We start from the raw sequence: 72,089 nt of genomic DNA on the forward strand, positions 1-72,089 counted from the left end.
TATAGGTATTAAAGGAGTCTATTTCGAAAACCTGTTTATTTCTGCATTAATATAAACACAGTCTATTGCATATAGGCAAGCCTTAGGGCGTTTTCAAAAACTGCATTTCCCTAAAGCTGTCTCTATCGTTTCTGATTCTAATAAGTTCTTAAAAAAGGAATCCCTAGGCAACTACTAGGTTGTAACTTCTGGGTATAAAAAGTTTGGTCTGTTTCTGCATAGTCACTTAGAGATCCTGCTTTAGGACTTTGATTAATAAAGACCTTAACTGTGTTTGAGTTGTGTTGCTTGTATGTTTGTTTGAGGAGGAAATTGTGAGCCTCTTAATTTCTCCCATTATGTGGAAGTCCTAAATATTTTGACTGTCACCTTAGAATTTTCGCCTTTCTAAACATTAGGGGTATGTCTAGAACTACCTATAGGTAGAGGTCCTAACTCCCTCTGGGACCATTAAGAAGGGACGGGTAGCAGCACACAATAGGTATCAGTGACCAAACACTCGCTTTGCATGACCAATAAGGGGATGGGAAGGGTAGACGTGGGATATGATGGCTACGCATTAATGTCACGTTTAGCCCCTCATTGAGGAGTGTTTACCAGACATTGCGTGGGGTGATCCTATAGGACAAACAACCTAGGACCCCTCTCTACCAAACCCTCTCTCTTTATTTAAAACTTTCATCTTTTACAACTTGTTCAAACTTTATCTTACTACTTGAACTATCTGACGTGCCTTACTTGCAACTTATTTGATTCAACTATTTATTTATATGGACTAATTTGTGAATATAAAGTTCGGCCGGGACCCACAGTTGTGGACCAAGAGGGGTGCCTAACACCTTTCCCTCGAGGTTACTTCGAGCCCTTATCCTAATCTCTGGTAACAAACCAACTCAGAGTTAATCGCTCTAGATGCCCTAACGCACCATAACCCGTTAGGTGGCGACTCTTCAAATACCCAATTCTCAAAAGGAAATGAGTCATTACACCCCGTGAATGTCGAAACCCGGACTTTCTCCGATGAGGAAAAAGGGGGCGCTACACTATCACATTCTCTTAATGGAATGAGAATGGAGCAAATTCAATGAGACGTGTTTTCAATAGTTTGCCCAAAATCATACATGAATTTGATCATGGCAAGGCATAAAAATTTTACCACTTTGGGTGACTATAATTTCTTTCAAACTCTATTAGAGTTGTCACACCTCCTTTTTGCGCGCCCGGCCCCGAAGGGTTAAACGCGCGGGTGGAGTTTTTCCAATTTAAGTGACAATATTCGAAATGGGATTATTTATTTAATTTAGAGTCGCCACTTGGGAAAGGTTTGGCTTTTGGTGTCCCAAGTCACCGGTTTATCTTGAATCCCAAATCGAGGAAATTTTCGACTTTTCCAAATGAAGTCTGCGAACCAGAAATTCTAAGTAAGGAATTCTGTTGACCCGAGGGAAGGTGTTAGGCACCCTCGAATCCCGTGGTTCTAGCACGGTCTCTTAAATTGTTATAATGGCTAAATATCTGATTTAAATACATGTTATGACTTACGTGCTTTTATTAAGTTTAAACCGCTTTTATTATTATCATTTATTTTTATAGAATTGCAAAGTCGTGGAAATACATCTCGAACCACGTCACAATCAATGCACCCGTGGTCGTCGACACATTTTGACTCCGTTGAGATTTGGATTTGGGTCACATCAATGTGCACCCGAATTTAAGAATGTATTTTAATTAAGCCGTGCCTAAAGAGTCTAACTCGTTATTATTTTGTAGAAGGCCATGAGGATTCACTAAACGGCCTAGCCTGAATTCTAAATATTATGATTAGTTGTTGAGGGCCCCGCAATTTACATTTTTATTTGGCGAGGCTCATCTCATTATTTTAGAAGAGGATATCCTAAAGTGACTACATTTCTATTATTCTGTTTCCAAAAATAGAAGAAAAGAAAGATGTATGCTAATCGAAGTATATGCTTTGGCCTAAACCGGACTCCTATGAATTTCTGATTAGTTACTTATAAAGTGAAAAGACGTCATGCCTTGCGAAAAGGGTTCAGTTAAACAAAGAAATTACATATGAGATTGATGAAATGCAATAATTAATCCGACAACATTCTTAAGTTGAATCTAAATCAAATTGCTTAAACAGGATTAGTAGAGTTCCTTATTAAAAGGTGTTACTGGTGATGTTCAAAACTAGTCTTATAAACTACCTAAAGGAGTCAAAACTGGATGATTCGAAACTGTATTACATTTAGCTAGATTTAACAGCCATTTGCCCTTACCTATTTAAGCATGCTAAAAGAATGAGTTTAAGTTTAACAATTGTATAAATAGTGTCACATTCCATGGATCGTATTTACATCCTGTATGCTAACTAAACGAATCAAATACCGCAGTTTCAGATTAACATTAAATTTACTTAAATACAAACTTGCCAATGTATGCTCTATTAGCTATAAACTAAAATTCACACAACTTAACAACATTTATGAAGAGGCAGTCAGTAAATAACAGGTGATTGTAACTCCTTCAACTCTTTCTATTCATGCTTTTCAATGTTACAAACAGCTACACCAATGTGAGACTTGAGATGTGTACCTGGAAATACTGAAAATGCAAAGGAGAAGAGGAAGAAGATAGGGGAATCAGCAGCAGCAGGAAACAGAATTAACAGTAGCAGCAGGACACAGAATAGCAGCAGCAAACAACACACGAAACAATTGGAGTGGGATCAAGACCTCAGCTGGAAATACTCAACTAGACCAAGTCCCCGAGTAAAACAACAACAACCAAGCAGACTCAACTGGGATTTGGAAGAAATCAGTGTTGCACGAACAGGTCAAGACTAGTGAAATCAAGACAGCAATCAAAAAATGTAATTTCTAATCCTGCCTGTCTGTGTTATCAAAGAGAATTCTTTTCCAGTTTTCTGTTTTTCCTCACTTTAGTTCTCAAAATGTTCTCTCCTCAAATCACTCTGTTCTTGTCAATGTCTGTTTCTGTGTGTGTGTGTGTATATATATATCTCTCAATGTGTATCCCCCTTTCCAAACTGATGGAAGTCTGTGTCTATTCCTAATCCCCTCTCCCTCTGTGTTCACTTTCCCTAATATCAGATGGTATCCCTTTTCTTTTCCTCCTCTATTGTCTCTCTCTATCTCTGTATGCTCTGTATCTATCAGATGTCCTCTCTTTTTCTCCTATATCCTCACAGTGTGCCTCTGTCTCTCCCCCTCTATCTATCAGATGTCATCCCCTTTTATAAGCCTAAAGTCATCATTTTAACAGCCTGTTTAGACCCAAAAGAACACCCCTCCCATGTGGTCTGTCTTGTTTCAGTTTCCACTTACTTTAAATATAAACAAACTCCCATGATATTCCCTGGCAGATTCACTTTAAGTAATGTTTATTATTTTTGAGGCTAAAGTAGAGTATGGGCAGCAGAATGTAGTAAGTCTGACAACATATGCTGTCAAACTATTTTAATTCAAACAGGACCTTTATGCACATGTTGTGCACAAATGCACATGACATCAATTCCGATTACAATTACAGACCAAACCTTAGGTTTCTGAAATCACATTAACAACTATAAGTAAATGAACTTAGTTCTTAATTGATTCAGGCAATGTTCAACAGAAGCAAATCGATTTATTTTTGTTCAGACAGTTGAAACTAATTGACGACATATGTCGACTCGACTATATTAGCATTAACATATACAATCGACACCAAAATCAGACATTCAAAAGTATAGGACACATGATTCGAATTGTACTGACTAAACAGAATCATACTCGAGGAATCAGCTAATCAGTACAAATTTGGAATCCAACTAATTGCACAACAAATACATACATACACACTATCAGAACAAGTAGAAGAAGACACTCAATCAAACAAACAAAGGTTCAGGCAAGGTGGACAGGACACAGTTGGTAAAAATCCGAAACAACCATTACACAACAACAATAACACCCTTTCAAACAAACATGGACTAACAGAACAAAGAAAAGAGAACAGAACTCACCTTAAATCCCGAAAAATCAAAACCTTAACTCGGACTCGGTCAGACCTTTCTTAAGGCTGAACGGACTTTAATCGAAGTGTTTCTCAGATGAGAAACACTTCGATTAAGGTCCATTAGACCTTAATCTCTTCGGCTTGAACAAGGTACAGACCAGTGACGAGGAACCCTAAGGTTCCAAAAATTAGATCCGGAATTCATGCTTCCCTGGTCAGATTCGGACCAAACCAAACATGGTTTGGTCACGAGGGGAGTCTGGGGAGTGTCTGGTATGAATTTAGGGTCGATCGGTGTAGATCGAGTTTTGACTCGAATCTTCAAATGAAGATTCGAGAAGGTGGGAAGGGATTCGAGCTAAATGGTTAAAAGATCCAGGTTCAGGGTGGCAAGGGGGTTCTATGGTGTTAAGGGTGTGGTCACCGGCGTCCATGCCGCCGGGTTTCTGGTGAAGGGAGATGGGACGGCTAGGGTTTGAAGGGGAAGGGTTTGGTGAAGACGAAGGCTGGGGTGTTGGATAGGGGGGCAGGGTATGGTAAAGGGCTTATATAGTTAGTGGGTAGGTGGATCTCAGCCGTTGGATCACTCGAGATCAACGGCTTGGATCTAAAGGCTTAGGGGAAACGGTGTCGTTCTATCTAAACGGGGTCTGGGTTGGTCCGGGTGGAGACGGGTCGGGTTCCTTAGTGGGTTATGGGGAATCGATCTTGACCGTTGATCAATTTGAGATCAACGGCCCAGATCAACCTGGATTAATACGACGTCGTTTGGACGCTCTAGGTGTTCAGCTGGTCTGGACCGGGGCAGGCTCACTCTTTGGGCTCGATTTGGGCCTCAAATTTAATAAAAATGAGCCCAAAGAGATTTTTAAACAAATTCTGTATTCTCTTTTATATTTTCTTATTTTTATTTTATTTTTTAAAACAAACCCAATTAAATCAAATTAAAATTAAATAGACACTTAATACAAATATTTACACATATATCAAAATATTTGAAGCAGGTAAAATCAAACAAAACAAAAATCACGGACCAAGACGCCTATTTATGATTTTCTATTTAACAACCGGATTACGGTTCAAATTACGCATGACACATACATTTTTGTATTTTGTTTTGATAGAATAAAATGGGCAAAAGTCATAAATAATTAACAAAATGCCATGTAAAAATCCAAAAATTATACAGCAGTACCAATTATTATTATTATTTTTTCTTTTGGAGCGATTGTCGCGCAAGACAAAAATCACGTGCTCACAGCTGCCCCTCTTTGTTCGGAAACACGAAGAGTTTTCGTGCAAAGATAAAGTGAGCGTGTATGAGCGATTTTTGCCTATGGACTACTCCGTATGAAGCATGTTTTTGAAAGATCTGACCGAATCTTGCTTCAAAGATTTCCTACATATCCTGGGCTAAACAGGAATCAGGTCAATGTAGTTCGGGAAAATTTTGGTAGCTGGGACTACCATGGGATTGCAATGCTTGCTGTTACTGCTGTTGCTGTTGTCACTGCTGCGTCACTGACCGCCTTATTACAACCAAACGAAAATTGGAAACTGAACTAACTACTTATATGCATGTCAACTGCTAGTTACAAGATTCCTATCTATGATTCTTTTATGACTTGATCTTGGGTCTTAGCTGATTCTGCTTGTAGACTCTGATCTGAATCTTGATGCTTGCGAGTTGCGGCGACTTGTTTAATCTCTGGGATATTGAGTGAGACGCGATTGGCAGGGTTCAGGACCTTAATCAAATGTGGGAGTCAATCTGCCTTCCTTTTACTCCGATATCTCGGGACATCTTTTTTTTTCTTTTTCTTCTTTGATTCCGAACTAGGACTCATCTCGTGGGTCGTTTCGATCCATGTGGCTCGAGGTTAGACCTGCGGGAGAAAACAAACGAACGAAATATTCTGCCCCAGTTTCACTAAGAAAATTTCGTTAATTATTCGCCAGGAAGTTCATAAAATTGATGACAGAGGATATGCATGCTCAGTTCAGGGTTGGAGCCCTGATACCGACTAGCTGGGGAGAGGTTCGGTTTTAGAGTCGGAACTCTGATACTGACCAACTGGGGAAAATTCCAGCTTAGGGTTTAAAACCCTAATGCTGACTAAAGGAAAAATTCAGTTTAGGGTTTAAAACCCTAATGCTGATTGCATGAAAAAGCTCAGTTTAGGGTTTAAAACCCTAATGTTGGCTGAATGGAAAAAAGTCCAGTTCAGGGTTTAAAACCCTAATGCTGACTAAAGGAAAAATTCAGTTTAGGGTTTAAAACCCTAATGCTGATTGCATGAAAAAACTCAGTTTAGGGTTTAAAACCCTAATGCTGGCTGAATGGAAAAAGTTCAGTTTAGGGTTTAAAACCCTAATGCTGACTAAAGGAAAAATTCAGTTTAGGGTTTAAAACCCTAATGCTGATTGCATGGGAAAAGCTCAGTTTAGGGTTTAAAACCCTAATGCTGGCTGAATGGAAAAAGTTCAGTTTAGAGTTTAAAACCCTAATGCTGACTAAAAGGAAAGTTCAGTTTAGGGTTTAGAACCCTAATGCTGATTGCATGGAAAAGCTCAGTTTAGGGTTTAAAACCCTAGTGCTGGCTGAATAAAAAAAGTTCAGTTTAGGGTTTAAAACCCTAATGCTGATTAAAGGAAAATTCAGTTTAGGGTTTAAAACCCTAATGCTGATTGCATGGAAAAGCTCAGTTTAGGGTTTAAAACCCTAATGCTGGCTGAATGGAAAAGCTCAGTTTAGGGTTTAAAACCCTAATGCTGGCTGAATGGAAAAAAGTTCAGTTTAGGTTTTAAAACCCTAATGCTGATTGCATGGAAAAGCTCAGTTTAGAGTTTAAAACCCTAATGCTGATTGCATGGAAAAGCTCAGTTTAGGGTTTAAAACCCTAATGCTGGCTGAAAGGAAAAGAGTTCAGTTTAGGGTTTAAAACCCTAATGCTGACTAAAAGGAAAATTCAGCTTAGGGTTTAAAACCCTAATGCTGACCGCATGGAAAAGCTCAGTTTAGGGTTTAAAACCCTAATGCTGGCTGAATGGAAAAAGTTCAGTTTAGGGTTTAAAACCCTAATGCTGACTAAAGGAAAAATTCAGTTTAGGGTTTAAAACCCTAATGCTAATTGCATGGGAAAAGCTCAGTTTAGGGTTTAAAACCCTAATGCTGGCTGAATGGAAAAAGTTCAGTTTAGAGTTTAAAACCCTAATGCTGATTAAAGGAAAATTCAGTTTAGGGTTTAAAACCCTAATGCTGATTGCATGGAAAAGCTCAGTTTAGGGTTTAAAACCCTAATGCTGGCTGAAAGGAAAAGAGTTCAGTTTAGGGTTTAAAACCCTAATGCTGACTAAAAGGAAAATTCAGCTTAGGGTTTAAAACCCTAATGCTGACCGCATGGAAAAGCTCAGTTTAGGGTTTAAAACCCTAATGCTGGCTGAATGGAAAAAGTTCAGTTTAGGGTTTAAAACCCTAATGCTGACTAAAGGAAAAATTCAGTTTAGGGTTTAAAACCCTAATGCTGATTGCATAGAAAAGCTCAGTTTAGGGTTTAAAACCCTAATGCTGGCTGAATGGAAAAAAGTTCAGTTTAGGGTTTAAAACCCTAATGCTGACTAAAGGAAAAATTCAGTTTAGGGTTTAAAACCCTAATGCTGACTAAAGGAAAAATTCAGTTTAGGGTTTAAAACCCTAATGCTGATTGCATGGAAAAGCTCAGTTTATGGTTTAAAACCCTAATGCTGGCTGAATGGAAAAAAGTTCAGTTTAGGGTTTAAAACCCTAATGCTGACTAAAGGAAAAATTCAGTTTAGGGTTTAAAACCCTAATGCTGATTGCATGGAAAAGCTCAGTTTAGGGTTTAAAACCCTAATGCTGATTGCATGGAAAAGCTCAGTTTAGGGTTTAAAACCCTAATGCTGGCTGAATGGAAAAAAGTTCAGTTTAGGGTTTAAAACCCTAATGCTAACTAAAGGAAAAATTCAGTTTAGGGTTTAAAACCCTAATGCTGATTGCATGGGAAAAGCTCAGTTTAGGGTTTAAAACCCTAATGCTGGCTGAATGGAAAAAGTTCAGTTTAGAGTTTAAAACCCTAATGCTGATTAAAGGAAAATTCAGTTTAGGGTTTAAAACCCTAATGCTGATTGCATGGAAAAGCTCAGTTTAGGGTTTAAAACCCTAATGCTGGCTGAAAGGAAAAGAGTTCAGTTTAGGGTTTAAAACCCTAATGCTGATGGCTGGGGACAAAATTCGAGAACAACCACTGACTTCTTTTTTTTTTCTTACTTTAGTAAAAGAAATAAAAGGGAGTTTGGTGGAAACTTACCTTTCGAGTGAATTCCTTATTGCCAAAATGTTTCTTGTACCCATGTACCTTCTTCTTTGGGCGACACCTGCTTCTTGCACGGTTGTCTTGGATTAAACCTGTTTGAACTTTTCAGACAAAGAACAATTGTTAGTTCGGAAATGACGGTCGGTTTGGTGACCTTGATTGTTCCCGGTTGCTTTGTTGCGTCTTCATTTCTGTTGCGATGTCCCGCCATTGATTTGATTCATATGTCGGAACCTTTTAGACTGCTCATGCTTGCATTTCCAGATTCTGTGATGATTTGCCTCGTAAGGCTCTTTTCTTTTCTCTCTCTTTTTGTCCCGTTTTGATTGGAGGTTCTCAACGGGGATTTTATTGGAGGTATTCTGTGGGAATTTGTACAAAAGGAAGCTTTGTGGGGGAATATTTATAAAGTGGATTCTTCGTGTGGATTTTGTACAATAGGGTATGCTGGGTATTTGTTTCAAAACAAGTTTTCCAGGGTTTGTTGGGGTAAGCTTGCTGGTGAATTTTTATAAAGGGACTTGCTGGGGATGTGCTGGGGAAATTCCAACGGGGATTTTTTTTTTTATTATTGGGGAGATTCTGTGGGAGATTGTACCAAAGGAGAGACTCTGTGGGGATTTGTACAGAGGGAGACTCTGTGGGGATTTATCTGAAAGTGGACTTGCTGGGGGGGGAATTTCTCTTTTCCTCTTTACTTTAAACACCATCACACGTCATGATTCATCAGGCTCGGGCAATAGTAATAATGAAATGAGGCGTTTTCCTTCATGAAACAGGATTCCGTGCAAACAAACCTGCCACCTGCCCTTTCCGGTGTATCCTGAACTTGGGGTTAAAACATAAAAGAGATTCGAAAAGAAACAAAGAAAGGAGAAAACAAATCAGAAAAGGAGTGCCCTTTTCAGGACGAGAAAGACTTATCTGAGGAAGAATAACGCTGGCTTTAAATGACATGACATGCTCTTTGGACTGGACGCCTGACCTTCCATGAATTTGCGTTTCTCTGAACCAGAACGGATCTGTGATTCCAAACCGGTGGAACATTGTCGAGACCTCCTTAGGGTGGAGTCATTCTTCTTCGGCCAACAGCGCCCTTTGCGGGTTTTCGCTGGCTGACCTCTCTCATTTCTCTTCCTGTCATCGCTTGATAGAACTCTTTGTGAGTTTTTACTAAAACAAGCTCTCTCATTTTGGTTTCTCTACTCCCGTCGCCTCGTGGTGCCCGAAGGTTTTCACCGACGAGACTCTCTCATTTTATCTCTCTCAATTCAGAGTGTGCTGGTCTCCATTTGTGACGCTTATTGGTTCTCCACCACATTTGGTAACTGATTTGAAGGCTTGTGCTTGGTAAAGAGAGGTAGATGATACTAACTTCTCAAGTGCTCGACGTGCCCCGGTTTCAATTTCAGGGTGAATGGGATTTTATTGTCGGTGTGACTGAACCTCAGGGAGAGGCTGCCTACGTATCCTTTCGGAATCAAGTCAAACGTAGTTCAGGCCTCAATCAATTTTTTTTTGTTTTCTCTTCTTTTTTTTTGTAAGCGGCTCAAAGGTTTATAGAGAGAATTGGGTAGTGTTTGGGGAGTAGTGGGGAATAAAACCTTCATCATTTCCAATGTGTCGAGACTATTGGAGTAAAATTCAGACGTAGTATCTCTTGACTGCATCCGCATTTACTTCTGTGTCGGGGTCATTTCCTTCGATATCGCCTAAATACAATGCTCCTCTCGGCAGTATCTTCCTTATGATGTATGGGCCTTTCCAATTTGGAGCGAACTTCCTTTTTGCTTCCTCATGATGCGGCAGAATACGCCTCAGTACCAATTGACCTACTTCGAAATTCCGGGGTCGGACTTTCTTGTTGTAAGCACGGGCCATCCTTCGTTGGTATAACTGTCCGTGACAAACTGCGGTCATTCGCTTTTCATCAATCAACGTCAATTGCTCTAACCGAGTCTTGACCCACTCACTGTCCTCGATTTCTGCTTCGACAATGATTCGAAGCGAAGGAATTTCTACCTCTGCCGGTATTACAGCCTCGGTCCCATAAACCAAAAGATAAGGAGTTGCTCCTACTGATGTGCGTACCGTAGTGCGATACCCCAATAATGCAAAAGGTAACTGCTCATGCCACTGTCGGGAACTTTGGATCGTTTTCCTCAAAATCTTCTTGATGTTTTTGTTTGCCGCTTCCACAGCACCATTGGCTTTCGGCCGATAAGGAGTAGAATTCCTATGCGTTATCTTGAATTGCTCGCATACATCTCCCATCAAGTGACTGTTCAAGTTTGCCGCGTTATCTGTAATGATAGTCGCAGGAATACCGAAACGACAGATAAGATTTGAGTGTACAAAATCAACTACAGCTTTTTTAGTGACCGACTTGAGAGTGACAGCCTCTACCCATTTTGTGAAGTAATCGATGGCAACCAGTATAAACCTGTGTCCATTCGAAGCCTTCGGTTCGATTGGTCCAATGACGTCCATGCCCCAGGCGACAAATGGCCAAGGTGCAGACATGGGATGCAACTCCGTAGGAGGTGCATGAATCAAATCACCGTGCACCTGACACTGATGACACTTCCGAACAAAGCTAAAGCAATCTTTTTCGATGGTCATCTAGTAATAACCTGCTCGAAGGATTTTCTTCGCTAAGACATACCCGTTCATGTGAGGTCCGCACACACCTGCGTGTACTTCGTGCATGATCTTTCTCGATTCCTCGATATCGACACATCTTAGGAGATTGAGGTCCGGGGTCCTCTTATATAACAATTCACCGCTTAGAAAGAAACCACTTGCATGTCGCCTAATGGTCCTCTTCTGATCTCCAGTAGCGTGCTCGGGGTATTCTTGTGTCTTCAAGAATTTCTTGATGTCATGGTACCAAGGCTGCGTATTTGATCCCGCCTTGATTACATTGCAGTAACAGTGTCTTTCCTTGATTTGGATTTCCAAAGGATCGACGTGGGCGTTGCCCGGGTAGGGTAGCATTGAAGTCAAAGTAGCAAGTGCATCTGCTAGTTCATTGTGACACCTCGGGATATACCTGAACTCTATTGATGTAAAGCGCTTGCTGAGGTCCTCCACATGCTGTCGGTAAGGGATAAGTTTGACATCCCGAGTTTCCCATTCGCCTTGAGCTTGCCGGATAATCAGGTCAGAATCTCCCATAATCAGTAAGTCTTCGACATCCTGATCGATTGCCATATGCATGCCCATGATGCAGGCTTCATACTCAGCTGTATTATTTGTGCAAAAGAAACGAAGTCTAGCTGTGGCGGGATAATGCTGACCGGAAGGCGAGATCAAAATTGCCCCAATCCCCACACCCTTGGCGTTCACGGCTCCGTCAAAGAACATCTTCCAAATATGAGCTTCCTCCGAGATAACTTCTATGGTGTTTACTTCTTCATCTGGAAAGTAGGTATCCAATGGCTGGTATTCTTCATCGACCGGATTTTCGGCCAAATGATCTGCTAACGCCTGGGCTTTCATTGCCGTGTGAGTGACATAAACTATGTCGAATTCCGTAAGCAAGATTTGCCATTTAGCCAGTCTCCCAGTGGGCATTGGTTTCTGAAATATATACTTCAAAGGATCCAACCTGCTTATGAGGAATGTAGTGTGGGCTTGGAGATAATGTCTCAGCTTTTGAGCAACCCATGTGAGAGCGCAGCATGTCCTTTCCAGCAGAGTGTATTTGGCCTCGTAGCCGGTGAATTTCTTGCTCAAGTAGTAGATTGCTTGCTCCTTCTTTCCGGTTACGTCGTGTTGCCCGAGGACGCAGCCGAAAGAGTTCTCCAAGACTGTTAGATACAAGAAAAGTGGCCTCCCTGGTTCTGGAGGGACCAAGACTGGGGGATTCGAAAGGTATTCTTTGACTTTATCAAAGGCTTCTTGACACTCAGTTGTCCATTTGATCGCCGCATCTTTCCTTAACAGCTTGAATATGGGCTCACACGTGCTTGTCAGCTGGGCAATGAACCGACTGATGTAATTCAACCTGCCCAACAGACTCATCACGTCTTTCTTTGTTCTCGGGGGAGGTAGATCTCTGATGGATTTTATCTTAGTTGGATCTAGCTCGATTCCTCTCCTGCTTACGATGAAGCCCAGAAGTTTGCCCGACGGAACTCCGAAAGCGCATTTGGCTGGGTTTAGCTTCAAGTCATACTTCCTTAATCTCTCGAAGAATTTCCTCAAGTCTTGGATGTGATTATCCTACGTCTTGGACTTGACTATCACATCGTCCACGTGCACCTCTATTTCCTGATGCATCATGTCATGGAAAATGGCAGTCATGGCCCTCATGTAAGTAGCCCCAGCATTCTTCAGACCAAATGGCATGACCCGGTAACAGTAGGTGCCCCAAGGCATGGTGAAGGCAGTTTTCTCGGCGTCCTCTTCATCCATCAGTACCTGATGATACCCAGCGTAACAATCTACAAAAGACTGTATCTCGTGTTTGGCACAATTATCAACGAGGATGTGGATGTTGGGCAGCGGGAAATTATCTTTAGGACTTGCTCTGTTCAGATCTCGGTAATCTACACATACCCGAGTTTTCCCGTCCTTTTTTAGAACTGGAACCACATTCGCCAACCATGTTGTATATTAGACTACCCGAATCACTCCTGTTTTCAGTTGTTTGGTGATCTCCTCTTTAATCTTGTCACTAACCTCAGTTTTGAACTTTCTTTGCTTTTGTTGAACTGGAGGACAATCAGGATGAATCGGCAATTTATGAACCACTAGATCAACACCTAGTCCCGGCATGTCATCATATGACCAAGCAAACACGTCTTTGAATTCAAAAAGAAGTTGAATTATCGCCTCTCGCGTTTTCTTGTCCGTGTGAATGCTTATCTTGGTCTCCCGGATTTCTTCCGGGGTTCCTAAATTTACCGGTTCAGTGTCATTCAGATTTGGCTTAGGTTTATTCTCGAAATATTCCAACTCTCGGTTTATCTCCCTAAAAGCCTCTTCCGCATCATATTCTGGTTTTGGGTTCGTTAATTCGCAGTTAAATAACTCATTGTGACCTGGGCGTGAAGTCCGCAAGCATGTCATATTTAAAGCCGCATTATTATGACTGAAAAGAAAGATAAACGAAAATAACAAAAATCAGAACAAAAGAAAGAATGGGAAAGCAATGATGATTTTTTTTTTATTTTTCTTTGGAAAGTTGGAAGACAACAATGTTTACAACTTAGGAATTCAAAACGACAATTGAAAGGAAGAAAACGTTCAAGTTATGTCCTGGAGATAACTTGTGACACAGGAAAGGTGGCAGGACAGGTCTACCCGGACTTCCGTTTAGTCGGGAATGGCGTAGCCTCCCAATTTTGAAGTTTGGCGCTCGGCCCATGTACAGCATCTCAGCAGTGCTTGTGCCTTCACCTGGTTGAACCATGTAGACCTCGTAGAGCATCTCTCTCATCGCCCCACATATCTCCTCGATTTCCTCAGCTGTGAAGACCTCATCATCTTCTTCTTCAACGTACCTTGGCCTGATGAAAGTTGCATATAAATCCGGCAGCGGTTGAGGTATCTTCCAACCCTCATTTCTCCTTTTCTTTGCCCATTCTTCGTCTGCTGGAGTAGGTTTGAAACCTAGTCCAAAAGGTTTCTTGGTGACTGGCAAGGTAATGGGTTCTGTTATTCCTTGGAGGGTTCGGCCAAGTCCTTTCCCTGGCCTAAATCCATGCCGGATCATCTCTTTGGCCACCATAACCGAGGCGTTAGACAAGAAAGGCTGGGGGCAGGGTATTCCCTCTTCGTGCTGCTCGGCTAGTACAATCTCAAAAGCTTGATAGACCGTATGTTCGCTCCCTTCTCTCGGTTCCAGATATGGGGTGGATGGGTCCCGATAAATAGCATGCTCATCTTCCCCATTGACCACGATCTCCCGGTCTTCGTACTCGAACTTCACCATCTGGTGAAGAGTGGAAGGCACGGCTCCTGCCGCATGGATCCAAGGTCTGGCAAGGAGAAAATTGTAGGATGTGTCCATGTCGATCACCTGGAAGGTTACTCGAAATTCGACTGGTCCTATGACCAACAACAAGTCTATTTCTCCCATGGTATCTCTCTTGATGCCGTCGAAAGCTCTTACGCAGACATTTTTGGGTCGGATTCTTCCGGTCCCAATTTCCATCCTTTGTAGCGTGGAAAGCGGGCAAATGTCAACACCTGATCCCCCATCCAACATTACCCGCTTGACATAGTAGTCCTTGCATTTAACTGTTAAATGCAAAGCCTTGTTGTGTGCCGCTCCTTCTGGGGGTAAATCATTCTTGCTGAAAGAGATTTGGTTGACGGCAAAGAATCTTTCTGTCATCTGCTCTAGTTGCTCCACCGAGGTTTCAACTGGTACATATGCTTCATTCAGGGTTTTCAGTAGGATCTTTTGATGCTCGGTCGACCTCATCAATAATGACAGCATGGATACTTGCTCAGGGTACTTGCGCAGCTGATCTATCACTTCGTAATCCAGCATTTTCATTTGTTGGAAGAACACTTCCGCTTCTTCAACACTCACGGGCTTCTTTGGAGGGAAGCGCCTTTGTGTGGCGTTGTTCAGTTCTTGGGTATTTGAATACCTTCCAATGAAAGTATTTTCTGGAAGTTCTCCCATGACCTCTTTACCTTTGTACATCACCAAAGTCTTTTGATAATTCCACGGTACTGTGGACGGGTTGGTCATTGGCTTTTGTGGCACGCGTCCGATAACCACTGGCTCATTCAGCCGAGGTGGTTGAATCGTCCCCCGGACCACATAGGCCCCTTTCGGTACGTACATAGGTTTTGTCTTTTTGATTCCGAAGTTCTGCGTCTTCTCAGCTCGACCTCGTGGTATGTAAAGAACTTCATCCTTTACCGGTACCACTCTCTTCTCCACCTTCTTTTCAGGCACTTTCTTTATAGCTTTGACTTCTTCCCCCTTTTCTGGTTTCTGGTCCATTTCGGGCCTCTTCCCCGTGTCGGCAATGGCAATTATAGCTTTCAAAGCAGGATCGAACTCTTTGTCTTCACAAATCATTCCGATCAGCGGCCCATTATTGTGAGCAGGTAATGGATTGTTAGTTACGTTCGGGATCTCCTCGTCCCTTAGCACTATTTTCCCTTGCTCTATCAAATTTTCGACCACTCTTTTCAACGACCAGCAGTCATTTGTATCATGTCCCTCGGCCCCTGAATGATAGGCGCATCTGACTCCGGCTTTGTATGAAGGTGATGTTGGGTTTTGCCTCGTTTGGGGGATTGGTTGCAAGAAACCCAACTAGACTAGCTTAGGGAACAAAGTAGAGTATTGCTCACCGATGGACGTGAAAGTCCGCCGTCGAGGTGGCTCCTGAGGGCGAAAGTTATTCTGTGGGGGTTGTGGGTTATAGTGGTTGCGGTATGGAGGCTGATTTCTGGGAGGTGGAGTTGGGCCTCGGTTGGCTTGTTGTGGCGGATGGTTATAAGGTTGGGCATTCATGACCATATAAGGTTGATGAGCATATGCCAAATTTGAGTGGGGGTAGTAGTGTTGTGGGGCTCTTTCCGGAAAATGGGGCCTGAGATGACGATACTCCCTTGCTTCAGAGGCTGCCATAGTCGTTTCTTCCTTCTTCTTCCCCCTCGTCGTTCCTCCGGACCCGCTTTGGACGGCCTGGGAGGTTGCCCTTATGGCTGCTTGACTCAGAATCCTACCTGTTTTCAAGCCATTTTCCACCATCTCTCCAATCTTGATCGCTTCCACGAATGGCTTACCCATGGCTGACATCATGTTTTGGAAATAGTCAGATTCTTGAGCCTGGAGAAAGGTAGTGACCATTTCCACTTCATCCATGGGAGGCTTCACTCTCGACGCCTATTCACGCCACTTAATAGCATATTCTCTGAAGCTTTCCGAAGGTTTCTTCTTCAAATTCGACAGAGAGTTTCGGTCTGGCGCAATGTCGATGTTATACTGGAATCGTTTTACAAAATCTCTGGCGAGATCATCCCATATATGCCATCGGGACATTTCCTGGTCCATATACCATTCCGAGGCTATCCCTACTAGACTTTCCCCAAAATATGCCATTAGCAGTTCTTCTTTTCCGCCGGCTCCCCGCAATTGGTTGCAGTATTTCTTAAGATGTGCAATGGGGTCACCGTGCCCATCGTATTTCTCGAACTTTGGGGTCTTGAAACCCGCTGGCAGGTGCACGTGAGGGAACATGCATAGGTCGGCGTAAGAGACGCTCTTTTGTCCGCTCAATCCTTGCATATTCTTCAAACTTTGTTCAAGGCTTCTCATTCTTTTGGCAATCTCATTTTGTTCTGCAATTCTGGGGTTCTGATCTGCCCAGGTGCAAGCTCGCACTGAGGCGGTAGAGGATTAGTACTGGTAGCGAACCTAGTTGGTTCCATTGAGAACGATGGTGCTTGGAATGTAAAGGAAGATGAGTCAAAGCTTGGCTTGTACGTAGTAGGCTGTGCCGTAATCGGGCAAGGCGATGCAGTAAAGATGTTCATGCTTGCATCAGTGGATGACATTCGGGGATGAGGCTCAGAAGGCGATCCAGCTGAGAAGGCTGAGGTGGCTGGGTACCCGAATGGGGTAGCAGGATAATTTATGGGGACATTAGAAGTCCCGCTTGACCTGGAGAATAATTCAGGGAATCCGGGGACGACACTTGGCGGCTCTTTCCCATTATTCCAATCGTCCAGCATTTCCAACATGCGGAGCCGTAGGATTCTATTTTCCTCCGCAGTTGCAGATTCAGGTGTGAGGACGGCTGAGATCGAGCTTTCCTCGGAAACAGGGGTTGTTTGCAATGGATTTTCTGAAGACATTTCCACACTCCCTTTTGATCTTGTGAAGTAAGTGTAAGTACTGCTTCTGGTCCTAACAATAGGTAGTTGAACACTTCTCCTTGACCTCGTGAAGTATGAGTGCGAGGCCAGACTTTCACCAAACCAACCGTCTTCCCAAAAACCCTAGATACTCATCGACAAACGCACGGTTAATTTGCGGCAAATAACAGATAGTTAATCTCACGTTGGGCATGATGCACCTATATAGTTAAGTGGATTACTATATGTTTGCTATGGGAGCATGCGTCATTCCGGCATTTTTCCTCTTACTAGTTTTTTTCTTTTCTTTTTCTTTTTTTTTCTTTTTTTTTTGTTTTTCTTTTATGTTTTTTTTTATTTTGCAGTAAAAGAAATGCGACCGGATCCGATGAGGATTGCCTACGTATCACGATGCCTACGTGAATCAGATCATTACGTAGTTCGAAAAACACAAATGATCGTAAAAGAAACAACCTCTTTATTGTTGAAAAATGTTCTATTACAAACTACATTTTGCAAAAGAAAAAGCGAACTTTGAAAATAAACCTAGATTCAAAATAGACTAAAAATCAACCTGATGGGAAAAACAAGCAGAAGATGCTAAGATACCGATTTGACCTATGAATGCATTATGGTTTTGAAAATTGGTGTCCGCGGGGCATCGTTCGGCCTCACCGCGGTCCTAGGCGTGAGATCCCTCTCAAGTTGCTCCAGCTCATGCATAGTCTGCTTGACATAACCCATTACTGCCGAGAGGACGGTAACGCTGGACATGTTCTCACATCGTAGACATCGTCTGGTGATGGCATGGGCAATGGCCTTGATCCTATCTCTGGTTTGCTTTTTCTCTATGAGTAGGCGTTTTATCTGATCGCTACATATCTTGAATACTTGAGCATCCTGTATATGTTGATGCTTCAGTTGTCGTACTTCCAACTTCATCTGGGCTATTGAGTCGTACTAGTATCTGCTCTTAATTTGGAAATCTTTGGCCTGATTAGCTGCTTTGATCTCGAGTGTAGCCATCTCTCTCTTCATTTTAGCAACAGTTTTCTCGTGGTCGCCTTCCAATTGATTCAGGTATCGGCGATGCTTATCTACTCTTGTATCCCGCTGTGCCCTGAGCTCGGCTATGACGTTTTCAGATTTCTCCAAACCATCTTGCCATTCCCTGATTTCACTTTTTAGCCTTTTTATCAGCTACTCGTCTGATCGACGCCTTGGCTGTTTATCCGCATCCACCCTTATCTGTTTGATCTGGGCTCTGAGTATTTCGTTTTCCTGAATTAACCTGTTCCGCTCTCCCAGATCGGTAGCAGCTTGCACGTTGTGCTCATATTTCAAGCTTTCCACTTGTTGCTTTAACTTGCTGATTTTGGCACAATAGCCTCTTTCCTTCGCTAACCAATCCCACTGCCTTTGCGATGATTCGGTGAGATTCCGGATGTGGGGTCTCTTAGCCTGTCTTTCATGCTCGAATTCTCTTCTATACCACGCAAGGTAACCTGGTGCCGTCTCTCCTTTGGCTCGATCCCGCACGCAAGTATCTGATTTCAAATATTGACACTCACTCCAGATTTGGCGAATCTTTGCTTCCGGGAATTGTCCGTTATGACTTATTTCAACTGCTTGAGTGCTAAGATCTTCCTCATGAGGTACTGTCTGGCATCTTCCGAACTGTCTCAAAACTCGGGAGGGTGCGTAAGGTTAATGCTCTTAAGCCCCATCAGTAAGAAATGAGTTTTAGCTGCAGACATATATAGGATCTCATCAACAGGCAACCATCCCAACGTCCATTGTATTTGGCTGGAAGTAAGAGCTTGAAAGAACGAGGTCCATGCCAGGACTCCTTTGGGCAAAATGATCTCTTTGGTTCTCGTGTAAGATTCTTCTATGCAGGTCTTTTCCGGGGAACCATGGCTCAAAATCTCGGAATGATGGTAGAGGTGCTCGGTCATCCATATCTGTAGGAGCAAGTTACAACCTTCGAAGAAATTTCCCCCAGCTTTACAAGCTGTGAGAGCTCGAAAGATGTCAGATACCACCATTGGCGCGAGAGTACTGTCACTTTGCGTGAGTAAAGTGCTGACGACCCCAGATATCTTCAAATCAATGTTTCCATCTTTCCTTGGAAATACCAGAAGGCCCAGGAACATCATCATGAATGCTACTCGTCTGTGCTTGTCCCACTTATGACGAACTCCTTTGCTGCACAGTTTGTTGATTGGATTATTGAATCCCTCCTCATGACCGTACCTATCATATATGAAGCATGGAGTACAAAATCCGGCTGCCAGATCCGGGTTGTGGACTGTTCTAGGTATTTTCAACGAATCTAGGAACCGATGTACCGTGACGACTCTCGGGGCGATCAAGTATTTTTCCCTCAACGGAAGTTCAGTATTCCCGATGTATCCGGCCATTTCTTCCAAAGTCGGGGTGAGCTCAAAATCAGAGAAATGGAAAACATTGTGCGCCGGGTCCCAATAGGTAACCAAAGCTCTTATGATATCTCCCCGAGGCTGGATTTCCAACAAACCCACCAGACCTTTCAGATATTTCTTAACCTCATTTTGTCCTTCAACACCTAGATCATTCCACCATAGCCGTAACTTGACAGGGATTTTGGTCATTATTGAAAAATGTTTATTTTGCATCGTGCTCATCCTGCACATTTATTAAGGTGATTTTAACAAAAATGACTGATTCAAAATATTTTACAGAGGGGATCAAGTTTTGAACACGGCCTTTAAGCACTTCGGGGACGAAGATTTTAAGGCTGTGTGGGTCTACTGGATAAAAATGCTAAACAAGACCCAAAGGTGGCTATTTATGCAAAGTCAGCCTTCCGGCGTCCCTTTCGGGAACATTCAGCTATTTATGACAAAACAACGTCACCCGATTTATTTACGACTCTTTTAAAGTTTGAAACGCATTTTTATTTATTTATTTATTTATTGATTTTGGCTATTTTAGCAAAAATGGGGGTTGAACCCGACGAGGGTTGCCTACGTATCTCACATCCGGTGAGAATCAAACCGGCGTAGTTCGGGCGTACCGTAAATAGAAGAATCAAATAAACCTAGAAATCAAGAATACGTTTTTATATTTTTTTTCTTTTTGAAAAGAGATAAAGACTAAAGAAAATATTTATTATTATTTTGTTTTTTAGGAAATATTTGGACTATTAGTCTGAATTTACAAAAGGGGTACTACGAAAGAAACAACATTTTTTTTTGAATTATGAATTTTCCGTTTTCTTTTTTTTACTTTTAAAATAAATACCTTCTCTTTTTTTGATTTTGGAAGTGATAAAAAAAAAGAAAATTTTTTATATATATATATTTTTTAATAACTTAAACTAAGAAGACAAATTTTGTTTTTTATTCTTTTTTTTTTTTTAGAAAAATTCCGGCGAGGTTTCGATACTACTTGGACATTGGTTTTATTTTTCCAAAATAAGTAATTATCTCTCTACGCTGCTATTTTCCTTTTTTAGAAACCGGTCAGCATGCGGAACCGAAGCAAATAAATGCGCAAAACAAATAGGATGCAGCAGGGTGGTCTTTTCATTTCAGGTTGCCTGTCCTAGACGGACCCAACCCCTGTGTTGAGCCCCCTAAGTCAAATGCAACATGATGCAAATAAACGTTCCTACTAGGGATCCGGCATGAAGTTTCGTTATACTAGGTTTAAACCTTGGGTATTTGTTCTAGACTGTGTACCCGAGCGAACAACTCGAGTCGAGGAGGGGGCTACGTACCGGGGACCCGCGAGATTGTCCGGCTTTGTAACTTGTCCGACCTCTTTCTTATTTCAGGTATCGACACTAACAGAATAGGGAGTCTCGACCAGCGAGCTTCTCCCCGGAGGTAAAGAAGAGAAGGGTTTCGGCACAGTTTATATACAGTTCAGATAATATCAAAGCGGTAAAAGACAACATTTAGCACGTTATGCAAAAACATGTAATAAAGATCAGATAATAAAGCCAAATATAACAATTATTCTAAGCTCGAATTCTTGAACCCTGAACCAGTGGTTCTGGGTTATCAATTCCCCAGCAGAGTCGCCAGAGTGTCACACCTCCTTTTTGCGCGCCCGGCCCCAAAGGGTTAAACGCGCGGGTGGAGTTTTTCCAATTTAAGTGACAATATTCAAAATGAGATTATTTATTTAATTCAGAGTCGCCACTTGGGAAAGGTTTGGCTTTTGGTGTCCCAAGTCACCGGTTTATCTTGAATCCCAAATCGAGGAAATTTTCGACTTTTCCAAATGAAGTCTGCGAACCAGAAATTCTAAGTAAGGAATTCTGTTGACCCGAGGGAAGGTGTTAGGCACCCTCGAATCCCGTGGTTCTAGCACGGTCGCTTAAATTGTTATAATGGCTAAATATCTGATTTAAATACATGTTATGACTTACGTGCTTTTATTAAGTTTAAACCGCTTTTATTATTATCATTTATTTTTATAGAATTGCAACGTCGTGGAAATGCATCTCGAACCACGTCACAATCAATGCACCCGTGGTCGTCGACACATTTTGACTCCGTTGAGATTTTGACTCCGAATTTAAGAATGTATTTTAATTAAGTCGTGCCTAAAGAGTCTAACGCGTTATTATTTTGTAGAAGGCCATGAGGATTCACTAAACGGCCTAGCCTGAATTCTAAATATTATGATTAGTTGTTGAGGGCCCCGCAATTTACATTTTTATTTGGCGAGGCTCATCTCATTATTTTAGAAGAGGATATCCTAAAGTGACTACATTTCTATTATTCTGTTTCCAGAAATAGAAGAAAAGAAAGATGTATGCTAATCGAAGTATATGCTTTGGCCTAAACCGGACTCCTATGAATTTCTGATTAGTTACTTATAAAGTGAAAAGACGTCATGCCTTGCGAAAAGGGTTCAGTTAAACAAAGAAATTACATATGAGATTGATGAAATGCAATAATTAATCCGACAACATTCTTAAGTTGAATCTAAATCAAATTGCTTAAACAGGATTAATAGAGTTCCTTATTAAAAGGTGTTACTGGTGATGTTCAAAACTAGTCTTATAAACTACCTAAAGGAGTCAAAACTGGATGATTCGAAACTGTATTACATTTAGCTAGATTTAACAGCCATTTGCCCTTACCTATTTAAGCATGCTAAAAGAATGAGTTTAAGTTTAACAATTGTATAAATAGTGTCACATTCCATGGATCGTATTTACATCCTGTATGCTAACTAAACGAATCAAATACCGCAGTTTCAGATTAACATTAAATTTACTTAAATACAAACTTGCCAATGTATGCTCTATTAGCTATAAACTAAAATTCACACAACTTAACAACATTTATGAAGAGGCAGTCAGTAAATAACAGGTGATTGTAACTCCTTCAACTCTTTCTATTCATGCTTTTCAATGTTACAAACAGCTACACCAATGTGAGACTTGAGATGTGTACCTGGAAATACTGAAAATGCAAAGGAGAAGAGGAAGAAGATAGGGGAATCAGCAGCAGCAGGAAACAGAATTAACAGTAGCAGCAGGACACAGAATAGCAGCAGCAAACAACACACGAAACAATTGGAGTGGGATCAAGACCTCAGCTGGAAATACTCAACTAGACCAAGTCCCCGAGTAAAACAACAACAACCAAGCAGACTCAACTGGGATTTGGAAGAAATCAGTGTTGCACGAACAGGTCAAGACTAGTGAAATCAAGACAGCAATCAAAAAATGTAATTTCTAATCCTGCCTGTCTGTGTTATCAAAGAGAATTCTTTTCCAGTTTTCTGTTTTTCCTCACTTTAGTTCTCAAAATGTTCTCTCCTCAAATCACTCTGTTCTTGTCAATGTCTGTTTCTGTGTGTGTGTGTGTATATATATATCTCTCAATGTGTATCCCCCTTTCCAAACTGATGGAAGTCTGTGTCTATTCCTAATCCCCTCTCCCTCTGTGTTCACTTTCCCTAATATCAGATGGTATCCCTTTTCTTTTCCTCCTCTATTGTCTCTCTCTATCTCTGTATGCTCTGTATCTATCAGATGTCCTCTCTTTTTCTCCTATATCCTCACAGTGTGCCTCTGTCTCTCCCCCTCTATCTATCAGATGTCATCCCCTTTTATAAGCCTAAAGTCATCATTTTAACAGCCTGTTTAGACCCAAAAGAACACCCCTCCCATGTGGTCTGTCTTGTTTCAGTTTCCACTTACTTTAAATATAAACAAACTCCCATGATATTCCCTGGCAGATTCACTTTATGTAATGTTTATTATTTTTGAGGCTAAAGTAGAGTATGGGCAGCAGAATGTAGTAGTCTGACAGCATATGCTGTCAAACTATTTTAATTCAAACAGGACCTTTATGCACATGTTGTGCACAAATGCACATGACATCAATTCCGATTACAATTACAGACCAAACCTTAGGTTTCTGAAATCACATTAACAACTATAAGTAAATGAACTTAGTTCTTAATTGATTCAGGCAATGTTCAACAGAAGCAAATCGATTTATTTTTGTTCAGACAGTTGAAACTAATTGACGACATATGTCGACTCGACTATATTAGCATTAACATATACAATCGACACCAAAATCAGACATTCAAAAGTATAGGACACATGATTCGAATTGTACTGACTAAACAGAATCATACTCGAGGAATCAGCTAATCAGTACAAATTTGGAATCCAACTAATTGCACAACAAATACATACATACACACTATCAGAACAAGTAGAAGAAGACACTCAATCAAACAAACAAAGGTTCAGGCAAGGTGGACAGGACACAGTTGGTAAAAATCCGAAACAACCATTACACAACAACAATAACACCCTTTCAAACAAACATGGACTAACAGAACAAAGAAAAGAGAACAGAACTCACCTTAAATCCCGAAAAATCAAAACCTTAACTCGGACTCAGTCAGACCTTTCTTAAGGCTGAACGGACTTTAATCGATGAGAAACACTTCGATTAAGGTCCATTAGACCTTAATCTCTTCGGCTTGAACAAGGTACGGACCAGTGACGAGGAACCCTAAGGTTCCAAAAATTAGATCCGGGATTCATGCTTCCCTGGTCAGATTCGGACCAAACCAAACATGGTTTGGTCACGAGGGGAGTCTGGGGAGTGTCTGGTATGAATTTAGGGTCGATCGGTGTAGATCGAGTTTTGACTCGAATCTTCAAATGAAGATTCGAGAAGGTGGGAAGGGATTCGAGCTAAATGGTTAAAAGATCCAGGTTCAGGGTGGCAAGGGGGTTCTATGGTGTTAAGGGTGTGGTCATCGGCGTCCATGCCGCCGGGTTTCTGGTGAAGGGAGATGGGGGCGGCTAGGGTTTGAAGGGGAAGGGTTTGGTGAAGACGAAGGCTGGGGTGTTGGATAGGGGGGCAGGGTATGGTAAAGGGCTTATATAGTTAGTGGGTAGGTGGATCTCAGCCGTTGGATCACTCGAGATCAACGGCTTGGATCTAAAGGCTTAGGGGAAACGGTGTCGTTCTATCTAAACGGGGTCTGGGTTGGTCCGGGTGGAGACGGGTCGGGTTCCTTAGTGGGTTATGGGGAATCGATCTTGACCGTTGATCAATTTGAGATCAACGGCCCAGATCAACCTGGATTAATACGACGTCGTTTGGACGCTCTAGGTGTTCAGCTGGTCTGGACCGGGGCAGGCTCACTCTTTGGGCTCGATTTGGGCCTCAAATTTAATAAAAATGAGCCCAAAGAGATTTTTAAACAAATTCTGTATTCTCTTTTATATTTTCTTATTTTTATTTTATTTTTTAAAACAAACCCAAGTAAATCAAATTAAAATTAAATAGACACTTAATACAAATATTTACACATATATCAAAATATTTGAAGCAGGTAAAATCAAACAAAACAAAAATCACGGACCAAGACGCCTATTTATGATTTTCTATTTAACAACCGGATTACGGTTCAAATTACGCATGACACATACATTTTTGTATTTTGTTTTGATAGAATAAAATGGGCAAAAGTCATAAATAATTAACAAAATGCCATGTAAAAATCCAAAAATTATACAGCAGTACCAATTATTATTATTATTTTTTCTTTTGGAGCGATTGTCGCGCAAGACAAAAATCACGTGCTCACAAGAGTTACAATCAAGATTTACCATATTTGCTTGTATTTAAAATCAAATTATAGAATGTCAAGAATTTAAAAGAGAAAAGTAAAGTAAAATACTTACCTTAAATTTAGAATTTAATCATGAAGGAAGTTCATGGAACAATTGACAATCATTATGTTCAATCCCAATGCTACTACCCAGTTGGTTAGAGTCTCGTGCTGATAACGTATCATAAAACAATAAAAGAAGAAGAAGAGTATTGTAGAGAAAAGTAAGGAGAGAGAATTCTTATTGATTTTGAGATGAATTACAATAGAATATGACCCCTCTATTTATAGGGAAAGAGTGACTTAACCACCAAGTAAAATTCCTAAAATCTCTCCAAAATATAGACATTCACCTTAAATAAAACTCTATTTAAAATAGTTTAGAATTATTTACGAGAAGTTGTTAACAATTATTAAATTAAAGACGACGAACTGTATCAAACTAAACACGCATTTTCCTTTTTTCTTATTATTAAGGTCTAGTGGTTTGATTACATCCACACAATGACATAAGGCTTAATGACGCATGCAATATGACATAAAGAGAGAATGGAAACGCTACGAATCTAAGTTACATTAAGAACTAATTAAATTATAAATATTTTGCGGAAAACTAGTACGTTTAGTTGCTAAGTGAAATTGTTGAGACAATTGAAGAAATGAGAAATGAAGATGATGACTAATCAGTCGAGAGAGAAGGAGCAGAAAAAACAGAGATAGAGAAGTTAGTGTTTTTTCATTATTTTAAATCAATATGATCAATATAGAATAATACAATGTTGATATATATATATATAGTTGTTAGTTTAGCTTAATTAACAACTTAACTAACTCTTAGACTTTAACTAACCTTCTAACCGTAATTCTGACTTCTAACTACTAGGTGAGTGAAATGACTAAAATACCCTTCTTTCCTTTATTATGTTATATCATTTCCTACCCTCCCTCTCAAGCTAGGTAGTGCAAAAATATTATAAACTCCTAGCTTGGAGCTAAGATATTCATGTTGAACTTTGTTGAGCCCTTTTGTCAAGATATCTACTGGTTGTTCTTTGATATGAATATACTTGGTTGTGATAAGTCCTTGTAATATCTTCTCCCTAATAAAATGGCAATCAATTTCTATATGCCTAATTCTTTCATAATATACTGGGTTGGCTGCGATATGCATTTCTGCCTTGCTGTCACTGTAAATATCAACTGGTAGCTTGATTTGAAAATCAATATCTTTAAGTAAACCAACTATCCAAATTAACTCTGCAACTGTGGTTGCACTACTGTGATATTCAGCTTCTGTTGAACTTCTTGAAATAGTGTTTTGTTTCTTAGAATTCCATGACACTAGTGAATCTCCAAGTTTAATTATATAACCTGTAATAGATTTTTTGGTGTGAGGACAAGAAGCCCAGTCAGCATCACAAAATCCCATAACTATATTATTTGAGTTGGTGGACAGAAGAACACCTTGACCAAGCTATTTCTTCAAATACTTTACTACTATGAGTGCTGCTTCCATGTGAAACCTTTTAGGATTCTGAAGAAATTGACTGAGAGTTTGAACACTGAAAACAATATTTGGTCGAGTTATAGTAATATAGAGTAGCTTTCCTATCAACTTTTGATAAGGAGTGATTCTCTATTTCTTTGTCTTCAGTGATTGTTTCTAATTTATTTGTCTTGATGATGTCATCACACTCCTTTGTTGTGAGCTTTGTATTGTAATCTATAGGTATAATAGCTAGTTTAACAACACCTAGACCAGCTTCAGAGGTGATTTCTAGAGCATATTTTCTTTGATACATCAAGATTCCTTGTTTGGATCTAGCAAACTCAATGCCTAGGAAGTACTTTAACTTACCTAGGTCTTTCATCTTGAAAGCATTTTGCCAAGCTATTTTAGTGTTTTGTATCAAACTAAGACTATCTCTGTGATGAGCATGTCATCAATATATACAAGCACTATAGTTGTATCTTCAGAAGTTTTCTTGAAAAATAGAGAGTGATCAAACTGACTTTGCTGAAATGAGTACCCCAGTAAAGGCTCAGTTAATTTAGCATTCCATTGTTTTGGAGCTTGCTTCAGACCATGTAGGGATTTAACAAGTTGACATGCTGACTTCTTCTCCCCCTTACTATTAAAACCCTGTGGTATTTGCATATTAATTCCATCATAAAGATCACCATGAAGGAAGACATTATATACATCCATTTGATGTATATGCCCCTCTTTTTGAGCTGCAATGGCTAGGACAGTTCTGACTGTCTTCATTTTTACAACATGACTGAATGTTTCTTGATAGTCAATGCCTTCTTATTGACTAAATCCTTTAGCCACTAATCTGGCTTTGAAATTTTCAACTTCCCTTGTGGCCTTTTACTTGATCTTATATATCCACTTACAACCTATTGGATATTTTCCTTCTGGTAGATTAACAATATCCCATGTGTGATTGTCTTGTAAAGCTTTAATTTCAGCTTTCATTGCTTCTATCCACCTAGGATCTTTGATGGCCTCTGCATAGTTGTTAGGTTCTATGACTAAAGATATAGAAGAAGTATAGTCTTGATACTTAGGTGAAATATTTTCATAACTAGTGTACTTATTTAGAGCATAGGATGTATCTTGATGGATGTTGAGAGATACAAAGTCTTGAAGCCAAAAAGGAGGTCTTTTATCTCTTTGAAATTTTCTGAGCTCATTCTGATTTGTAGAGCTAATATGAGTTGGTTGAGTAGAAGGAATCATACCTGGTTGCTGAGATTCAATTATGTGATCTGCTTGACATGATTCACCTTGATGTACTAAGAATTGTGTGTCTAAGTTGATTTCATTTGACTGATCAATTAGTTCAGGAGTTGAAGTATGATGATTCTTATCTGATTCAGCTACTCTTTGGCTTGAGTTTGTAAATGGTTGACTGTTTGTTTCAATTGCCTCATAGAGTAACTTCTGAACACTACTATCTTGAGCAAATATAGTTGTAGCTGACTTTTCAGAATTCTTTTTAAATGGGAATATGTCTTCCCTGAACCTAACATCTCTACTTATCAAGAAAATATTTGTTTTCTAAATCATATAGTAAATACCCCTTTTGATCTGTAGCATAACCTATGTCAACTGTCATTTTTTATCTAGGCTTCATTTTGTCCTATTCTTGAACTATTTCTGCATAGGCTAAACATCCCAGAACTCTTAAATGGCTTAGGTTGGGTTTCTTACCAAACAACCTCTCATATGGTGTTTGGTTGCATATAACTGTTCTTGGCATTCTATTAATCAGATATGTTGCACTTAACACACATTGCCCCCAGAACTTGATTGGTATATTTGCCTGAAATTTGACAGCTCTTGTAACCTCTAAAATATGTCTGTGTTTTCTCTCAGCCACTTCATTTTGTTGAGGAGTGTAAGCACATGACTTTTGATGGATAATCCCTAAATTACTGAACATGTTTTCACATACTGAATTCACAAACTCAATACCATTATCAGTCCTAATTACTTTAATTAACTTTTAAAACTGAGTCTTGACTAATGAAATGAATTTCTGTAAAACAGTGCTCCTGTCTAACTTTAATTTCAGCAAAAAAATCCAAGTAAATCTAGTATAATCAGCCACAACTGTTAAAAAATATTTATTTCCATCAATTGTAGACACCTTATAAGACCCCCATAGATCAACATGTACTAACTCAAAACAAACAGTAGATATTGTATTGATGATTGGAAAAAGGCAGTCTTGTTTGTTTTGCACATGGACATATTGTACATTTGCCTATCTTTTCAGCTATTATTTCAGTCGTTACAGAAGAAAGTATTCTTTTGAGTACTGAGACTGATATATGACCACATCTTTTATGCCAAAGATCTATATTTTCATCTGTTTTGACCTCAACTATTACTGGTGACTCATTTGCTGCACACAAAACTTCTTCACTAGATCTAACTATATGTAGACTTCCACTGAGTATGTATAATCCACTGTCTTCTCTACCAATCGCTTCACCTGCCCATTGAAGAAATCCTGAAAAATACAAAAATTAGGAAATAAGGCAACTGAGCACATTAAATCTTTAGTGACCTTAGAAACAGACAGTAAATTATACTTGAACTGAGGTATATGAAACACATTTGAAATAGTAATACTATTTGTAATATTATTGGAACCAGTATGTGCCACATGTGTAATATCTCCATTAGGTAGAAACACTCTCTTTGAAAATTCTGGTTGCACGACAAAATTCTTATTCAATAGATTTATCTCAACCACCATATGATTTGTGGCACCAGTATTAATTATCCATTCTTGTGGACTAGTATAAGCTAAGGAAGCAAGACTAATAACTACTGCATTAGCTGTAGGATTTTCAGATTCATTGACACTTGAAGACTTATTTAGAATGTGCAAAATTTGCTCATATTGCTCCATTGAGAAGGTGCAAGTTGATATTGGAGGCAGTCTTTGAACATTTAACTGAGTAGAAGTAGTTCATTGTCCCATTTCTGAATTAGTAGACCTTGAACCTCGACTAATTGCATTTCCTGCAGTTTGGGGCTGGTTTATCTGAGAATTCCCATAAGTAAATCCATTTAAGCCAGTATTCCTAAATTGAACATTACTTTCAGTCATTACATTATAGGTTGCATTACCAACACCAACTCACATTTTCTTCCTATTCTTGAATTCTATAGGATAGCCCACAATTTTGTAGAAATTTTCTTTGCTATGTCCCTTCATTTTACAGAATTCACATTGCACATTGTAATTCTTTCTGAACTTCTGATTTCTTCCATGTCTAGTTCCGGTATACATGGCCACATCATAGTGACTTGCAGACATTGCTAGATTTTCACCCAACAAACCTGTTGTAGCAGCCATAGACCTTTAACCTTCATTACTGCTGATTAAACCATAGGCTTGATTAACAGTTGATGCTGGGCTCATCATCAAGATCTGACGTCTTGCTTGACTATAAGACTCGTTCAACCCCATCAAGAATTGAAACAGTTTTAACTTCTGCAAATGGGTTACAAACTTCCTAGATTTTGCACAATCACGCCCGGGAGCAGGAACGAGAGCCTCAAACTCTTCCCACAAGTCCTTGAGTTTTGAAAAATACACAGAAATAGTTGTTGTTCCCTGATTTAATGTAGCAATTTCTTTATGCAAATTGAATGATCTTGATCCATCTATCTTGTTAAATTTCTCATGCAAGTCACTCCACACAACTTGTACACTAGAGGCATACATTATACCTCCAAGTAATTCACGTGCAACAAAATTCATCATCCAAGACAACACTATAGCATTAACTCTTTCCTAGTAATTCCAAGTGCATTTTGGAAATTTTTCCTTCGAACAAGACCCATCGACTAGTCCCAATTTGTTTCTACCCAGCAACGCTACTCTCATTGATCGATACCACATAGAATAATTTTCAATCCCAGTCAATTGAAAGGATATAATCTAAATTCTACTTACATCTGCCGGCGACAAAAACAATGGGTGATTGTAATAATTCCCTGGGACTTGATTTCCACTAATTCCTTGTGGAATAGCTGTTGTATGTGGAGATTGAGTCCCATCTGGAGTCAAAATATCTTCAATCGCCATAGATGACAAGATTCAAGAATCTATAGATAGAAGACTGAAATTTTGTGGAAAAACAAGAATCGAACACTGAGCTATTAATCTTTGCTCAATGCTCTGATACCATGAAATTGTTGAGACAATTGAAGAAATAAGAAATGAAGAAGATGACTAATCAGTCGATCGAGAGAGAGAGAGAGAGAAGGAACAGAAGAAACAAAGGTAGAGAAATATATATATATATATATATATATATATATATATATATATATATATATATATATATATATATATATATATATATAGAGAGAGAGAGAGAGAGAGAGAGAGAGAGAGAGAGAGAGAGAGAGAGAGCTTAATTAACAACTTAACTAACTCTTAGACTTTAACTAACCTTCCAACCGTAATTCTAACTTCTAACTACTAGGTGAGTGAAATGACTAAAATACCCTTCTTTCCTTTATTATGTTATATCATTTCCTATACTAAGTCATATATGTATTAATCAAAGGCGGATTTAGGAATTTTGAAGGTTCTTATTATTGAACCAATTATATTTTTGTATTTTTAAAGTTATGAGTTCATATTTTACCATCCGTTGCAATTTTCGTAGATTTTTACACATGCACTTGTGCTTCATATTAAAAGTGAAGGGCTTAGTTACACATAAACATAGTGGAATGTATGATGTGTTCCACTTATTTCGTTGTTTTTCCCATCAACAGCACAATGCATGTGTAAAGTTCTTTTATAAGAAGTTTGCAAACTTCTTTTGACTTAAGTGTATTTCGATACAAGGTAAAAAGGCGCCGTGAATCATATTCTATAATAAGTTTCCAAAGAACAGAACAAAACTTGTAAAGAATTCTTGATTATCTCAATTCCACCACTTAACTAAAGTCCCATCAACAGGCACTATGACACATAAATAATAATTATTGGAGACAAAAGGAATAACGTCTATATCGTATTATATCAAAGTTGATACTTCCATGGATCTCGAGAGAATTTTTTTATTATTATTGAGAGTTGACTATATGATTTGACTATTAAATCAGCTAGCAAATCCTAGTTTATGTTAAAAAAAAAAATTCGCATTGCCTTCGATATTATATCTCACTTAAGTTTAATTTCTATACACTAAAATTTTAAAAATTGTTTAATATCAAGTCATTAATTTAATTATAATTATATCTAAGTGTTCATAATAAGTAGAACTAGCATAAAATCAAAAAATTAAAGGCAATTAACTCCCCTCATAAGTTACATTTCACTAAATTGCACTAAAAGTGCAAAAATTTCATTATACTGTCAGTCTAAAAAACCTTCTTAGGCCTCTCGAAAATAGCCTCTCTGCCTAGGATAGGGGTAAAGCTACATACATTTTATTCTCTTCAGACCCCAGTTGCGGGAATTCACAAGTGGTATGTTATTGTTGTTGTACTAAGGACTAAAAAAATTGGCGTCAAATTTTTGAACCACGAGATTCCATAACGCACCAGCAACTTGTACAACACTAATCAATATACCCAAACATCCAAGAATCATGTTGAGGCAATACATTAAGCTGTTTCTGCTAGGTTTCTTGATTGAAATCCACATGAAGCAAGGGTAAACCAGTGACAAAGGCAGCGCAATTCCGCCCACAAAAGCAGCCAAACTTCCCAAAAATGGGAATGCCACTGATATGAAATATGTCAATCCGCCAAAAAAGAGTTTGATGCTTGATTTTACCCATCTTGGGCACGCCTTGTGTTGTTTGTTTACATATATTCTTTCAAAGTTGTCAAATACGGGCATTGCGTATATTTGAAATGCGCATAAGCATTGGATTATCACCATTATGTGTATTGTGCTTGTTAACCACTTTGGTGTGCTCTCTTGGTGGTACTTTGCAATTGCAGCCATAGTTCCACTTGCAGGCATCTGCAAACCAATTAAAAATACGCCTAATTTCAAGTAAGTTGAAGTTAATTATATGAGTATTCACTTATGATTATGTCCCTCAACTTAGCTCAAAGGCGGATACAGTGTATCAGTAGCGTGTTTATCTAAACCCGATACTTTGATATGAAATATAAATTTATGTATAAAAATTTATTAAAATTGTAACTAGATCCGATACTTTCGACGTGAAATATAAATTTATGTGTAAAATTTTATTAAAATTGTAGCAGATATATAGGAGGTATAAATTTAGAGATTTAAAAATATATTATGTTCAATACAAAAAATCTTAATAATTGAACTCATAGAACATAAATTCTGGATTCACCCCTAATTTTAGCTTATGGGAATAGTTAGTCATTGAAATATATTACATACGTAAGTCACAAATTTTTTATATTTCAAAAATGTTCGAAAAAATACTACTCGTTGAAAAATGATTTATTAGACTCCGTAAATAGTAAGGGTATCATTTGTGAAGAGGATTTAAAGAATGCTACGGAATATAAAGCATAATATATAGAAAAATTACCAGATTTCCATAAGACCAATATCCTCCAATTGCCAGGGGAAATATACACATTGCGATAAAAGAGTACGATGATATAACTCCTCTCCACATACTAGTCCGTGTAGGATGTTTTGGATTGGTAGGTAATGTCCCCTACATGAATTTCAATAGAGAAATAGGAAAAAAGAAATAGTTTTAGAAACATCCACTTCTTCAACAATACAATCATAAAGCAATAGTATAACTTCATGGCCAGTGGAAATTGAATCAGTAACCTCTCAAAGATTTTCAATCTCCTTTGACCACTGAGCTATGATTTTGGGTTGAATCAAGGAGATTCAAAATATAATATATAAATGTAAAAAAAAAATTCTTATATACACAGTGTAAATTTTCGGCGAAGTAAGTTCAGCTGAACACCCTTCTGCCGCCTAAATCCACTCCGTGTATAACATAGCATAAATTTAAGAATGAAAACAAAGGACACTACGGAGCACAAAGTACTATTCACTCACACAGGGTCCGAAAAGGGCGCGGCCCAAATGGTGTGATGTAAATAATCTAGCTTAATGCAAGCATTAGTGGTAAACGAGTATCACATAAATTAGAACGAAGAGAGAATAATATTTACCTGTATTTCCAAAACAACATTGTGACCTCTGAAAGCAATGGCAATTATAGCAACACCAGTTAGGATAGCACGAAATCGAGCCATTGTTGTAGTTACATTATCAGATGGGTTGTAAGAGACTCCATTAGGCCTTCCTTTACTGATGGAGAGTGCCCATATTAGAGTAAAATAGGCCACACCCATGATTGAACCAACAAAAGAGACCCAAGCTAAGGAGTGCAAATTGGGGCAAAACTGGGCAATTAAAATGGCAAGGCATATAAACAACAAGAACCATTCAGCTCCACTCAAAGATTTGTGTTGACAATTGTGATCATTTCCACATATTGCATTGTAGAAAAGTTGAAGGGTGCCTCCCCCTGCTATGATGGACATAACACAAGTGCCACCTGATAGGTACATTATTGGGAATATTGCTAGACATTTTCCCAATTTTGGTCCTGAAAATAATGGTGAGAAATTCCATTAGTTTCGTTTTCAGAGAAAAGAAAAACAGTGGGGTTTAATTTGATTGAGAATGCACTAGCAAAATGTCACCAATAAAATTTGGAATTAGTTATCAACTTATTTACTAATCTGTCGCTAAACCGCTCGTACACAATTCCTTGATAATCTGTCGCTACATTACTAGTAGCTAACAGAATATTTTGATAATCTATCCTTAATCCATCGCTAATCTATCGTTATAGGATTAGCGTCATATTTTTTTATTTAGCTACACAAAATAGTCCAGCGCTAATTCCTATTTTTTAAGCAGTGTATGGAAATGTCAATTTGTATGTGTCAACTGAGAATGCACTTATAAAGTGGAGATGTTTGACATGTATATTTTCTATTTTTGTCCCCACAGTTATTAGAGTCAATATACAAAAATCTCTTGTTTTTATGAGTTTAGTATCTCATAAATCTAACCAAAATATTTTTCAGGCAACAAGAAGCAATTAAAAGCTAGATTTTACTAAAAAAACTAATAAAAATATTCTCCATAACCATTTTCCCAAAGAATGATAAAGCCTAATTTTCCAAAATTTAAATAAATATAAAATACAAAAGCTACCCTAAACTAGAAGTTATTGCATACAAATCAATAAATATTTATAGAAGAAATCCTTATGGTTCTAAACTTCTAATCTTATAAATTTGAGTATGAGCTTTTTTAGTTATTTTCTTCAGTGAAAAAAGAAAGAAAGAAATGAGTCAGTGATAGAATTGTTATTTTATTTAGGTGTTCAGATTTAATAGTATACCAAATTAAATTACATTAGATCAAGAATTATCAGAGGGACCTAACTCCAAGTTGATGATAATATAAGAAAACATATTATACGTTGGTCCAATTTTTTGACACATCACGTAACACCTTTTCCTTTTTAGTATTTGATTTAAGTTAGTTTAGGCCAACCAACAACCTTAACGCAATAGAAAATCCTAACAAGTCTTTCTATATTTGTTTAATTATTTAATTTCCTTTTTCCGTAATTGTGGAAAGAGAGTGATTAGCCGCCTTCCTAACCTCTGTTAACCCCACGCTCCTAGTCTATTAATTACAAGAAAAGTTACACTTTTTTATAACTAAATATAAACTAAATTAAAATTATCGTTTTACTATTAATGACATAATGTTATATAGTCAAATAAATGTGTGATATATTTTAAAATCTTGAACGGATTATTTATTAAAATCTTAATTTTCGCATCGAGTCAAACCATTCAGATGCAATAAAAGGTAGGGAGTATTCGTTTGAACTAACCGAAAGCTGCAATAGAGAGTTGAAGGTATCTGCTATAACGAGTTCCACTGGATGATTCGTGAAGATGAACTAATAGCCACATAGTATATAGCCTCCATGCAAAAACCAACGTCAAAATCACTATTCCCCACGACCTGCAGGAATTGCATATATTCATTTAGATGATTTAATAGTTAAATTCTATTTTAGGCGAATTATTTACGTTTTTTGTTCTGTCAAATAGTATCTAAGATTTGTATCGTTTACGCTGTAGAAAATATCAAAAGAAAGCATTATTCAAAGTAAATGAATGTTGATATAAGAAGAAAAATGTTAACATGTAAGAGGACTCTCCTCCAGCAAAGAATAGCTAGCTATTGATTGTGCATATCTTTCTCGTGATTAATTAAATAAGGCATGATGAGTGTGAAAAAGGAAGAAAAAAAAAACTAAAGAAGGCATGAGGCTCGGGTATATATTATATTAGTAATTAATTAATGAGAAGACGATGGAAATAAGGTCTAAGGCGAATAACTAAATTTTAAATTTAATATATACAAAATATTTGAATAAAAGTTAATGGGTCCGGTCTAACTCGTGTCCCGACTGCTAGCTCCCTCCTGTTTGTGACTGAATTAATCTATATGAAAGAAATTTGTAACACACATAATGATATATCAAAATTCAATAACAAATTTGTTGACGGAAATAACTTTTCATCGCAATTCTATAACAAATTATGACGAAAATGAGAATTTATAGTAGTTTGTTATAAATGTGGATCGTACGTTACAAAGCCAATAGAATTTCATTTTGGTGTCAAACTGATAAATAGAAAGAGGTATAATCTATGAACTAATGTGCTTTTGTCTGAGAATTTTATTTAACGTTTGAGCGCAAAACATTAATTAATCCTTTTGTCACATTTATTCTTTTTTATAAGGTCATCTTTTGTCACTCAAATTCTATCGAACAATGGGAAAAGAAAAGCTTGTACGTAATTTCCTTCAGCGTCTGATCAATCCTTTTACAACACACCAAAAGCATGAAAAAGGGGAAGATACATCTGCATATGGAATAAACCAGAATTTTTGTAATTTCTTTAAACAGACTACTACTATAGACAGACCACATATATACATATATATGTATGTATATGTATATATGTATTAGTGCATATACTGCAAAAACCTAATCTTAAATCTGATGTTTGTCTACTATTAGGAATCACTGAATCACAGATCAGCAATTTCTAAAAATCGTATGGCATTCAAGAATAATTAACAAACCATCACAAAATAGTACTCTCTCCGTTCATTATTATCAGCCCACCGTACTAAAAATATATTTTTTATTTTTATTTATCCACGGTACTAAATCAATAGAAAGACAATTTTTTTTTTCAAGTTTTACCCTTATTATAAACTATTCATTCGCCAAAATATTTTCGAGACATTTGGAAATACTATCATTATTTTGGATCATAATTGTAAAATACATACTTCATTTATTTTTTCAAAGAAGCACAAAGTAAAAAATGGATAATTGAGTTCCGTTTCAATTTAGATGATACATTTAGCTGGTCGAGAATCAAACCGTGTGAAGTTTGGCCAATAATTTAAAATATATACTTTTATCATATTGACATGGAAAAAAACTTATAGCACTTTTTATAAAATTTTGAATATTTAAATTTTAATTTCAAAATAGTGAGTTAAACTAGTCAAATTTAACTTTAAAATTTAGTGAAATTAACTCTCCATAAACGAAATGTGTCATCTAAAGTGCAATCTAGGGAGTAGTAATAAATGGCTAATAGAAAAAAGAGAAATTAAGGAGGCTTAGTTACTTACCATCCCAAAGACGTGAAAGCAAAGGGGAGAACAAGTGCCGGAGTTCCAATGCCAGAACACAATAAATGAAACGCCGCCGTATAAGCATTCCCCTTTCTTGATTCCGTTATGGGCAAATAACTTTCTATGTCTTCTTCTGGAATATTCATTTCCTTCTTCTCCCCGCCGTCGACCGCCGCCATGCATGACGGCGCATCTCTTCCTTCCGACTGAATATTATCAAAGTGATCATCATTATCAAGAGGTATTACTTTAAACGAAGAGAAAGATGAAGACACCCTTTCTATATCTCCCATATTCTGAATTTCTGTTGAATTAACAGAAGGAAATTAAGCTATGAAATTATATTAAGAGAGACGATGTGGTTATTGTTTTCCTAAATAAATGGTGTTATATATAGAGAGATATCTTTGAGTGCGCTTACGTATGTACCCACGTCAGTATGTGACATAAATTAGCTATGATAATGCTGTTGTATTATACGTAATCATGTGACTTCCCTGCTTACATTCTTATTCCTTTATGAAACTAAATCCCTTTTGTTTTTTCGGAGACCACAAAGTAATAGTCAATGTTTCATGTCTTAATTTATTTATTTATTTAACGGAAAGAAAGAAGTTTGCAACTTTGTCGTTATACTCTAAGGGCTCGTTTCGTAAGATGCATTAGATAAGTTAATGTATGCATTAGCTTTGTGTATTAATAATATATTATTTGGTAGATATTTTGAACTTACGCGTTAGTTATGCAAGCATTAATTATATATCTTATTTGTTATTATCCTATGCATAACTAATGCATAAAAAATAATGGTATTAGCAATGCAATGTGTTTTAATGCATGCATTAGCTTAATTAAAGATAAAATTGTCCTTCAAAATTTATGTTTGATTAAATATGCTAGTTAGTATATTAATGCAAGTTCAAAATAATCCAAATAGTGAGAAATAAAATTATATCCCTAGTAAATAAATAAATACTTAACATATTTCCTTTTTTATAAATAAATATTTAATTTTATTTTACAATATAGGTAGACAAATAAAATAATTTTTTTAAAAATTTTTTCATATAAAAATATTTCTCAACATATGTTTCTTTTAAAAAGTTAGAGTGTGGATCGTTTTGAGGGCATTTTTGTAAACAAACAATTCTTTTAGAAATTGTGCAATGCTTTAATACATCAAACCAAACAATGGATAAGAAATATGTCAGCATAACTAATACCAGCATTACTAATACGCCCTATTCAGCATTTATTCTTATACATCCTACCAAACGACCCCTAAGACAATCATACTCTCTCCGTCCTACTGACAAGAATTGTCTCAGTTTGAGATGATTAGTATAAATAGAACTAGTAAAATATATTTTTAGTATATTGATCAAGTAAAAGCGTATATGAACCGTTGTTATGTGTTCTCGGACTAAAGAATTCCCTTTCCTACCCTCCTTTGACAAATGACCTAAAATTATGCTCCTTGATATCGCGCGCATTGGAGCGCGGATGGATTAATAGGGGTTGGAATTTGTTCCGGTAACTTTTACTCCATTAATTTTTAATGGTTACTTCAGATTGTGACAACTCAGTCATATGATATTTAAAGGCTTTGATTTATTTCTAAAAAGGATAACTTAACCTCTGTCAATTTCCTTCTTTCTCTGCTTTTCTCGGCCTCAATTTGAAACACAAACTTGCAGATGTTATTGCTCCACATTAGCCATCAAAATCAACCCAAAACCATTAGCAAATTCCACCAAGATAAACGGGTTTAAAAGTTAAACCAAGAGTTAAAAGTAACACAATTACACTACAACAAAAAGGGGTTTTAGCGGTAATAAATTAATTGCCGCCAATTTATTCGCGAAAGACAAATATTAGCGGTCAATGAATATTAATCGATAAATATTATTTACTACTTGTTATGAATAAAATGATTAATTTTAAATCTATTCGTTTAAATATTAAACTCTCTCAGCTGGAATGATGAGTTAGTTTCTGTTAAGCTCACCCACCGCAAGTCAATGCAAATGTTAATTTAATTTTTGTTTTCTTATGTCTCACGTATCATGTTCATAAGTTTTGTGGTTGTTGTCATACCTCCTTTTTACCTACACCCCGTAAAGGGTGTATAAAGAGAGTTTTTTCAATTTAAGTGACAATCAAAACAAGATTATTTATTTATTAAAAATCAGAGTCGCCACTTGGGATAATTTATGGTGTCCCAAGTCACCGGTTTAAAATCCCGAATCGAGGAAGATGACTCTATTTACGGTCTGCGACCACAGAAATCCAGGTAAGGAATTTTGTTAACCCGGGAGAAGGTGTTAGGCACTCCCGAGTTCCATGGTTCTAGCACGGTCGCTTTAATCATACTTGGCTTAACTAAGTTGTTTAATTGATGAACTTAGAACCTATGTGCATTTGCCTCTTTTAATAAAACAAATCTTTAAACAGGTCACGCGTACGTGTACCCATTTGTTTGGCGCGTCAAAAATCATGTCACGCGAACGTGTCCACAATTAATAACGCTTTATTAATTATTAGAAAGATTTGGCCGAAGTTGCACGAACGCATACCTCGAGTTACTTTTAGAATTGGATTCGCAACTATGTTACGCGAACGTATACACAGTCGCGATAGTAGTCTAAGTTAAACCTAAAGCAGACTACGAGTGTTTAAGGTTATTTTATACTAGGTTAATGTTAATGCGAGGGTCATAGAAATTTGTTAAATGGCACACCTCGATTTATAAGGATAAACAAGTTTAATTAAACGAAGGCCATGCAATTGTGATTTTGGTTTGGCATGGTGCACCTCGACTTAATTACAAAGAAATATTTTAGACTAACGTGATTTAAGACTAAATTTCTGTGACTATTAAAGAAAGGATGCGTCGGGCTTTCAGGTGTTTGGGTCACGCCTGTTAGCGAAAATCAATAGCAGTAGTTAGATGAAAATCGAAAGGCTTCGAAGACCAGGCCACAAGAGTTAGCCTGGCCCAATAGCCGTGATCAAAATGCGGTAATAGGTACAAATGAAACCCAAAAAGGCAGCAACATCCAATTGATTATTATCTTCTAAAAAAACACACTGAACAGGGAATAATAATAAGAATTCAATCCCCATTTCGAACAAGCTAAATCATCAACACACTACATGAAATCCAAATCCCAGCCGTGATCTTATCAATGCCAATGAAAGCCCCACATAATTTAAAAAGAGTTTTACAACTCGCTGAAGCATAAATCCATTGTTTAGATCACAATTCTCCAAGGACACAAATACTTCATTTGAATTCCACAAGACAATGCACTAGAAGATTGTGACACAAGGTTTAAAGCCTGAAATTAACTAAGCTAAACGTAAAACTAATTTAAACTGAATCACACCTTGACCCTTGCTATAGGAAAACAGACGTCCAGTAGTATTGAGACTCACTACACAAATCAAACTCAGAAGCTATAACACTGAATCATCTATCCAACTTGCATGCCAAATTTAAATCCATACCATAATATCCTTAGAAGCCTTACTTAGTACTTATTTAGAAGGAATTTCGAATCAGCTGCATTTAAACCAATCCAAATACCAACCTTAACACAAACAAACAATATAAATGACTATATTTCAAAAAGGCTAGACATCGACTGAGCTACCACATCATATGATATTCAGAGCTTAGTCCTTAATCACATATCTATAGTTTGAAGGGCAGTAAACTAGAGCAGATAAACAAAATGAACAAGTAAGCTAATCTATGAACCAACTAATGATGAATACGACTCAAAGCTCCAGGTTTCCATTTCTGATTCCAAATCAAGCCTTACATTTAGGGGGAAATGCAGAAATATGTACCTAAATATCAGCAAAAGACCAGAAATTAGCTTGAAATTTAAGAGGAAACAGCAGTAACAGATCAATAGCAACAGAAACAAGCCCCAGCTCCCAATTTGAACCACATTCCAATCCAGATAAATCAGATGAGCTCTCAGAAAACAAAAGAAAACTTCAAGAGTTGCAGGAAATTTCTAATGGAATAAGAGTCTTCAGTCTTTCTTTGCCATTTTTTTGTTGCTTTTTCTCTGATTTTTCAGGTTTTTCTCTTTAGCTCTTCATCCTTGCCTACCAAGGCCAGTAAGAATGCCTTTATAGGCCAGCAAATAGGGCAGACCCAAAAGTTTCCCTTTGTACTTCTGGTCCCTCCCTGATTTTTATTGTTGCTTAAACACCCCTAGTTTAAATTCTGTTTTTTGCAAAACAATCCCCTCCCCAGCTTCCTAGAAGCTTCCTCAATCAGTTATAAAGATATTCTCTACTTACAATTCTCAGATTACCCTTAAAAACCCTTGTTATTTACCCCTCAATTATTAACTATGGTTAAGCTAAACCACAGTCCAAATAAACCAGCCTCTTAACTAGGTTAGGGGTGACCATAGTTACTATGAGAGGCTTGAATACTCGTAAGCGATTAAACGGAACCATAGAAAAAAGAACAAATCCAAAACTGGAAGGCAAACTCAAACACTTCTGATTTTAGGTATGCATCGAATTTAACTAATCAAACTCAGCATTGCACTTGACTACTAAAGATCATCAGAAAAAGAAACAAATAAAAACTAAGCAAATGAAAGTAGAAAATACTACAACATATAAAATTAGTGAGAAAAAGGAGGGGGAAAATCAGAAACTTAAAACCTAAAACTAAACAAAAATGGACAAACAAAATCAGGGCACAATTAATAGAAATTGAGAAGAATGAAAAATAAATGAAGGGAAATAAATACAAACAAACAGATTTACCTGGGGGGGGGGGAACTAGGTTTGAAACTAATTTCAGTTAGAAGAAGGCCCAAATACCCGGAGAAAAAAAAAAGAAGAATAAAAGGTGAAATAATAAGAACGAACAAAAGACTAAGAAAACTCACCGATTAGATTCAAAATCCATTGGACACAAAAGCCCTAATCAAAGCTAAGGTCGATCGTTTAACTTCAAAACTCGAATAACGGGGCCTTCTGACCATGCATGTACCAGGATTGACGAAAAAGTCGTTTCAAACTTTTGGGCCTAACCTCAGATTCAAGATTCGTGGAGCTCCGGGCAGATTCGAAGGAGAGTAGTTGTGGATTTGGGATGAGGAGATCCTGGGGCTCATGGGGTGTAATTTTGGGGCCAATCGGATGAGTTAGGTTTTCGGTCATTTCTTTCGATTCAAGATTTGAGAGGCTGGGTTAGGATTCGAGTGTGGGGATTTGTAGATTCGGAAAGAGGAGAAGGAGGGAAGTGTTTAGTGTAAGTTTCTTAGAATTCCATGACACTAGTGAATCTCCAAGTTTAATTATATAACCTGTAATAGATTTTCTGGTGTGAGGACAAGAAGCCCAGTCAGCATCACAAAATCCCATAACTATATTATTTGAGTTGCTCGACAGAAGAACACCTTGTCCAAGCTATTTCTTCAAATACTTTACTACTCTGAGTGCTGCTTCCATGTGAGACCTTTTATGATTCTGAAGAAATTAACTGAGAGTTTGAACACTGAAAATAATATTTGGCCGAGTCATAGTAATATAAAGTAGCTTTCCTATCAACTTTTGATAAGGAGTTTCTTCCTCCATTTCTTTTTCTTCAGTGATTGTTTCTAATTTATTTGTCTTGATGATGTCATCACACTCCTTTGTTGTGAGCTTTGTATTGTAATCTATAGGTATAATAGCTAGTTTAACAACACCTAGACCAGCTTCAGAGGTGATTTCTAGAGCATATTTTCTTTGATACATCAAGATTCCTTGTTTGGATCTAGCAAACTCAATGCCTAGGAAGTACTTTAACTTACCTAGGTCTTTCATCTTGAAAGCATTTTGCCAAGCTATTTTAGTGTTTTGTATCAAACTAAGACTATCTCTGTGATGAGCATGTCATCAATATATACAAGCACTATAGTTGTATCTTCAGAAGTTTTCTTGAAAAATAGAGAGTGATCAAACTGACTTTGCTGAAATGAGTACCCCAGTAAAGGCTCAGTTAATTTAGCATTCCATTGCTTTGGAGCTTGCTTCAGACCATGTAGGGATTTAACAAGTCGACATACTGACTTCTTCTCCCCCTGACTATTAAAACCCTGTGGTATTTGCATATTAATTCCATCATAAAGATCACCTTGAAGGAAGACATTATATACATCTATTTGATGTATATGCCACTCTTTTTGAGCTGCAATGGCTAGGACAGTTCTGACTGTCTTCATTTTTACAACAGGACTGAATGTTTCTTGATAGTCAATGCCTTCTTATTGACTAAATCCTTTAGCCACTAATCTGGCTTTGAAATTTTCAACTTCCCTTGTGGCTTTGTACTTGATCTTATATATCCATTTACAACTTATTGGATATTTTCCTTCTTGTAGATTAACAATATCCCATGTATGATTGTCTTGTAAAGCTTTAATTTCAGCTTGCATTGCTTCTATCCACCTAGGATCTTTGATGGCCTCTGCATAGTTGTTAGGTTTTATGACTAAAGATATAGAAGAAGTATAGTCTTGATACTTAGGTGAAATATTTTCATAAATAATGTACTTATTTAGAGCATAAGATGTATCTTGATGGGTGTTGAGAGATACAAAGTCTTGAAGCCAAAGAGGAGGTCTTTTATCTCTTTGAGATTTTCTGAGCTCATTCTGATTTGTAGAGATAATATGAGTTGGTTGAGTAGAAGGAATCATACCTGGTTGCTGAGATTCAATTATGTGATCTGCTTGACATGATTCACCTTGATGTACTAAGAATTGTGTGTCTAAGTTGATTTCATTTGACTGATCAATTAGTTCAGGAGTTGAAGTATGATGATTCTTATCTGATTCAGCTACTCTTTGGCTTGAGTTTGTAAATGGTTGACTGTTTGTTTCAATTGCCTCATAGAGTAACTTCTGAACACTACTATCTTGAGCAAATATAGTTGTAGCTGAGTTTTCAGAATTCTTTTTAAATGGGAATATGTCTTCCCTGAAGCTAACATCTCTACTTATCAAGAATATATTTGTTTTCTAAATCATATAGTAAATACCCCTTTTGATCTGTATCATAACCCATGCGAACTGTCATTTTTTATCTAGGCTTCATTTTGTCCTATTCTGGAACTATTTCTGCATAGGCTAAACATCCCAGAACTCTTAAATGGCTTAGGTTGGGTTTCTTACCAAACAACCTCTCATATGGTGTTTGGTTGCATATAACTGTGTTTGGCATTCTATTAATCAGATATACTGCACTTAACACACATTGCCCCCAGAACTTGATTGGTATATTTTTCTGAAATCTGACAGCTCTTATAACCTCTAAAATATGTATGTGTTTCCTCTCAGCCACTCCATTTTGCTGAGGAGTGTAAGCACATGACTTTTGATGTATAATCCCTAGATTACGGAACATGTTTTCACATACTGAATTCACAAACTCAGTACCATTATCAGTCTTGATTACTTTGATTAACTTTTAAAACTAAGTCTTGACTAATGAAATAAATTTATGTAAACAGTGCTCATGTCTAACTTTAATTTCAGCAAAAAAATCTAAGTAAATCTAGTATAATCATCCAAAACTGTTAAAAAATATTTATTTCCATAAATTGTAGACACCTTATAAGGCCCCCATAGATCAACATGTACTAACTCAAAACAAACAGTAGATTTTGTATTGATGATTGGAAAATGTAGTCTTGTTTGTTTTGCACATAGACATATTGTACATTTGTCTATCCTTTCAACTATTATTTCAGTCTTTACAGAAGAAAGTATTCTTTTGAGTACTGAGACTGGTATATGACCACATCTTTTGTGCCATAGATCTATATCTTCATCTGTTTTGACCTCAACTATTACTGGTGACTCATTTGTTGCATACAAAACTTCTTCACTGGATCTAACTATATGTAGACTTCCACTGAGTATGTATAATCCACTGTCTTCTCTACCAATCGCTCTCACCTGTCCATTGAAGAGATCCTGAAAAATACAAATATTAGGAAAGAAGGCAACTGAGCACATTAAATCTTTAGTGACCTTAGAAACAGACAGTAAATTATAATTGAACTGAGGTATATGAAACACGTAGTAATAGTAATACTATTTGTAATATTACTGGAACCAGTATGTGCCACATGTGTAATATCTCCATTAGGTAGAAACACACTCTTTGAAAATTCTGGTTGCATGGCAGAATTCTTATTCAATAGATTTATATCAACCACCATATGATTTGTGGCACTAGTATTAATTATCCATTCTTGTGGACTAGTAGAAGCTAATAAAGCAAGACTAATACCTACTGCATTAGCTGTAGGATTTTCAGATTCATTGACACTTGAAGACTTATTTAGAATGTGGAGAATTTGCTCATATTGCTCCTTTGAGAAGATGCAAGTTGTTATTGGAGGCAGTCCTTGAACATTTAACTGAGTAGAAGTAGCTCATTGTCCCATTTCTGAATTAGTATACCTCGAACCTTGACTAATTGCATTTCCTACAGTTTGGGGCTGGTTTATCTGAGAATTCCCATCAGTAAATCCATTGAAACCAGTATTCCTAAATTGAACATTACTTTCAGTCATTACATTGTAGGTTGAATTACCAACACCAACTCCCCCTTTCTTCCTATTCTTGAATTCTAGAGGATAGCCGACAATTTTGTAGCAATTTTCTTTGCTATGTCCCTTCATTTTACAGAATTCACATTGCACATTGTAATTCTTTCTGAACTTCTGATTTCTTCCATGTCCAGTTCTGGTGTACATGGCCACATTATAGTGACTTGCATACGTTGCTAGATTTGCACCCAACAAACCTGTTGTAGCAGCCACAGACCTTTGACCTTCATCATTGATGATTAAACCATAGGCTTGATTAACAATTGGTGTTGGGCTCATCATCAAGATCTGACGTCTTGCTTGACTATAAGACTCGTTCAACCCCATCAAGAATTGAAACAGTTTCAACTTCTGCAAATGGGTTACAAACTCCCTAGATTTTGCACAATCACGTCTGGGAGCAGGAACGAGAGCCTCAAACTCTTCCCACAAGTCCTTGAGTTTTGAAAAATACACAGATATAGATGTTGTTCCCTGATTCAATATAGCAATTTCTTTATGCAAATTGAATGATCTTGATCCATCTATCTTGTTAAATTTCTCATGCAAGTCACTCCACACAGCTTGTACACTAGAGGCATACATTATACCCCCAAGTAATTCACGTGGAACAGAATTCATCATCCAAGACAACACTATAGCATTAACTCTTTCCTAGTGATTCCAAGTGCATTTTGGAAAATTTTCCTTCGAACAAGACCCATCGACTAGTCCCAATATGTTTCTACCCAGCAGCGCTACTCTCATTGATCGATACCATATAGAATAATTTTCAATCCCAGTCAATTGAAAGGATATAATCTGAATTCTACTTACATCTGCCGGCGACAAAAACAATGGGTGATTGTAATCATTCCCTGGGACTTGATTTCCACTAATTCCTTGTGGAACAGCTGTTGCATGTGGAGATTGAGTCCCATCTGGAGTCAAAATATCTTCAATCGCCATAGATGACAAGATTCAAGAATCTGTAGATAGAAGACTGAAATTTTGTAGAAAAACAAGAATCGAACACTGAGCTATTAATCTTTGCTCAATGCTCTGATACCATGAAATTATTGAGACAATTGAAGAAATAAGAAATCAAGAAAATGACTAATCAGTCGAAAGAGAGAAGGAACAGAAGAAACAAAGGTAGAGAAGTTAGTGATTTTTCATTATTTAAAATCAATATAGAATAATACAATGTTGATATATATATATATAGTTGTTAGTTTAGCTTAATTAACAACTTAACTAACTCTTAGACTTTAACTAACCTTCTAACCGTAATTCTGACTTCTAACTACTAGGTGAGTGAAATGACTAAAATACCCTTCTTTGCTTTATTATGTTATATCATTTCCTATACTAAGTCATATATGTATTAATCAGAGGCGGATCTAGGAATCTTGAAGGTTCTTATTATTGAACCCATTATATTTTTATATTTTTAAAGTTATGAGTTCATATTTTACCATCCATTGCAATTTCCGTAGATTTTTACACATACACTTGTGCTTCATATTAAAAGTTAAGGGCTCAGTTACACATAAACATAGTGGAATGTATGATGTGTTCCACTTATTTCGTTGTTTTTCCCATCAACAGCACAATGCATGTGTAAAGTTCTTTTATAAGAAGTTTGCAAACTTCTTTTGACTTAAGTGTATTTCGATACAAGGTAATTTAATTATAATTATATTTAAGTGTTCATAATAAGTAGAACTAGCATACAATCAAAAAATTAAAGGCAATTAACTCCCGTCATAAGTTACATTTCACTAAATTGCACTAATAGTGCAAAAATTTTATTATACTGTCAGTGTAAGTTAAATCTTTTTCTTTTTCTTTCACTAAGGACTAAAAAACTTTCTTAGGCCTCTCGAAAATAGCCTCTCTGCCTAAGATAGGGGTAAAACTACATACATCTTATTCTCTTCGGACCCCAGTTGCAGGAATTCACAAGTGGTATGTTATTGTTGTTGTACTAAGGACTAAAAAAATTGGCGTCGAATTTTTGAACCACGAGATTCCATAACGCACCAGCAACTTGTAAAACACTAATCAATATACCCAAATATCCAAGAATCATGTTGAGGCAATACATTAAGCTGTTTCTGCTAGGTTTCTTGATTGAAATCCACATGAAGCAAGGGTAAACCAGTGACAAAGGCAGCGCAATTCCGCCCACAAAAGCAGCCAAACTTCCCAAAAATGGGAATGCCACTGATATGAAATATGTCAATCCGCCAAAAAAGAGTTTGATGCTTGATTTTACCCATCTTGGGCACGCCTTGTGTTGTTTGTTTACATATATTCTTTCAAAGTTGTCAAATACGGGCATTGCGTATATTTGAAATGCGCATAAGCATTGGATTATCACCATTATGTGTATTGTGCTTGTTAACCACTTTGGTGTGCTCTCTTGGTGGTACTTTGCAATTGCAGCCATAGTTCCACTTGCAGGCATCTGCAAACCAATTAAAAATACGCCTTAATTTCAAGTAAGTTAGAAGTTAATTATATGAATATTCACCTTTGATTATGTCCCTCAACTTAGCTCAAAGGCGGATGCAGTGTATCAGTAGCGTGTTTATCTGAACCCGATACTTTGATATGAAATACAAATTTATGTATAAAAATTTATTAAAATTGCAACTAGATCCGATACTTTCGACGTGAAATTTATGTGTAAAATTTTATTAAAATTGTAGCGGATATATAGGAGGTATAAACTTAGAGATTTAAAAATGTATTATGTTCAATACAAAAAATCTTAATAATTGAACTCATAGAACATAAATTCTGGATCCACCCCTAATTTAGCTTATGGGAATAGTTAGTCATTGAAATATATTGCATAAGTAAGTCATTTGTGAGGATTTAAAGAATGCTACGGAGTATAAAGCATAATATATAGAAAAATTACCAGATTTCCATAAGACCAATATCCTCCAATTGCCAGGGGAAATATACACACTGCGATAAAAGAGTACGATGATATAACTCCTCTCCGCATACTAGTCCGTGTAGGATGTTTTGGATTGGTAGGTAATGTCCCCTATATAAATTTCAATAGAGAAACAGGAAAAAAGAAATAGTTTTAGATACATCCACTTCTTCAACAATACAATCATAAAGCAATGGTATAACTTCATGGCTAGTGGAAATTGAATCAGTAACCTCTCAAAGATTTTTAACTTCCTTTGACCACTGAGCTATGATTTTGGGTTGAATCAAGGAGATTTAAAATATAATATATAGAGGTAAAAAAAAAATATACACAGTGTAAATTTTCGGCGAAGGGAGTTCAGCTAAACACCCTTCTGCCGCCTAAATCCGCTCCGTGTATAACATAACATAAATTTAAGAATGAAAACAAAGGACACTACAGAGCACAAAGTATTATTCACTCACACAGGGTCCGAAAAGGGCGCAACCCAAATGGTGTGATGTAAATAATCTAGCCTAATGCAAGCACTAGTGGTAAACGAGTATCACATAAATTAGAACGAAGAGAGAATAATATTTACCTGTATTTCCAAAACAACATTGTGACCTCTGAAAGCAATGGAAATTATAGCAACACCAGTTAGGATAGCACGAAATCGAGCCATTGTTGTTGTTACATTATCAGATGGGTTGTAAGAGACTCCATTAGGCCTTCCTTTACTGAAAATAATGGTGAGAAATTCCATTAGTTTCGTTTTCAGAGAAAAGAAAAACAGTGGGGTTTAATTTGATTGAGAATGCACTAGCAAAATGTCACCAATAAAATTTGGAATTAGCTATCAACTTAGTTACTAATCTGTCGCTAAACCGCTCGTACACAATTCCTTGATAATCTGTCGCTACATTACTAGTAGCTAACAGAATATTTTGATAGTCTATCGCTAATCCATCGCTAATCTATCGTTATAGGATTAGCGTCATATTTTTTTATTTAGCTACAAAAATAGTCCAGCGCTAATTCCTATTTTTTAAGCAGTGTATGGAAATGTCAATTTGTATGTGTCAACTGAGAATGCACTTATAAAGTGGAGATGTTTGACATTTATTATTTCCTATTTTTGTCCCCACAGTTACCAGAGGCAATATACAAAAATCTCTTGTTTTTATGAGTTTAGTATCTCATAAATCTAACCAAAATATTTTTCAGGCAACAAGAAGCAATTAAAAGCTAGATTTTACTAAAAAAACTAATAAAAGTATTCTCCATAACCATTTTCCCAAAGAATGATAAAGCCTAATTTTCCAAAATTTAAATAAATATAAAATACAAAAGCTACCCTAAACTAGAAGTTATTGCATACAAATCAATAAATATTTATAGAAGAAATCCTTATGGTTCTAATCCTTAGATTCGAAATCCATCGGAGACAAAAGCCCTAATCAAAGCTAAGGTCAATCGTTTGAACTTCAAAACTCGAAGAACGGGGCCTTCTAACCATGCATGTACCAGGATTGACGAAAAAGTGGTTTCGAACTTTTGGGCCTGACCTCAGATTCAAGATTCGCGGAGCTCCGGGCAGATTCGAAGGAGAGTAGTTGTGGATTTGGGATGAAGGGATCCTGGGGCTTATGGGGTGTAATTTTGGAGCCAATCGGATGAGTTAGGTTTTCGGTCATTTCTTTCGATTCAAGATTCGAGAGGCTGGGTTAGGATTCGAGTGTGGGGATTTGTAGATTCGGAAAGAGGAGAAGGAGGGGAGTGTTTAGTGTAAGTTTGGTGGCAATTGCACGCCGCCGCCGCCATCAATGGTGGTGGGGAATTCCGGCGGCTTCTAGGGTTTCTCGGAGGGGCTTTGAGAGAGACGAAAGCTGGGGGGGAGGGTAACATTTGGACATTAATATATTAAATGACCCAAGCTTCTCGTCCGTTCGATCAAGAGACCTCGACAGTCCTGATCTGATGCCCATGAAACGACGTCGTTTCACTTAGTTGGGGGGATGAACCGGGTAGAGGCGGGTTTGGGCCGGGTATTGGGGCGATTCGTTTGGGCTGGGGACAAATAAATGGGTTTTAGCCCAGATTTTCCTTTCATTATTTCCTTTTTTCCAATTCATTTTTCTTTTTAACAAAAATCTTTTTCTTTTTCCAAAATTGAAATTAAAACTTAAATTGAATCCTAAACCAAATTATCCAACCATATTAAATTAATTAACCCTAATAATTGTTACTACCAATAATTAAAAATTAAATTAAAGGAAAAAACTATCAAAATTCGAAATTAAAATTAAAAGTGCAAAATAAACTATTTTTGTGATTTTTTCCATTTTTTATAAGATAATTAATTTGTCTATTAATCCTAAAATGTAAAATTAAATCCTAAATGCAAATGCAACATATTTTTTGTATATTCTCATCAATTAAAATGCACAAACAAAATGCAAACAATTAACAGAAAATGCCACAAAATCCGACAAAATTGCAAACACTGACAGAAATTATTTTGTTTTGAATTTGTTGGAGTAATATATATAGGACAAAAATCACGTGCTCACAGCTGCCCTTTTTTGCCCGGAAACACGAAGAGTTTTCGTGCAAAGATAAGTGAGCGGATACGAGCGATATTTGCCCGCTTGAATACTCCGTGGGAAGCATTTTTGGAAAGATTTGACCGCTCCCTACTTCAGAAGTTGCCTACATATCCTTGGCTAAAAAGGAATCAGGTCAGTGTAGTTCGGGAAATTTTGGTAACTAGGACTACCACGAAGCTGTGATTTCACTGTTGTTGTTGTTGTTGTTGCTGCTGCTACTGCTTGCTGAACCTCCTTATTACACCATGTCAAAATAAAACAAGAAGCTAGACTAGACTATGATCTATGGATTACAAAAAGTCCTATCTATATCTTCAAACTTGATCTTGTGCTTCTTGTTGCCTTGTTGTTCTCCATTATTTGGAAGACATCCATTTGTTGCCACCTTGAATTGTAAACTGAGATGTTTTCCCCTTCTTTAGGTGGGCGCCTGACTGCTGCACTTGATATGTATCCCCATGCTATCCAGGCGGGCTCCTGACTGCTGACTTGAAATGTATTCCATGCTCTTCAGGCGGGCTCCTGACTGCTGACTTGAAATGTATTCCCTGCTCTTCAGGCGGGCTCCTGACTTCAACATAAACAAAGCAAAGAATCTGAAAGCTAAACTTAAATGGTACTCTCTTGTTCTCCAGGCGGTTCCTGACTGCTGCATTTGAAAGTATTCCCTACTCTCCAGGCGGGCTCCTAACTTCAACATAGACAAAACAAAGAATTTGAAAGCTAAAATTTAAATTGTACTCCCTTGTTCTCCAGGCGGGCTCCTGACTGCTGCGCTTGAAAGTATTCCTTGCTCTCCAGGCGGGCTCCTGACTTCAACTTGAAATGTACTCTCCCTGTTCTCCAAGCGGGTACCTGATTTCAACAAAATAGACAAAAACAAAGAAAATTTTTCTGCCCCAGTTTGGTAACTGGGCACATATGTGAGTGTTAAACTGAATCATATTACCAAATATTACTAAGAATTTGAAAGCTAGGTCCCATTATGCAGGGGGTCCTGACAACTCTTAACTAAACGACAATTTTAAATCTAAGTTATATCTTCTATAGGTGTGACTTCTGCTAAATCTTGCTATCTAAGAGAATCTTTAAACTACTCCTCATTGTCTAGGAGGGCCCTGAAAATCAAAAGTCAAATTTTATCTTAAGAGTGACAACTTTTATGGCTGAATTATACTACCCTACAACAGAGTTTACGCTAAATGTTGTAATCTAATCGAAATCTTAAAGCTAAGTCCCATTATTCAGGAGGGTCCTGAAAACTCTTGATTGGATCCTATCTCGAACATGCAAACTTCTAAGCTAACTTATATTCTTTTGGGGTGCATCTATTTATGCTAGATTATGCTATTTCTGAACTTTAAATTAGGTCCCATTTTCCAGGAGGGTCCTGAAAATCAAAAAATCAAAACTGTTTGGTGACTGCCTTTCTCCACGGAGAATTCCTTGGAAACAAATGAATTTTTCTTCCCCTGTTTCAATCAAAGAAAATTTGTCAGTTTAAAATGGTGGCTAGCTGATGGCTTTCTTGCTGAAGATCTTTCCGCTGCATTGTTTTGTTTTGACTGACTTCCCCGAACTGGCCTTGAACCGCTTTGACTTTCTGACTGACTTTCACACCCCATGACCTTTGACGAACCGAGTGTTCTATACCCATGCTGTTGTTTTAACTCTGACCCCTTTATCTGATCCCTTGCATCCCCCTTGACATTACCAATCCATTCCACCGATGAAACTTCCAGTGATTCCTTGTACCCCCCTCTTACATCATGTTATCCTTAGTATGCTCTGACCACGCTGTGCTTTGCAATTTTGGAAGTTGGTAGTGAGCTTTGACTTGCTTTGAACAAAACTGATATCAAAACATCTTAGACAAATAAACCCAATAGAAAATGAAATGCAATGATTTTGCGAGTTAAAGATAAGAAGAATCCAAAACCAGATGACTGCTACAGAGGGGAAAAGAAAAAGAAACTTATCTGAGTGGAATATCTGATACCAATGGGCGTGACATGCATTTCGGATTAATCGGCCCAATCTGTCCAACCAATCAACTTTCATTCGCCTTACTATGTCGCCTCAGAATTTCCATGATCTGATTACTTCACCCAAACCTTGACCTTGTTTATCTTGCGGTGCCTTGAAACAATTTTCCACCAACATACCTTTCTCATTTCACTTCTCAACTCACTTTTGCCTCAAGGTGCCTGTGAAGGTTTTCACCAATAAAACTCTCTCATTTTCAATATTTTCTGCTTGGACCAGAGCGTTGCTCTTGATATGAATCCTCCACTTCCTTGCCTTGGCATCTCTCGAAGACTGATCGAAAGGTCTTTCTTTGGACCATAATGTGGGCTTTTGGATAGGGTTAGAAAGAAAGAATATCAGAGGCTCAAAACAATTTGAATGGGTTCAAAATTACAACTTTCGGAATCAGATTTCCTACCACAACCACCACTTCTGCCCCAGTTTCTTTGCTTGGAGACTTTTGGATTTTTATTTTGATGGGACCGAACCGTGAGGTTGCCTACGTATCCTTAAAAGGAATCTGGTCAAACGTAGTTTATGTCATAGAAATTACTTTGTTGTTGTGATTTTTCTTTTCTATCTCTCTTTTTCTTCTGTTATTCTTCTTTTCCTCTTCTCTTTCTCTCTTTTTTTCTCTTTGCTTTTCTCTTTTCTTTTCTTTTCTTTCTCTTTCCCTTTCTTTTCTCTTTTCATTTTCCTTCTCCTTTTCCTTTCTTGTTCATTCTTTCTTTTATTTTCGCTTACTTGTCCTTTGCACTTGCGTTTCTGAATCGTGTCGTTGATCCCGAAAGAGGGGTATGAAAGAAAATAAGTAAGGCTCAAAAGGGTGACAAGGGATAAAGTGTTTAGATATCAGAACAAAATGCCTTCCTCATTTCAATCTTCAAAATATGCCAAATACAAACAAGTACAATCAAACAAAGAAATCATACATAGTATCTCTTGACTGCATCGGAATTGATAGTCATTTCTACACATTTGCCCTCTATATCCGTCAAATACAATGCGCCATTGGACAACACTCTAGTTACAATGAATGACCCATGCCAGTTTGGGGCGAACTTTCCTTTTGCTTCAGCCTGATGAGGCAAGATACGTCTCAGCACTAATTGACCCACTTCGAACTTCCGTGGATGTACCTTCTTGTTATATGCTCTCGCCATTCTCTATTGGTACAATTAGCCGTGACACACTGCTGCCAATCTCTTTTCGTCAATCAGACTTAATTGCTCCAAGCGGGTTTTGACCCATTCAACGTCATCAATTTTTGCCTCAACGACAATCCGAAGGGATATGATTTCAATTTCTGCGGGTATTACTGCCTCCGTGCCATACACCAACAAATAAGGAGTGGCCTCTACTGAAGTACGGACAGTAGTGTGATAACCCAACAATGCAAATGACAGCTTTTCATGCCACTGCCTAGAACCTTCCACCATTTTTCGAAGTATCTTCTTTATATTCTTGTTGGCTGCCTCGACCGCTTCATTTGCCTTGGGGCGACATGGGGTGGAATTGCGATGTATAATCTTAAATTGCTGACATGTCTCCATCATCAGATGACTGTTGAGATTAGAGCCATTGTCCGTGATGATTATCTTCGGAATCCCAAACCGACAGATGATATTTGAATGCACAAAATCGACCACTGCTTTCTTGGTCACGGATTTGAAAGTTTTCGCTTCAACCCACTTGGTGAAATAATCAATGGCTACCAGAATAAACCTGTGTCCATTTGATGATGCTGGCTCAATTGGACCAATGACATCCATGCCCCAAGTAACAAAGGGCCATGGTGCAGACATTGTATGTAATTCGGATGGTGGAGAATGAATCAAATCTCCATGCACTTGGCATTGATGACATTTGCGCACAAAACTGATGCAATCTCGCTCCATAGTGAGCCAATAATAACCTGCTCAGAGAATCTTCTTTGCCAGAACATACCCACTCATATGCGGTCCACAAATTCCGGAATGTTCCTCGGTCATGATAGTTGTGGCCTGTCTTGCATCTATGCATCTTAGCAATCCCAGATCTGGAGTTCTTTTGTACAATATCCCTCCACTGAAGAAAAATCCACTTGCCAATCGTCGGATTGTTCTTTTCTGATCACCTGTGGCCTATACCGGATACACTCCCGTCCTGATGTATTCTTTGATATCATGGAACCATGGCTCCTCATCAAGTTCTTCTTCCACCATATTACAGTACGCATGCTGATCGCGGACCTGAATCTGCAAAGGGTCCACATAAGCCTTATCTGGATGATATAACATTGACGCCAGAGTAGCCAAAGCGTCTGCAATTTCATTATGGATCCTCGGGATATGCTTGAATTCTATCGACTAAAACCATTGACAAAGATCATGCAAACATTGTTTGTGCGGTATGAGTTTCAAATCCCGTGTTTCACATTCTCCCTGAATTTGGTGCATTAGGAGGTCCGAGTCGCCCAAGACCAAGACTTCCTGGACGCCCATATCCACAGCTAACCTCAAACCCATAATGCATGCCTCGTATTCGGCCATGTTGTTGGTACAGAAAAATTGAAGCTGAGCCTTAACAGGGTAGTGTTGCCTTGTTTCATAAATAAGTACCGCTCCTATTCCCACACCCTTCATGTTTGGAGCCCCATCAAAGAAAAGTTTCCATCCTGGCTTCTCAACTTGTTCCAACTCATCAACATGCATCACCTCTTCGTCAGGGAAATAAGTTTTCAAAGGTTCATAATCTTCATCAACCGGATTTTCGGCCAAATGGTCTACTAAGGCCTATGCTTTCATTGCAGTCCGAGTCACGTAGACAATGTCAAACTATGTGAGTAGGATCTGCCATTTTGCAAGCCTCCCTGTGGGCATAGGCTTCTTAAAGATATACTTCAATGGATCCAAGCGAGATATAAGGTAAGTAGTATAAGATGACAAATAGTGTTTCAGCTTCTGTGCCACCCAAGTTAGGGCGCAACATGTCCTCTCGAGATGCGTGTACTTAACCTCGTAGGATGTGAACTTCTTGCAGAGGTAATAGATGGCCTACTCCTTCCTGCCAGTGATATCATGTTGACCCAATACACAGCCGAATGAATTGTCCAAAATTGTCAAATATAGAATCAAAGGTCACCCTGGTTCTGGCGGGACCAACACGAGTGGATTTGACAAGTACCCCTTTATCTTATCAAACTCCTCCTGACATTCATCCGTCCACTTGACCGCAACGTCTTTCTTTAACAGTTTGAAGATAGGCTCACAAATTGTCGTGAGCTGAGCGATGAACCTGCTGATATAATTCAATCTCCACAACAAACTCATCACCTCGGTCTTATTCCTCGGAGGTGGAAATTCCTTGATGGCCTTGACTTTTGATGGATCCAGTTCAATACCCCGGCGGCTGACTATGAACCCTAACAGTTTTCCAGACGGAACCCCGAACGTGCATTTTGCAGGATTAAGCTTGAGATTGTACCTGCGAATCCTTTGGAAGAACTTTCTCAGATCCCTGACATGGTCAGACTACTTTCTAGACTTCACGATCACATCATCCACGTACACCTCGATTTCCCGGTGTATCATATCATGGAATATTATTGTCATTGCCCTCATGTAGGTTGCCCCAGCATTTTTCAAACCAAATGGCATGACCCGATAGCAGTACGTTCCCCATGGCGTGATGAATGCCGTCTTTTCTACATCTTCCTTGTCCATCAAGATCTGATGATAACCTGCGTAACAATCCATAAAAGAACCAATCTCATGTTTGGCACAATTGTCAATCAATATATGGATGTTTGGCAGGGGAAAATTATCCTTCGGACTTGCTTTGTTGAGATCTCGATAATCAACGCACACCCTAGTCTTGCCATCCTTCTTTGGCACAGGCACAACATTGGCTAACCAGGTGGGATACCGCGTGACCCGAATAACTTTCGCATCGAACTGCTTGGTGACCTCTTCTTTGATCTTTACACTCATATCCGTTTTGAACTTTCTCAGCTTCTGTTTGACAGGAGGGAATGCCGGGTCAGTGGGCAACTTGTGAACCACTAAATCAGTGCTCAGACCCGGCATGTCGTCATAGGACCATGAAAAAACGTCTTTGTATTCGAACAATGCTTTAATTATCTCCTCCCTGAGTTGAGGTTCCAGATGGACACTTATTTTAGTTTCACAGACATTATCTTGGTCCCCTAGATTAACTGCTTCTGTATCGTTCAAATTAGGTTTGGGCTTTTCCCCAAAATGACTTAGTTCCTTACTAATTTCTTCATAGGCCTCATCATCATCAAATTCCAACTCGTCATCACACTCAATTTCTTGTATTACTATTTCAGAGTTAGATTGGCTTTTAAAACTGGGCCGAAGATTCCTTATGCATGTCATGTCATTGATATCAGCATAAAAAGGACTGTACAAAAGAAGAAAACAAAAATAAAATTAGAAGAAATGAAGGAAAAGGGACAATTGCATTTCATTGAATTTAAAGATAACAGGGTTTTAACACATCCAACTGGACGGAACATAATATCTGAATTACAGACCCTGGAATAATCCAGACAACTAAAAGAAAATCAAAACCCACCACCAAGACTCCCTCCAGATAGGAAGAGGAGTGGCTTCCCAGTTGTTGACTTTTGCACATGGTCCCACGATTTGCACATCTACCTTGCTTGACCCTTCCCCAGCCTCAACCATGTTAACCTTAGCGAACAACCTTTTGAGTCCCTTCTCCAAGTCTCCATCAACACCAATCAATGATCCAGGAATCTTTGACAACAATTGCTTTCTGACACCCGGCCTAACGAATGATCTGGACAGACGTGGGATTGGCTTTGGCAGTGCCCATGCTTTCTATTTCATTTTGCGGGCTCGTCTCACATCTGCAACTGTGGGCTTGAACCCCAGACCAAAAGTATCCAGATTCTTTGGAAGAGAAACTGGTTGCACAATACCTTGCAGTAATGTGCCCAAACCCTTGCCCGGTACAAAACCATTTTTCAACATTTCAATAGCTACCATGACTGATGCCGCAACCATCTTTGGAGTTGGAACGCACTTTCCTTCCGGAATTTTCTCTACCGATACTGTGTCGAAAACGTGATAAACTCACGGTCCCTTGTCATCATTAACCTCTATGAATTTAACAATGTCATCATTTGGCACACATAAATTATCTTCACCGTGTACAACAATTTCCTGTCGATCCCATTCAAACTTGACAACTTGATGTAGAGTAGACGGGACTGCCTTGGCAGCATGAATCCAGGGTCGTCCCAACAACAGGTTATAAGAAACAACCACATCGAGTACCTGGAATTCCATAGTAAAATCAACTGGTCCTATGGTAAGCTCAAGCAGTATGTCCCCAACTGAATCTTTCCCTCCACCATCGAATCCCCGAATGCAAATACTATTCTTGTGAATTCTTTCATCTTCCGCTTTCAGCTTGTTCAACGTGGAGAGAGGACAAATATTTGCACTAGACCTATTGTCAATCAGTACCCGAGTAACCACGAAATCTTCGCATTTCACCGTCAGATAGAGGGCTCTATTGTGCTCAGTACCCTCCACGGGCAACTCATCATCAGAAAAAGTGACTCTGTTTACCTCAAATATCTTGTTAGCTATCTTTTCCAAGTGTTTTACTGAGATTTTGTCAGGAACGTGGGCCTCATTCAAGATCTTCATCAAAGCCTGACGGTGCTCATCAGAATGGATCAATAATGACAATAACGAAATCTGAGCCGGTGTTTTCCTCAACTGCTCCACAATGGAATAGTCTTGTACTTTCATCTTTTTCAAAAATTACTCTGCTTCTTCCTCGATCACAGCTTTCTTCACCAACACTGGTTTTTTTTGAAGCCTTAGCTTTCCTCAACTCTTCGGGGGCAAAACATCTCCCTGATCGAGTCAAACCATGGGTCTCACACACTTCTTCTCTAACCTCTTTCCCCCGGTAAGTTACCGTTACTCGTTCATAATTCCACGGGACCGCCTTGCTGTTGACTATCGATAATTGAGTTGCCGGTTTTATGATAACAGGCTCTGTGTGAGCACCCTTCACGACCACAACAGGTTTACTTATAACCCCTGGTACCACCACTTTAGCTTTCTCTGGAACAGTGCTTGATGACCCTTTCTCGGTTATCACAATTGGCTTATTGTCTACCCCTTTCAACTGGACCACTGATTTCCCACTAGTTACCTCTTCTTTTGAACTAGTTTAACTGGAACGGATCATCATCACCGTCTGCGAAGGTTTCTTAGGCTCCCCTCCCTTGTGTCTCAACTCAATCATATGGGTCTCATGGTGAGCTGGCAGCAGATTCTGATTGATATTTGGTGCTTCTGGGGCCTGATCCTCGATCCGATAAGTATCAATAAGCTCTTGCATAGCTATTTTCAGTTTCCAACACTTCTCAGTGTCGTGTCCTGGGGCCCCCCAACAATACTCATAACTCACCGAGCGGTCAAGATTTCTGGGAAGGGGATTCGGCATTTTGGCCTCGATCGGATTCAACATACCCAACTGTCTTAGCCTATGGAATAGACTAGTATAGGATTCTCCCAATGGAGTAAAAGTCTTCTGTTTCTGCAACCTCTCATCCTTAAAGGCTTGATTGGGTCGAAAACCTGTTCCAGGAGGGTTTCTGTAGGCTTTTGGAGGTGGATAGTTATTTTGTGGAGTTTGGTATGGATTTTATTGAGCTGGCGCACGCCATTGTGCGTGAGCGGGAGGTTGGGTATAAGTTTGTGCGTGATGGACAGAAATATGGGGATCGAGCGGTGGGTAATAATGCTGTGGTGGGCTATACGGAGTGTGGGGGTAGGTTTGGGGATAGGGTCGAGGTTGGTTGTAGTAATGTGGAAGGTTCCTGGATCCACCCCAAGCTGCTGACTCGATCGTCGCAACATCCTCTTTCTTCTTCTTCCCGAGTACACCTCTAGTGCCGTTTTGAATGGCCTAGGTGGTTACTTTGATCGCTGAATAACTCATGATCTTGTTGGACTTGAGTCCTAATTCAACCATGCCTCCCATTTTCACGACTTCATTAAAGGATTTGCCCACCGCTGACACCAAATGACCAAAATAAGTGGGCTCCAAAGCCTGCAAGAAATAATCAACCATCTCACTCTCTTTCATCGGAGGGTCAACCCTCGCTGCTTGCTCTCTCCAACGGAACCCATATTCTCGGAAACTTTCACCGGGCTTCTTTTCGATCTTCGTCAATGACAGACAGTCTGGGATAATTTCGAGATTATACTGAAAATGACAAGCGAAGGCTTGGGCCAAATCGTCCCATGTGTACCACCTACTGTGGTCTTGTCTAGTGTAACATTCTAATGCCGATCCACTCAAACTTTGGCTGAAATACGCCATCACCAGTTCATCTCTGCCGCCTTCTCCTCTCATCTTGCTACAGAATCCGCTTAAATGTGCTACTGGGTTTCCATGCCCATCGTACAGATCAAACTTGGGCATCTTGAACCCGGCTGGTAGCTGAACATCTGAGAACAGACATAAATCTTTATAGGCCACACTTATTTGGCCCCCTAATCCCCTCATGTCTCGGAATGATTGATCCAAGCTTTTGACCTTTCTGATCATCTCCTCATGCTCAGGATTTTTGGGTGGCTTCTCGGTTTCTGCCGTGAGGTCAAGATGAGGGGTGTAAGAATAGGGTTCTGGAACTTTGAAGGTAGGTTCAGGGGGATAGTATTGATTGTCATGAGTCTGGAACAAAAGTTCACTGGAGGATCGGTGTAAGGTAGCAGGTAGGGGTGCCCCAAAAATAGGAGTGACTGGTGGAGGAGGATATGGGACTTGTTTGGGTAGAGGAGCTTGTGATGTATGGGAAGTGGTGCCTTGGCACTGTTGGTAGAAGGGAAAGGCTGGAGATGAGTTCACAGTGGGAGGTTCCTGAGGCTGAGCCAATGGTGGGATATAAGTGGGGTTAGCGGGATAGCCTGGCGGTGGATGCCCCTTCGCCCAGGCTTGGTACATTTCAGCCATCTGTTGCTTTAGCTTATACATTTCCTCCCTCATTGCATTAACGCCCATTTCTTCCACTTCTTTCGAAGAGTCGACAATACTCATTTTTGGTTCCTGATTGGCCATATTCAACCTGTCTTTCGATCGGGTGTTGTATGAGTGAGTTGCCAGAATGCCGACCGGCTAACCACCTGCCTGATCTCAATTCATCAACAACAACATTGTTAGCGGTTAGGTTTTAACAAATTTGGTATCGCACATTTGGGGATGAATGCACCTAAGCAGTTAACCGTTTCTATCATGCATTTGTTCGACCGCTTGCGTCATCCCGGCTTGATCATTTACAAATTTCTTTCTTTTTCTCTTTCTTTGCTTTTCTTTGTTCTTTTCCTTTCTTTATCCTCTCATCGTCATCGTTCCTTTCCTCTTATTTCTCTTATTTTTCTCTCTTTCTCTTCCTCTCTCTTGTTTTTCCTCTCTTTTCTTTTTTCCTTTTCTTTCTGTTGGTTATGGTCGAATCCTATGGAGATTGCCTACGTATCATGGCCCCGCATGAATCAGACCGAGCGTAGTTCTGGGAGATAAGTGTGAAAGTAAATAAAATATTTTTTGGGATTTTCAGTTTTTATAAAAACAGATGCTTCGATTACAAAGACTCAATACTAACAAATTCCAAAAGACTAACAGACTCTGACGCAAAGACAAAATACAGGCTCCGGAAATAAGCTATCGTACTCCAAAGAAATATAGACTCAGAAACAGAAAGAGAATACAAACCCATCATGACTTACAGACTCCGACAGAAAAGGAAATACAGACTCAAACGAAAAATCACGAGTACATCAATGCCTAAATTGCCCCCGGGACCCGCGGGGCATCATTCGGCCTCGCCGCGGGCCGACTTGCTAAATCCCCTTGGAGGTGGTAGAGATATTCCATTACCCGGCGAACAAAAATCATCACAATAGCGAAGAACATAGATCTAGTAATATCCTTACAGCTACCGCACTTCATCGCGATGTAGTTGGCAACCCTTTTGACTCGCTCTCTTATGATGCCCTTCTCTTGCAACAAACGCCCAATTTGTTCGGTTCTGGCTTCCAAACTTCATTCGGCTACCTGGTTCTGCTCTTGGAGGTGTTGCAAGTCCCTTTCTAGCCGTGACATTAAGGCGTAACAATGTTCTCTTTCGACCGTAAATTTTTTGGCTTGTTTAGCCATTTCACCTTCGAGGTTGCCAATTGCCTTTTCCCAACCTGTGACCACTTTTTCATATCTTTCTTTCATCTGTTGAATGAAAGTTTCACGCCCTTCGGCGCTTTTAGCCAACCTCGCCCATGCTTTTGCTAGCTCAGACTCAGCTTTCTGCAGGTCATCTTCATAGTCTCGTACCTTTTGAGTGAGGTTGTAAATGAGCCTTTCATCTTTCATGCTTCGACTTGGGTTCTAGGTTTTAATTTTCAACTATCGAACCTGCGCTCTAAGGGCTTCATTTTCTCGTACCAATCTTCTCTTTTCACCTTCGGTCTCTTGTGCCTACAAATCATTGTTGAAGGTGACATTTCTCAGTTCTTCTCGTAGACCATGGATAATGGCCTTATATTCCTTTTCCTTTCCTCCCCAAGCTAACCTCTCTTGAATTTTATCATCAAAGGTTTGAACATGAGGCCTTTTGGCGGGCCTTTCGAGCTCTGGTTCGTTGTTCACATAAGATATTTTCTCAAACCAAGCAGCATAATTTGCATCTACTTCCCCCTTGGGGTACATGGGTACCATTTTTTAGATATCAGCAGCTATTCCAATCCTGCTGAACTACAGCCTTGGGCAATGCAGCTTCTAGATGCAACTCTATGACCTGGGTGCTTAGATCTTCATCTGCATGCACGACCTGATACCTTCCCAATTGCCTTAAAACCCTCTGCTGTGCATATGGCTGAATACTCCTTACCCCCATTATCCTCAGGTATCCTTTGGTAGCAGTCATGTAGATGGCTTCTGTCCTTGGGAGCCATCCTATAGTCCACTCAACCTGACCTGTGTCAAGAGCTTTCAAATGAGAAACCCATGCTTCGAATCCTTCTGGTGCATTGTAATCATTTACCCTCTCCTCATAACTAATGATGAAGTTATTTGGGCTCGAACCGTAACTCATGAATCTGGGATGATGGCGAAGATGCTCGATCAACCACATTTGCAAAATGATGCTGCAACCCTCAAAAAACTAAGCCCCTGCTTTGCATAAAGTTAATGCGCGATAGATATTTGCTAGCACCAACGGGGCATGTGTATGATCTTCCTTGGTAATGAGGATTTGTGCAATTCTAGCCATACGAATATCCACCGTTCCTTTCTCATTTGAAAAAACCATGATCCCCAAGAATGCCACCATAAATGCGAACCGACGATGAATTTGCCAAAGGCCCTTGTTTTGTTTGTTGCTCAGACCCTTTTCATGCGTTTCAAAACCAGCAGAATGCCCGAACCTGAAGTATAAGAAATGGAAAGCACAACACCCATTGCTCACACGTTCCTTATTCGTCTGTTTGCTAATATTCAGGAGGTTAAAGAACTTGTGCACCGATGGAGCCCTTGGAAATATAAATTGTTGCTTCCTCAAATCCCGTCCGAATTCAATGTACCCGGCTATCTCCTCCAAAGTAGGGGTGATCTCAAAATCCGAGAAATGAAAGACATTGTGGACAGGATCCCAAAAAGTTACCAAAGCTTTGACCAGATCTTCCCGCGGTTTGATTTCAAAGATGTCTATAAGAGCACCCAAGTACTTTTTCACCCATTTCTGACCATCTTTGTCTAGATCATTCCACCACATACGCAAATGTAACTGAGCCTGTTCCCTGACCACTTTTGGCGGTTCCTGGATGGTATTCATTTATTCCTGTGGAAGATTAAGGTTAGGGTTGACTCTAATGGACCCTTTTGTAAACAGGTTTTGAAAAACAAATCAAAGAACCATGATTTCCTCCCCTATATGCCAATTTTAGCCAAGTGACTATTTTTGCAAATGTGGCCCCTTCCTAATTTCACATGAATTTTGAGGCCGGGGAGGATTATTTTATGACACTTCACAAACTTGTCCATTCTTCTACAAAAATAGCCTTTCGACAACTGAAAAATACTCTGAGGCTATCTCGGCAAGAATGGTTTAAGACATTGCCGAAGCTGGATCGACTTATTTTGATCAAAAATCTAGACATGCATTCCCTTGACAACCGACTTTTCTTGTTTTGTTTTCTTTTCTTTCTTTTTCTTTTGCAAAAATAAGGCCGAACCTTATGTAGGTTGCCTACGTATCCCACATCTGGTGAGAATCAGACCTGCATAGTTCGGTCAAATAAAACAAATTATTTTTTAAAACAAGAGTCTCTCCTTTTTTTTTATTATTTTCATTGGCAAATAAAATGTTTTTAAAAAACAAAAACTTTTCCTCTTCTTTTTTTCTTTTTCATCTCGTTGGTAAATGAAACATACTATTTGAGAACAAAAACTTTATTTTTTCTCTTTCTTTCTTCCCTCTTTTTATTTTTTTGAAAATTCGGCAGAGTTTCGACACTATTTGGACATTGGATTTTTTTCAGAACAGGCGATTAACTCTCTTTTACTCTCATACTGCTATTCCTCTTTTCTCAACTTTTTCCAATATTCGTAAGCCGGTCAGCATGCAAGTCCGAAGCAAATAAATGCACAAGTAGCAAGTAAGATGCATCAGGATAGTCTTTTTGTTTCGGGTGCAACTGTCCTAGATAGACCCAACCCCTGTGTTGAGTCTCCAAAGTCAAAATGCACATGATGCAATCAAACGTCCTACTAGGGATCCGACATGAGGCTGTATTTTTGTAGGTTTAAATCCTGGGGTTTTGGTCTAGACTTGGGGTACCCGAGCGGACGACAGGGGCCGAGGAGGGGGCGACGTACCGAGAGCACTGAAGTCTACCCGGCCTTGTCGCTTGCCCAGCCTCGTTCTATTTGGTATAATTTCTACAGAAAAAGCGGGCCACGCAAATGTGTGCACCATTTTAAGAAGACTTAGAGAGGTGGCGTAAGAAAACATTTATATACAATTTAAACTATAATAAAGCAGTAAACAAATAATATTTAGCACAAAAGATTCACAGAATACAATAATATTAACAATAAATGAAGCCAAGTAAAAATCATTAACAAGCTCGAATTCTTGAACCCTGAACCAAAGATTCTGGGTTCGTTCCCCAGCAGAGTCGCCAGAGCTGTCACACCTCCTTTTTACCTACACCCCGTAAAAGGTGTATAAAGGGAGTTTTTCCAATTTAAGTGACAATCGATACGAGATTATTTATTTATTAAAAATCAGAGTCGCCACTTGGGATAATTTATGGTGTCCCAAGTTACCGGTTTAAAATTCCGAATCGAGGAAGATGACTCTATTTATGGTCTGCGACCACAGAAATCCAGGTAAGGAATTCTGTTAACCCGGGAGAAGGTGTTAGGCACTCCTGAGTTCTGTGTTTCTAGCACGGTCACTTTAATCATACTTGGCTTAACTAAGTTGTTTAATTGTTGAACTTAGAACCTATGTGCATTTGCCTCTTTTAATAAAAAAATCTTTAAACAGGTCACGCGTACGTGTACCCAGTTGTTTGGCGTGTCAAAAATCATGTCACGCGAACGTGTCCACAATTAATAATGCTTTATTAATTATTGGAAAGATTTGGCCGAAGTTGCGCGAACGCATACCTCGAGTTACTTTTAGAATTGGATTCGTAACTATGTTACGCGAACGTATACACAGTCGCGATAGTAGTCTAAGTTAAACCTAAAGCAGACTACGAGTGTTTAAGGTTATTTTATACTAGGTTAATGTTAATGCGAGGGTCATAGAAATTCGTTAAATGGCACACCTCTATTTATAAGGATAAACAAGTTTAATTAAAACGAAGGCCATGCAATTGTGATTTTGGTTTGGCATGGTGCACCTCGACTTAATTACAAAGAAATATTTTAGACTAATGTGATTTAAGACTAAATTTCCGTGACTATTAAAGAAAGGATGCGTCGGGATTTCAAGTGTTTGGGCCGCGCCTGTTAGCGAAAATCAATAGCAGTAGTTAGATGAAAATCGTAAGGCTTCGAAGACCAGGCCACAGGAGTTAGCCTGGACCAATAGCCGTGATCAAAACGCGGTAATAGGTACAAATGAAACCCAAAAAGGCAGCAACATCCAATTGATTATTATCTTCTAAAAAACACACTGAACAGGGAATAATAATAAGAATTCAATCCCCATTTCGAACAAGCTAAATCATCAACACACTACATGAAATCCAAATCCCAGCCGTGATCTTATCAATGCTAATGAAAGCCCCACATAATTTAAAAAGAGTTTTACAACTCGCTGAAGCATAAATCCATTGTTTAGATCACAATTCTCCAAGGACACAAATACCTCATTTGAATTCCACAAGACAATGCACTAGAAGATTGTGACACAAGGTTCAAAGCCTGAAATTAACTAAGCTAAATGTAAAACTAATTTAAACTGAATCACACCTTGACCCTTGCTATAGGAAAACATACGTCCAGTAGTATTGAGACTCACTACACAGATCAAACTCAGAAGCTATAACACTGAATCATCTATCCAACTTGCATGCCAAATTTAAATCCATACCATAATATCCTTAGAAGCCTTACTTAGTACATATTTAGAAGGAATTTCGAATCAGCTGCATTTAAACCAATCCAAATACCAACCTTAACACAAACAAACAATATAAATGACTATATTTCAAAAGGGCTAGACATCGACCGAGCTACCACATCATATGATATTCAGAGCTCAGTCCTTAATCACATATCTATAGTTTGAAGGGTAGTAAACTAGAGCAGATAAACAAAATGAACAAGTAAGCTAATTTATGAACCAACTAATGATGAATACGACTCAAAGCTCCAGGTTTCCATTTTTGATTCCAAATCAAGCATTACATTTAGGGGGAAATGCCTAATTATGTACCTGAATATCAGCAAAAGACCAGAAATTAGCTTGAAATTTAAGAGGAAACAACAGTTCAGATCAATAGCAACAGAAACAAGCCCCAGCTCCCAATTTGAACCACATTCCAATCCAGATAAATCAGATGAGCTCTCAGAAAACAAAAGAAAACTTCAAGAGTTGCAGGAAATTTCTAATGGAATAAGAGTCTTCAGTCTTTCTTTGCCATTTTTTTGTTGCTTTTTCTCTGATTTTTCAGTTTTTTCTTTTTAGCTCTTCATCCTTGCCTTCCAAGGCCAGTAAGAATGCCTTATAGGCCAACAAATATGGCAGACCCAAAAGTTTCCCTTTGCACTTCTGGTCCCTCCCTGATTTTTATTGTTGCTTAAACACCCCTAGTTTAAATTCTATTTTTTTGCAAAATAGTCCCCTCCCCAGCTTTCTAGAAGCTTCCTCAATCAGTTATAGAGAGATTTTCTACTTACAATTCCCAGATTACCCTTAAAACCCCCTGTTATTTACCCCTCAATTATTAACTATGGTTAAGCTAAACCACAGTCCAAATAAACCAGCCTCTTAACTAGGTCAGGGGTGACCATAGTTACTATGAGAGGCTTGAATACTCGGAAGCGATTAAACGAAACCATAGAAAAAAGAACAAATCCAAAACTGGAGGGCAAACTCAAAAACTTCTGATTTTAGGTATGCATCAAATTTAACTAATCAAACTCAGCATTGCACTTCACTACTAAAGATCTTCAGAAAAAGAAACAAATAAAAACTAAGCAAATAAAAGTAGAAAATACTACAACATATAAAATTAGTGAGAAAAAGGAGGGGGAAAATCAGAAACTTAAAACCTAAAACTAAACAAAAATGGACAAACAAAATCAGGGCACAATTATTAAAAATTGAGAAGAATGAAAAATAAATGAAGAGAAATAAATACAAACAAACAGATTAACCTAAGGGGGGGGGGGGGACTAGGTTCGAAACTAATTTCAGTTAGAAGAAGGCCCAAATACCTGGAGAGGAAAAAGAAGAAGAAGAATAAAAGGTGAAATAACAAGAACGAACAAAAGACTAAGAAAACTCACCGATTAGATTCGAAATCCATCGGAGACAAAAGCCCTAATCAAAGCTAAGGTCGATCGTTTGAACTTCAAAACTCGAAGAAGGGGGCCTTCTGACCATACATGTACCAGGATTGACGAAAAAGTGGTTTCGAACTTTTGGGGCTGACTTCAGATTCAAGATTCGCGGAGCTCCGGGCAGATTCGAAGGAGAGTAGTTGTGGATTTGGGATGAGGGGATCCTGGGGCTCATGGGGTGTAATTTTGGGGCCAATCGGATGAGTTAGGTTTTCGATCATTTCTTTCGATTCAAGATTCGAGAGGCTGGGTTAGTATTCGAAAGTGGGGATTTGTATATTCGGAAAGAGGAGAAGGAGGGGAGTGTTTAGTGTAAGTTTGGTGGCGATTGGACGCCGGCACCGCCATCAATGGTGGTAGGGAATCCCGACGGCTTCTAGGGTTTCTCGGAGGGGCTTTGAGAGAGACGAAAGCTGGGGGGGGGGTAACGTTTGGACATTAATATATTAAATGACCCAGGCTTCTCGTCCGTTCGATCAAGAGACCTCGACGGTCCTGATCTGATGCCCATGAAACGATGTCGTTTCACTTAGTTGGGGGAATGGACCGGGTAGAGGTGGGTTTGGGCCGGGTATTAGGGCGATTCGTTTGGGCTGGGGACAAATAAATGGGGTTTAGCTCAGATTTTCCTTTCATTATTTCCTTTTTTCCAATTCATTTTTCTTTTTTAACAAAAATCTTTTTCTTTTTCCAAAATTAAAATTAAAACTTAAATTGAATCCTAAACCAAATTATCCTACCACATTAAATTAATTAACCCTAATAATTGTTACTACCAATAATTAAAAATCAAATTAAAGGAAAAACTACCAAAATTCGAAATTAAAATTAAAAGTGCAAAATAAACTATTTTTGTGATTTTTCCCATTTTTATAAGATAATTAATTTGTCTATTAATCCTAAAATATAAAATTAAATCCTAAATGCAAATGCAACATATTTTTTGTATTTTCTCATCAATTAAAATGCACAAACAAAATACAAACAATTAACAGAAAATGTCACAAAATCCGACAAAATTGCAAACACTGACAGAAATTATTTTGTTTTGAATTTGTTGGAGAAATACATATAGGGCGAAAATCACGTGCTCACAGTTGTTTTTAAATTAAAACTAGAATTCTATTACATGTCCAAAATGCCGAATCTAAGTTAGCAGTCTAAAGTTTTATTAACTGGCTAGTCAATAATTTTACCAATCTTGTAATTTAAAATATTACTCTTTCATGTGTAAATGCAAAATTACTTTGAATTAGCAAGATAATAAATGTATGATAATTTAGAGAGACATAGAACTAAGACATGGAGATCTAGCAAGTAAATATATAAATGTTGGTTATCTATTTTTAGAATAAATATTCAAATGATATTCACCCCTATGATGTTCTTAATAAGTAAATATACAATACATTAATGGTACGTTATTTGAGTTCTCACAATTTTCAAAATCACATAGATGAAAAAAAACTTTAATCATTCATCTGTTAAAGAATTTTAATAGTCAACAATGCTAATTAGTAAATTCGACACATGATTTGTATAGGAACTATTGGGCGAGCCTGAATATTAAATGATAGGTGTATTTAAGGCACACAGTCAGGCGTTTGGGGATGTAAGCCCCACAGAACTACGCTCGATAATTGAGTCTCAAAGCGTTTCGATAGTGCCCTTCTCCGGGGCGAGCTCGAGACGAATTCCAAAAACACCTTTTATAACACTGATATATATTATTTATTTGGATGATTTCCTTCTTTAATTAGCTAGTCAATTATTTGTTCAATTTGAATGAAGGAATATAGCAACCCAACAACGTTTACAGCTGGTGTGGTGCTAACCCATTACTAGATCAGCAAAAAGTAATTAAGCCAATACTTAAGGAGCACTGCTCTTTTTCCATAAGCCAAGCAACTCATCCTCACATGCGCGATGCGTCAGCCACTCGTTAATTGCCTTCCCCCTAGCAGGCAGATATATAGGAGAAAGTTTCATTATATAATCGTGATTGAGTACGATTTTTTCCTCTTTTTTTAATTTATTTTCGAATACATAGCAGGATTTAAAGCTTATTGGTACATGTATTGGTTGAAAAAAGATATTACACGTGGACTATTAGTAAGCTGACGAAGCATGACGCGTGGAATAACGATATAGCAACAAGTGGGGCTTCCAATTAATGAAATTAATAATACAAGGAAGGTGCGGGAGAAACACCCATGAGACAATACAGAGAAGAGAACCGAGTCTGACAGCTATCAAAGAAGAGGCGTGAACGAAGTGAATAGAGGTTAAAAAGAGGGGAAGATACACGAATCAGAAGTAAATAAGGAAGGGGAATCAGAGCAATTACAAGGAATCTATAGCTAATATGTCAGTTACGGTTATCTATGTTAATGGACAATCAATACAATTAATGCCCATAATGAATTCAAATTAAGTGTAAAAACTGTTATGATTGTACGCTCCTATATAAGGATAAAGAATTTCATTCGTAAGGACATATTATAATTACTACTAAAATACATTCTATTATTCTCTGCTTTATCAAAGTTTCCAACCTTGATTTTAGGAATTGTTTGTCGATTCATTCCTTATTTCTCTTTGTCAAATTTCCCTATCGTTTTTATTATTTTCCTAAAAGATTATTGAGAAAGTGAAGTAAAACTTGGTTATCAGTAACTTGTTTTCTTCTAAATATAGACTTTAATTGAGAAATTTATTTTTGGTTAAACAAATTGGTTCCGATACCGGAAATCTGATAATCTTTTCACTTTCCAAATCTTTTTTCTGACAACCAACTATGTCAATTGTTAACGACAATAACCAGCTGAACGCACAGGAGGGAGAAACTCCACCACTCCTCTTTACATCAGGATCTCCTCGACAGTCCCATGACGAATCACCTGAAATATATACGTCACGTGCTAATGATCAACAAGGGGACGAATAAACTGTCGAACAAGACACTCTAAAGAAATTAATTGCAGAATACGTGAATAGTGATCTTCGAGCCTTTGTTAGGGGATTGCCAAATGCGCCATAAACTCCTCCACAACCCTAGAAAACCCACGGTCGAGGCTCGACAATTCTGGAAGTGGAGGAACTCCTTATGAATCTCGTGATGAAAGGTCACGTACACCAAATAATTTTGATTTACAAAGT

At 38.3% G+C, this 72,089-nt stretch overlaps 4 protein-coding genes across 4 annotated transcripts; all 4 read right to left on the reverse strand.

Annotated features, from left to right (window-relative positions):
* Window positions 1-30,229: 30,229 nt before the first annotated feature.
* Window positions 30,230-30,958, reverse strand: LOC142181039 (uncharacterized). The gene is made up of 2 exons (XM_075253152.1): window positions 30,827-30,958; window positions 30,230-30,664 (listed from the first exon to the last, which is right to left on the reverse strand). The coding sequence occupies exons 1-2, from the start codon at window positions 30,956-30,958 to the stop codon at window positions 30,230-30,232; spliced, it is 567 nt and encodes a 188-aa protein (XP_075109253.1).
* An 869-nt stretch (window positions 30,959-31,827) lies between these two features.
* LOC107759538 (lysine histidine transporter-like 8) lies at window positions 31,828-37,973 on the reverse strand. Its single transcript, XM_016577506.2, has 5 exons — window positions 37,607-37,973; window positions 35,775-35,908; window positions 34,024-34,463; window positions 33,414-33,545; window positions 31,828-32,860 (listed from the first exon to the last, which is right to left on the reverse strand). The coding sequence occupies exons 1-5, from the start codon at window positions 37,900-37,902 to the stop codon at window positions 32,378-32,380; spliced, it is 1,485 nt and encodes a 494-aa protein (XP_016432992.1). The 5' UTR covers window positions 37,903-37,973; the 3' UTR covers window positions 31,828-32,377.
* A 5,923-nt stretch (window positions 37,974-43,896) lies between these two features.
* Window positions 43,897-47,198, reverse strand: LOC107759537 (uncharacterized). Its single transcript, XM_075253153.1, has 6 exons — window positions 47,067-47,198; window positions 46,109-46,904; window positions 45,746-46,045; window positions 45,354-45,641; window positions 44,814-45,048; window positions 43,897-44,626 (listed from the first exon to the last, which is right to left on the reverse strand). The coding sequence occupies exons 1-6, from the start codon at window positions 47,196-47,198 to the stop codon at window positions 43,897-43,899; spliced, it is 2,481 nt and encodes an 826-aa protein (XP_075109254.1).
* A 1,021-nt stretch (window positions 47,199-48,219) lies between these two features.
* LOC142181040 (lysine histidine transporter-like 8) lies at window positions 48,220-49,930 on the reverse strand. The gene is made up of 3 exons (XM_075253154.1): window positions 49,766-49,930; window positions 49,162-49,293; window positions 48,220-48,702 (listed from the first exon to the last, which is right to left on the reverse strand). Exons 1-3 carry the CDS (start codon window positions 49,928-49,930, stop codon window positions 48,220-48,222), a joined length of 780 nt encoding a protein of 259 aa, XP_075109255.1.
* Between the last annotated feature and the right edge of the window lie 22,159 nt (window positions 49,931-72,089).

Source organism: Nicotiana tabacum, chromosome 5 (genome assembly GCF_000715075.1).
Source record: "Nicotiana tabacum cultivar K326 chromosome 5, ASM71507v2, whole genome shotgun sequence".
NCBI lineage: Eukaryota > Viridiplantae > Streptophyta > Magnoliopsida > Solanales > Solanaceae > Nicotiana > Nicotiana tabacum.

Coding starts and splice junctions, on each gene's coding strand:
- LOC142181040 (XM_075253154.1), bottom strand. CDS start 49,930: ATGGAATTTCTCACCATTATTTTCAGTAAAGGAAGGCCTAATGGAGTC. Junction 49,294..49,765: donor ATGTTGTTTTGGAAATACAG/GTAAATATTATT, acceptor AAATTTATATAG/GGGACATTACCTACCAATCC. Junction 48,703..49,161: donor ATTGGTCTTATGGAAATCTG/GTAATTTTTCTA, acceptor ATTGGTTTGCAG/ATGCCTGCAAGTGGAACTAT.
- LOC107759538 (XM_016577506.2), bottom strand. CDS start 37,902: ATGGGAGATATAGAAAGGGTGTCTTCATCTTTCTCTTCGTTTAAAGTA. Junction 34,464..35,774: donor ACTCTCTATTGCAGCTTTCG/GTTAGTTCAAAC, acceptor CATTATTTTCAG/GACCAAAATTGGGAAAATGT. Junction 33,546..34,023: donor ATGTTGTTTTGGAAATACAG/GTAAATATTATT, acceptor AAATTCATGTAG/GGGACATTACCTACCAATCC.
- LOC142181039 (XM_075253152.1), bottom strand. CDS start 30,958: ATGGCGATTGAAGATATTTTGACTCCAGATGGGACTCAATCTCCACAT. Junction 30,665..30,826: donor TGTTTTTGTCGCCGGCAGAT/GTAAGTAGAATT, acceptor TGGAATTACTAG/GAAAGAGTTAATGCTATAGT.
- LOC107759537 (XM_075253153.1), bottom strand. CDS start 47,198: ATGGCGATTGAAGATATTTTGACTCCAGATGGGACTCAATCTCCACAT. Junction 46,046..46,108: donor AGGAAATGCAATTAGTCAAG/GTTCGAGGTATA, acceptor TAAATGTTCAAG/GACTGCCTCCAATAACAACT. Junction 44,627..44,813: donor AACCAAACACCATATGAGAG/GTTGTTTGGTAA, acceptor CTTGATAAGTAG/AGATGTTAGCTTCAGGGAAG.